A 72089-nucleotide genomic window follows, 5' to 3' on the forward strand; every position below is an offset into this window, starting at 1 on the left:
TTTGTCTGGTCCCTCTACTTTAGAATGACCATTGATCTTTTTTCAGTAGATAGTCATCCAACTAGAGGTGACCAGATCATCAATATTCTGTATTAATTTTCCATGTTTTAGTGGTTTATTGTTAGCACCTAGCATGCCTCTGGTTTTCCAATTAACCAGGTGCTCCACGAACCCGTTACGGACATAATCTGAATCAGTTATTATGACCAGTTCATAGAGTTGGTGTTGGACAGCAGTGAGGATGGATTGATGCACAGCCATCAGCTCTGCCACTTGACTACTATGGGGACCAATTTTGTACCCAGCGGAGGGTTCTGGGGCATCATTCACCCAGGCATTCCCCACACTGGCCACTAGTTCCTTTTCCCCGTTGTTGTCAACATGGTAGGAGCACCCATCCACATAGACAGTGGGCATTCCCTCACACTTGTCTTCTTCATAGACTTTGTGTGGGGAATTAAGGTATGCCTCCATGTTGTCCTTGGTTTTAAGACTTTCGTCCTCAAGACAGTTTTCTCTGGCACAATCATGCAAGCCAGCCAGACCTTGCGCGAGGGGACCCTTCTTGTTTTGGCCATCTCTGACCTCCACGGGAAAGCCTTGCATTGACAGAATCCAGGTAGTAATTCGGAAATACTCACATTTCCGGCCCGGATTCTGTCACTTTGAAGATATTGCAGAGGCTGGTGTGGAGTCCACACTATGATGTGTTCCCCCTGGATAAACGGGCGATAATTCTTCAATGCCCACACCATGACCAGGAGTGCCTTCTCACAATCGCTGAATTTTTCCTCCACAGAGGATAAAATCTTACTCGCATAGGAGATGACTTTATTGACCTTGACATGCTTTTGGTATAATACTGCTGTCAAGCATGTATTTGAGAACCCTGTCTCCAAGAAGAACTTCTTGTTTTTGACAGGATAATCTAGGCCAGCCGCTTGTGAGAGGCTTCTTTTGAGATGTCTTACTGCCTCGGCTTGTTCTGGGCCCCACTCCCACTTGACCCCCCCCCCCTTCAACAGATGGATCAGGGGTCTTGTGATCTCTGCATAATCCTCAATGAACTTTCTACTGTAATTAGTCAGTCAAAGGAGGCACCTTAGCTCACGCAGAATTGTGGGGTCTTTTAGTTTCTGGAGTGCTTCTACTTTCCTTTCCTGGGGACAGAGACCCTCAGGAGTTATCTCATGCCCCAAGAAATTGACACGGATCCTGCACCACTTTGCCTTTTGGAAAGATAATTTTGCTCCGGCAGCCCTCAACTGTGTCAGAACATAACGGATCTCAACTATGTGTTCCTCCAGAGTTGAGCTTTTGATTAGAACATCATCTACATAGGCCAGGTTACCTCTTTCACCCAAGTCGGGCATGGCCTTATACAAGAAGATATTAAATTCATTGCCGGAGTTGATGTATCTGAAGGGAGTATGGGTCCAAGTGTACTGCTGCCCCCCAAAGGTAAAGGCCAGCTTGTATTGGTCCTCCCTACTGACAGGTACAGTCCAGTACCCATTGGTCAGGTGAATGGCAGTGTATACCTTTGACCCCTGGATCTGGCCCAGCCCTTGGTCAATGTAGGGAAGAGGCCATCGGGAAGTGTGGACCCATTTGTTTAGCTCCCTCAGGTCAGCACAGAGTCTCCACTGGCCGTTAGGTTTCAAAATCCCCAGCACTGGATTATTGAAGGTGCTGTGGACTGGACAAATTATCCCACGGGACTCAAGGTTCTTAATTATCTCTGTAAGGGACCCCATGGATACGACAGGCAAGCGGTATTGCTTCACAAACACTGGAGTCAAGACAGGGTCCGTGGGAATTGTTGTTGTATGGATTTCAGTGCAACCACAGCCATATAAATCCACTGCAAAGAGATCCTGAAAATCTAAGAAAACTTGTTTCAATTTTTGCTTTTGCTCCAGAGTCTCAGAAGCATAAGCTAGGTTCACTCTCTCTTCAACCATCTGCCTGAAGCCCGGAAGGACTTCTGGTTTGGCTTTCTCAGCGGCCTCCTCCAGCTGGGTGGAGAAGTCCCTGGTTAAAGTACTGACTTGGACTGATGGCTTCAGGTGGGGAAGGCAGTCCTGGTGGACGTGAAAGATCACCTCATCCCTCCTGAAGTCACAGGTCACCTCTTCCTTACCGTAAGGGCAGGAAGAGTACACCAGGAAATTCCTCCCATGCCAGGTGAAGATCCTGTCTGGTGTTGTGTCATTGTCGCTATCACTGTCAAAACCATCATTGGGGATTGGTCCTATCAGTTCATTACCTAAATCTATGGAACATTTCGGTCATCAACTGCCATTCCAATAATGGTGCCTGTGCCCAGAGTGATACTCCTAAGGTCGCTGTTTTCCACCACTATTGGAATGGTCCCGTGTTCTGTATTGACTAATGGTGTTGGGTTTAACCCCCAACCCTTGCTGTTGGAAATGGGCATTGAGGTGAACATATGCGTCAGGATTTTGCAGTTTCTGTCCTTTTTTAATTTTTACTTCAAGTGGGAATTGTAGGGCCCGTTCTGGGATGGTGACTTCCTCTCCAATCTGGACTTCAACTACATATGGCCGCAGTTGAGCTGACCAAAATGCTTTCTCTGGATCATCAAAGTCCCTGGGATTACCAGCTAATCGGGACCAGGCTTTGAAGTTTATTAATTCCAAAGTAATGGCAAAGCGATTGAGAATGTCACTGCCTAAATAAAATGCAGCAGGGACATCTCGCATGACCCAACAATTATGGACTGTGCTCTTGTTGCCTATGGAAATTTTGAGCAGACACCTGCTAGGCAGGAGATGTTTGGAATTGGGTGTTTCCAGGTCCATTTCCCATTTGTCTATCAATTTAAAGGTGGGAATGGCTGGATCTTTTGGGAGTTTTCGGAACATGGCTTCACTTGTGAAGCTCTTACCATTGTTCACGCACACTCGGGCGAGAACGTAGTCCTTCCCCCCATTTAACTGAATAGGGATGAACAAACTGTTCTCCAATTTTCTGAATGTCAGCCAAGCTTTGAGCTGGTTTCTCATCATTTTAGACTATGGAAGTGGGATTTTCTGATTGTGAATTGGTATAGAATTTCAGAGTCTCTCCTTCCATTATGGAATGCCACTTTAGACTGGAAGAAAGGTTAATTTTCAGAAATAGAGAGGACTTCCCATCACCAGTTTGTGGTCCTACTGCAATTACTGTCACGTCAGGGCTTTTGTTGTTTTGAAAGTGGAATTCAATTTGGTCAGGTTTTTGTTCAACCATGTGGCATGTGCCATTTAGACCAACATGGTTGACGCTATGTTTTAATTTTATTGGTCGGTTATTCTGGGTCCAGAGGACCTTGTTTACACAATCTATTAGGGGAGACAATCTACACAGGATGTCATTCCCCAGAAACAGGGTGTGCCCTCTGGAGTCCCAACTATGACTGGGTGTTTCACCTTGTGTCACCCAATTTTAATTTTGAAATCTGCAGTCCCCTCGAAAGGAATTTCATTCCCATCGAAGTTCTGAAGTTGTCCAGGAAGAGGGGTGAAAGGGAACTGGTATCTCTCCCCCCTTCCTGAATTCAGCTGATCAAGGGCCCTCTTTGACGGAAGGGTGGCTTGGGATCTAGTGTCCACCAGTGCCAAAAATGTACAGTGCCCTTGTATTTGGACCGGGGCATAAAATCTTCCCTCTTCTTGGAGGTAGTCACCAGAACTGGTTTGGGCAAGGTGATTTTCCAAGCAATCATTCTGGGGTTCAATGATGGGCGGTTTTAACTCAGTCCGCACATTTACCCAGTCTTGATTAGGATCTCTCGGGACCCATTTTTCTTTGGGAGGAGTTACCCCATCCCTGAAGGAGAAGATCCTTTTCCCAGAGTCCTCTGAGAACCCCTCTCCTTCAAATTGGAAGGCTCTATTCTCCTCCACAAAATGGGTCTTTTTAGGCCCTTTATTTCTCCTACCCGCCCTCTGTTCCTTAGGTTGCAGACTTTCGGGGTCAGGAGATTCTGGTTCCGGTTCCTGGATTTCCAGGGGCTTTTCACAAGTGTGGAAGGAAGCTTCCTCTAAGGCTTTACACCCCCCTTCTCCCTGTGCCTCCTCCGTTGGAACTGGTGGATTGTTGGGGTTCTTTCCCCGTCATTGCTCTGGAGTACCAGACCCTTGATTTGAGGGGTACTGGCTGCCATGTTCATCTGAGGGTTCTGCTGAGCCCTTAACATGCGACCCAGATCCTGTGACAAGTTCTCGACCTGGCTCTCCAGTTGGGACACCCGATCTGGCTGGTACGGGGGTCTCTGGTCCATCCTAGGTGGATCACAGGAAGGGTAACTGTCCCTTCTCCTATAATACCCTTGGTTGGGATAGTTCTGGTAACTCTCCACCCTTGGCCTCCCCTCTCCAGGATTGGGCTGTCTGGGCTCAGGAAAGTGGAGAAAGAAAGAAGGGTTGTTTTGTGGGTTGAAGTTTGTCGGGTACTGGGGAAAGAAGCGCAACCTGGCATTTGGGGATTACTGCCCTCCTGGGGAAAGTTAAGAGTGAAGTTTCCTGGGTTGGCAGCTACCTGGTTGGATCCCCCCCCTCGGGCGGGGGGAGTCTACACATAGCCCAGGATGGGTCTGCTGCCCTTGTAACAGGGGCTTATATAATCAGGGGAGTTAGGGATCCCATTTGTGGGATTACTTCCCTGGCTACCTGTTTGGGATTGGCCCGAGAGTCTTCTGGGTCTTTGGTTACAAGAATTTTGCACAGGAATATTTTTAGGTCCCCCCCATCTCCAGATCTAAAATGGGGGCAACCTTCACCTCTGCCACCTTAGCAGCAGCAGGGGTGTTGGCTTGTTTGGGGTTGTATTTTTATTCTCTAACTGTTTCTGCACTTCATAAATGCGAGTCGCCTGTTCAGTGACCCAGTCTAGTGATCTCTTCTCGTGAAAGTCCCTCACCAGCTGGGTCATGATGTATTTAGGGAGTGCATGAAATAAGGTGTTAATGAACTCCCTACTGTTTGTGCGCACCCTCCTGGTGGTCTGCGCAAAGGCATGTTTTAGTTCTTGCACAAATTCTTGTGGGGCCTGGTCTTCCCCAAATTGCAGATTGTTGACCGCCTTGCGGGCCTCTTGGGGGTTCCTACGTACAGAAAAATGTTTTAAGATGGCCACCCTATAGGTGGACCATCTTGCATGGTTCTGATCCTCTAGCCCCACAAAGAAGCTGGAGTATTCAGGGGAAAATATCCATTTGACATATTGAATGCAACTCTGGCTATCTTTCAGGTGGAAAGTATCCATCATTTGCTCGTATAACTCAGGGTGCTCCCAAACTGAATACTTGGCATTATTGTGATAGGGAGTTATGACGCTCCTAATGGCCTTGATCAGGGGATCTTTTAGTAGATCCCTCTTAATTTTGTTGGCCTTTTTAGCCTTAGTCACCCGTGTCCACTCATCCTCTGACTCAGAGGCAATGCTACAGGAGTTGGCTATCTGATCCTCTAGGCTCTACCTGATTCTGCGAGCTTGGGGATGGCTTGCAGAATGTGGGGACCTAGTTTCTTGAGGCCTTTGGCACTCAGAAGAGTCTTCTGACTCTCCCTTGCTCCTAGGATTGGCTGAGTGCCCCCCCACCCCACTGCCCTAGCTGGGAAGAGATCTTTAAGATACTCTTTGTGGGCCTAGTTTCATGGAGTTCCCCACCAAATTTGACAGACTGATCCTTTGGTAGGCGGTATTTTTGAGGATCCAATTCCCTGATTCTCCCCTCACTGGAGTCTACCTGATCATAGAGGCTATCCCTAAAATTTGGGAATCTGTACAGAGATGCCCGCCAATCCATTTCTGGAGGAGCTGATCTGTCAGTCCCATGTTGCTAATTCTACTGAAGTCTACCATCCCCGTGGACCTTGGTTCATATGAGCCAGTGGACATGAGGGCGGCAGAGTCCATGGTACTGAAGGAGTTAAAGTCCCTGATGACAGAAATACTGATGCTATGCTCAGGGGTTTCTCTGTCCCTTCTTACCTCATCTCTTTCAGCCCCTATTCCCTGGTGACATGCCAACATCTGACTCTTTTGCTCCTCTATTAGGGCCTTACTGGTCTTAATGATTTGCTCTTGCATGGCTATCTGTTTGGGGAGCCTATCATTCTTTTCACAGAGAGCCTCATTGTCTCTCTGTGCTTCCTGCCTAGATTGGAAATACTGGGCCAATTTATGCTGCAGGAGACACACCTCCTGAGTTTTGTCATTATTGGTCTGAGTGTTCTTTTCCAGATCATCCTTCACCCGCCTGGTGTGCTCTAGTAGCTTCTCATATTCGGTTTTAACTTCACTAAACTCCTGAAGGGCCAGCTTTCTTTCGTCTAACTTAGTTTTTAATTGGCTGACTTCCTGGCCTAAGGCGTCCCTCTCCTGACTTAGAGTGCCCCTGTGTTCAACAAGGTCGTCCCTCTGTTTTTTAATTGCGCTTCACTTCTGGTGCTCCTCATCAAATTCTGCTTGAGATTCTAGGTCTTTAATAATTAATTTATTGTTTTCCTATTTTAATTTGTCTAGGTGGTTTTGTAAAGTGACTACCTGCTCTGCGCAGGCTCTGTTAAAAGTTAATTCCTGCTCCAGTTTCTGTTGACTCTGTTGTAAAGAGTCAACCCTTTCCTGACATTCTTTTTGGAGTGTCTGTACTTGGGTATCTTGCTCTGCCTTCTCTTGCTGTAAGAGAGCCAGATCTTCTTTTAATTTGGTGATATACTACCTAGCCTCTGTTTCTTATTCTTGGCTCTTTTAGAGCCTTTGCTCTGCAGAGTCCAGATTAGTTTGGATTTTATGCAGCATTTCCCCTTGCTTCCTTGCCAGATCTATGTTGTCTGCATGCATTTCCTGCATTATTCCTATGTGGAGGTACAGGTAGGCCGCTATTTTGGCAATTCTACACTGCTCCTCTTTTATTTTTGGGGCCATATACAGTTCACTAAGCGCTTGATGTAATGGACCCTTGTCCTGCCATGTATCTACGTCAATGGCAGTGACGTTTTCTTTGATTTCTTGTAGCCAGATCTGCTCATTCTGTTATGGCCACTCACCCCTGACAAACAGTTTGTGCAACAGGTGTTCCCTAGCAATATTAATCTCTACTGGGATCGCCATTTCAGAAATATCGATTTCCTTCTGACTTATTTCAGGGTTAATTTACTTTTGCAAACAGGCCCAATTTTTTGAGTATTTCTTTTGAGAGGTGCTTGTACAGTATAGCACAGTACACCAACTCAGCAAGGTGTCTGTACCCTGCAGGCTAGTATGCTGTGTTAGACTGTCACGGGCGGTATTTCAAATTCTGAATCCCGGACAAGCCCCTAAGCTGTTAAGGATTTCAATCAGGCACACACCCATGTCTCGACTAGGTTGTAGTGCGCAATGAAACACTTATTTTATTTGTGTCTATGAGTTCAATATTCTGAATGATATATCACTCATATCACACTCTTCTCAAAATACCCCCCTGGTCACACTGAACCAGGAATCAGGCTAATTTGTAAAAATAAATATTTATTTTATTTATTTAATATTCAAATCACACATACGTTTAATATATATGTATGAGACAGCAATCACCTAACGGTGACCACACAATTCAGAAAATACGCAAAGCAATTGAATTCACTTATAATGATGCAGAATAGAAATAGAAAACACAGGAAAAAGAACAGTTTTGGTTTTTGAACAGATGGTGTTTAGGTTAATATTCCCACTGCAAAGTTTTGTTTAGATACAGATGAGCAATCCTAAACAGATGTAAGTAATCAGCAGGTATTCAGGAATGAAAGACAATGTCTATGAATATTCCCCGTCGTCAGACTGGGAATCCTCGGTAAAGAAAATATCAGTATCAGTTTCGTTTCTGATCTGTCTTTCTTAGTAGTAACCAATCACTGATCTCTGGGTTATACTGCCCCCAGCCAATGACTGCCCTCTCCATAAGCCCCTCCCCTGGCAGCCATCCTCAGATTTGGTAGCATGTAAGTGGCAGTATGACCAAGTGTAGAGCCGCAGAGGGGAAGGAGGGAGGGTTCGCATGTGAATCCATGCCAGACCCATGCTGGAGAACAACAGTTACAGGGAAGTAACTTGTTCCTTCTCCAGCATGGGGTCTGGCATGGATTCACATGCTTGTGAATATAAGAATACATAGCAGTATACACATGCACAACCACGGGAGGTGGCAACAGGCTCAACATTAAGAAATACAACAACTGAACATTAAGCATCTCTTACCTCCTCACCAGGCTCACTTTAAGTGAACAGGTTGCACAGCACTGCTTGGCCGACCCTGGACTCCTCCCTGGAGTCCCGATCGACGCAGTAGACTCTTGTGAAGGTGTGCGTCGACCTCCACGTAGCAGCCCTGCAGATGTCCAGCAGGTGCACACCAGACAGGAACGCCATGGTAGCAGAGATCACTCTAGTCGAATGGGCTCTCTGACGGCTGGGAAGCGGTCGGTTTGCCAACCGGTAAGAGTGCATGATGCAGCCGGAGAGCCATCTGGAAATGGAAGCCTTCGAGAAAGCCTTCCCTTGATTCACAGGTCCAAAGTTCACAAACAGCTGTGATGTCTTCCGAAAACTCTTTGTGCGGTCCACGTAGAACTTCAGCGCTCTAGCTACGTCCAGCGAGTGCAGAGTCCTCTCGGCCTGCGACGAAGGCGACGGGAAGAAAACTGGCAACACCAAGGGCTCGTTGAGGTGGAAGTCTGACGGCACCTTGGGCATAAAGGAGGGGTGCGTCCTCAGCACCACTCTCGTGTCGTGTAAAGTCAAGTATGGAGGCTTGCAAGATAGGGCCTGTATCTCTCCCATTCGTCGTGCGGAGGTGATGGCCACGAGAAAGGCTGTCTTACACGACAGGAACTTCAAGGGCGCCGAATGCATAGGCTCGAATGGGGCCCCATGAGCCTGGCCAGCACCACGTTGAGCTCCCACGCCGGGGCAGGGGCCTTCACCGGCAGGAACGATCGGAATAGTCCCTTCATAAATTCCTTCACCAGGCGATGAGACCACAAGGACGCCCGTCCTGTAGTTCTGGTGTATCAGGAGATGGCAGCCAGATGTATCTTGATGGAGGCGTGAGCCAGTCCAGCTTTGGCCAGTGACAGTAGGTACGGCAATACTTGAGGGGCCATGATCCGCAGAGGGTTAATCTTCTGTGCGCTGCACCAGACAGAGAACCTCTTCCACTTATGTCCATAGCACTTGAGAGGTGAGGATGCCCTGGCTTTTGCAAGAACCTCTCTGCAGTCAGCTGGGATATCGTATCCTCCAAAGTCTAGTGCTGCAGGAGCCAAGCCTGCAAGTTCAGCGACTCCGGGTCGTGATGAAGAATGGCGCCTCCTTCTCTGGAGAGAAGATCCGTGTCCATCGCCAGCTTGATAGGTGGGGATGCTGACAAGTCCAGAAGTTCCGGGAACCAGATCTGTCTCGGCCACGCCGGTGCGACGAGGATCATCCTGCACCTGGACCTCTTGATCTGGTTGATGAGACGGAGCAGCAACAGCAAAGGAGGGAACGCGTACAGGAACAGGCCGTCCCAAGGGAACAAGAAAGCATTGCCCATGCTCCTCGGCTGTGTGGACCTACTGGTGAACCTCTGGCACTTGGAGTTTGTCGCCGTCGCGAACAGGTCGATCTGGGGTTTGCCCCATCGTTGAAAGAGCCGATCCACCTGGTCCTGGCGTAGTTCCCACTCATGGCATGAGCGCAGCTCCCTGCTGAGTGAGTCGGCAATGGTGTTTTTTATTCCTGCCAAGTGGAAGGGAACCAGAAACATCCCCTGGGCGACGGCCCAGTACCACAGATCCTGGGCCTCCTTAGATAGGGCTGGGGATCTGGTGCCTCCCTGCTTCCGGATGTAGAACATTGTGGTGGTGTTGTCGGTGAAGATCCTCACCACTTTGTCCTTGAGGGAAGGAAGGAACGATTTGAGCGCCCAGAACACGGCTCGTAGCTCCAAGATGTTGATGTGGAGAGACCTCTCCTCCGGGAGCCAGAGGCCTCTTGCGTGGAGATCTCCGGTGTGGGCCCCCCATCCCTCCAGGGAGGTGTCTGTCATCACCGTCTCCTGTTACGCCGGGGTCTGAAAGTCCGTGCCTGCCGTGAGGTGTGCACGGGTACCCCACCATAGAATCGCCTGACGGAACTCCTTGTCGAGTTTAAATGCAATCTTCCCTCCCCAAATAAGAGAGAAAACCGCTTTTTGAAAAATGAAAATTTTAAAATGACAGGTGAAATGGCTTGGTGAAACAATGCAAAAGGGTGCATAAATGCTTAAATGGATCAAAATTCTGAGGAATGCAACACTAAACAGGCCCTAACACACATGAGCTATAATATAAACAACAGTACACACTTTAGATCAGGATGGGATTGAAGAAACCTCTGGATGGGAAAAGACACGTGGGAAACGTTTTGCTAAAATGTCAATTTACGGCAAACTTTTACTATGCGTTATTCGATAGAAATGTGTCACATTTTAGTTGTGGAGGTAGCTAAGGCTCTTAGATATCAGTGAGAGTTCATTTCTATCTTTAAAATTGAAGAAGTTATAGAGGTTTTAGTGAGAGGTGTTTTTACAAAATAGGCACGAAAATGGAATAGGAATTCGGTTTTAAAAATGACAGATAGGTTTACACTATATTAATGACTATGAAAAAGAGGCAGCCACACATGAATCTTCACAGTTACGTGGCCAGCACAACCATTCACGTGGTGGATACTCAATTTCTTTCTGGGATTTACTTTAGTTACTCAAAATCACTAAGGATTTATGGTTTTGTAACACAGCTGAGAAAAATCAGAGCAAGAAGGATTTTTAAAATACTATGGTTCTGAATTGAAAGATGGGATGGTTTGAAATGGGGATAATACAATGCAGATATACTATGGGTCACTGTTCTTCCTATTAATACTTACAGTTCTTTGTAATTAAATTGTACCATCACACTCTAGTCATTGGATCGGGTCAGGTCTACCATCAGCAGGGCACTTCTAGAGGGATTGGATCAGCGGTGCGGTTCTGGTCAATTGGGACTGCACCTCAGATTGGATTTTGGATGGGCCCTTATCGTCACCGGACACGGCAGATTACAAGATGCAAGTTTCAGCAGGCAAGCCTTAATGGTAGCAAGCCAAGCTGAATCAGAATTAAATCCCCTCAGGTTTGGGAAGTTTGAAATTGGGTCTAGCTAGCAAGAGTTCAGCAATGCTAAAATCTGGATTCAGGAAAGAAATCTGGATCTTCAAAGAAGTCTGGAGTCAGCTACAAGATGAAGAGTTCTGGAACACGGTGCTGCGCGGAAATCTGGATGTGTTCTAGAAGCAGTCCCTATGTGGAGTGAAGTTCCTATATTTATACTATCAAATATGGTGTGGGCAGAATTTCAAAACACAGCCCCATGGCTGTGAGTGGCCGCCGGCACATGATTTGTTTCGGTTGGCAGTCAGAACAGAGCTGTCATCTTTATGAAGGGAATTTGGAACTCTCACATTGATTTTCACCCAAAACTTAACCTTTGCACAAATGTACATTTCTAACCTCATGTACCCTAATAAAATCGGACACATACATTTCATATTTGATTATCTATATTCACATTCAATCCCCATCTTTGTGAGAGCTGTCTTTGTCATTCTACAGATTTTAATCAATTTTAACCATAACAGTTTGGATTAATCATTTCTAATTCGGTATATCTCTGTGCGCTTCTCAGTGGATCATGTACATACAATCTTAGATTTGCAACATTAATTGTTCTGCTACAATGTGAATTTTTTTGTAACTTTTGTTCCTTAAATGGTACAGGTTTCATCAATGCCTTCAAACCAAAAGCCTGAAATTAGGTTAATGTCTTTCAATTTTCAGATGTATCCCTCTTTAGGTTGGTCAGTTAAAGAGGTTCAGCATGAATCACAAATAAGGATTTAAAAAGTCCCTGCAGTTGTTTTCTTCTTTGTACCTCCCCTTCACAGGCAACAGCTGTCACATTCCTTTGATCAGGGAGGTGTGTACGCTTCCTGGAGAGGGAAGCTCCCCTGTAGAGATCAGTTGGGCAGCTTGCCATTGTTCTTGTCTCAGCCCCAGACGAATGTCTAATGCGGTCTCATTGTGCTGCTTGTTGTCATTATGCGGTAACCATTAGGCTTCCTGTTTTCAAGGGAGTGTCAAGCTGAGATGTCAACTTTCCCTGGCTAGGCACTGTCCAATCAGAATTAAGCAGTTACTTCCACTGGATTACTGTACAATTCACAATCAAGTATTTCTTTAACACATATAAAAATAAGCACAGTTTATAAGGGATTTGGACATTTAAAAGAATTAAGCCATTCACAAACATGCTTTAAAAAGGCTCATTTTGCAATTTCTTCCAGAGAAAAGAAACACCTTTAACCTGGGTTTGACAGCTAATTTCCTTAAGCAGCTGTCAGGCAGTGAGGCCTGCATTCCTCTGACTGCCTGGAGAATCTATGATTTCAGCACACTTTTCCTTCCAATAATTCACTGGTAAAATTACTGACTTTAGCGCCAAAACATCACTTTGAAGGTTGCCATTGATTAGAAAGCTGTATTTAGGGGCATTTTCAAGTGACAGGTGACAGGTGACATTCAGTGATTCCTGGTTTTACACCAACTTTGACTTTGTGTGGCTGGGTGTGCAGTTCTTTTGTGGTTTATGATACATGAGCAGTTTTGCAGATTTGGCGCGCACAGGGGTTAGTGCCTCAATCTTTGGCAGTTTCTTCCCTCATTGTCAAAGGGTCCAGTGGCATGGGTAAAAAGATTCCACAGTACCGAAATGCAACACTGCCACTGCACCAAATTAAGTCATGCAGTGCACTGTCCCACCAAGGCCAATGAGGGCATGTTCGTGCGAGGTGTATGTATGCATGAATGCACTGACTTTGCAGAGCCCTCAGTCACAGGCAACACCACTGCCATGCACCAACTGCCATTCATGTACACAATCAATGCAAACATCGAAGTGCCCCATGCAGTGCACCATTTCTGCTTGTGTGAATGACAGGTGAACAATTGTGACTACTATCTGACAAGCACAGGGGTCTAAGTCAGTGGGATAGAATGGGAGATGGCGAAAACATCCATGGAGTGCTGTTGCCAGCTACAGTGATGCCAAAGAAGTAATGTGTATACTGTGCCTACTGTGAATGTTGTAAGGAACTCATGGTGACAACAGTAAAGACAGACACAAGTGATCACAGTTCAAGGCTGTTTATTAAACTGTAAATGTAGGGTGGAAAAACACCTAACCTAAACCTAAGGTGGGAGCAAGTGTTGCCCATCAAATGAAAAATAAGGCAGTCCTTGTGGTGTCTTGTCAAAGTAAAAAAGCCTATACTAAACAAAAAATGTTGCCAATTCCTTACAACTAATTATAGAAAAAGTGTGGGATCGGGTATTCAAATAAAGGAAACAGTGTTCAAATAATAAGTCAGGATGTGGTTGCCTTCAGGTCTCCCTTCCCCACATTTTAGCATGGGACAAGGTGGGATTTTAGAGCACAACACACACTCGAGCCTTCCCAGCATGAGCTAACAGTTCTGTATCAGCAATCAGGTTCTTTGAAGGTTAAGTCTCTTTTCAATAAAAGTCTCTCGCCCTCTAAGCCTGTTGCTCTCAACAAACAAGCACAAAAGTTTTGTTCTGTGAACACTTTAGGTGATAGCTTCAACTCGGGGTCCCACTCTTCTGGGTGCAAACCCCTCAGAAATTGTATTGAACAAATTCACAAGACAGTTCCTTTCTCAGTGAACTTCGGGCTTTGCCCCTCATTTTCGGTTTCCCTCTGCCGGGTTAACTCTTGCCGACTTTTGGGTATTAGCTTCCCTCTGCCGGGTTCACTCTCGCTGACTTTTGCCATCTGTTACAGCCAATTCATCCCAGGACTTTAGGCTTTGCCCCTTCTCCTTAGCGTCCCTCTTACGGGTTCACTCTTGCTAGTCTTTATGAAATACTTTTCATGTACTAATTTTCACCATGCGGGATTCACTTCACTTAGTTTTTACAACCATCTGTCAGTCAAAGACTTTCGAGGGTACAGAGGATTTTACAAGACACCTATATGACCACTCTGACCTTTCCTTGCCTTTTCCCAAGGCCTTCTGGTTATGGTAGTCTTTACCGTTGGTTAATCGTTCAGAGTTTCCTGCGTGAGCACCTACATGGTGCTGGAATCCTCTGTTGCTGGTTTTCCCCTTCCTTCGTTACTAGTATTGCTTTCTTTTCAAAGTGCAATCTAACCTTTGGCTACTTTTTGTTGAAAACAGTTCAGTTTCTTATCGACACTCCCTTCGACTCACTCAGTCACGTGTCTCTCCCCGGCCTGGTAATCAGCACAGGAGGGTCTAGGGTACCGTTGACATCTGCTGCAACACAAGTAGGCTGTTGTTCGCAGACTTATCATTCCCTCTGTTGAGTTCCACAGGCCTTGGTCCAAAAGGGCAAGGTCGACTCTCTCCTTGTCACCCTCTCAGTCAGCGCCATCTTTTTCCTCCTCTTGACTGCCGTGTTGAGTTAGCTCTTAAGTCGTGCGGTCTGTCTTGCTCGTATTGTGCTCTTGTGCTCCACCTTTTATCCCTGTGAAGAAGGGAAAGGGCTGTCAGGTGTGTGTGATTAAGGTCTATTGCCTGACTTTGCCTGACCTTTAGGTTGGCACATGTCAGGTGAACAGCTCTGGAATTAATCAGTTGTTTTCCTTGGTGCAGAAAAGTGTTTGTGTCAAAAGTGAGGGGCGTTAGAGTGTTAGCATATCCTACAGTATATAGAGACGGAGAGGTCTTGTATGGGATTATACTCCTCGTCCTAGGGTTTTGGGTAATTCCAGAAGAGTGAGATTGGTAGGGGTTGTCGAATGAATGAAAATGACCATAGTTTTTATCGTGGCCTGAACAGGGAGTATTGTGGGAATGGTAGTGTGTAGTTAATGCAATATACTGGGGTTTCGGAGGGACAAGAAGAAAAAGGGTTGGGAGTATTCAGGTAGAAAATGGGAATGCAGGGATTCTGGGAGATGTGGTTTTCGAGTCTAATGGGGTCTGTGCTCATAATTGGTTTACCAAAGGTGTAGGGGTGATATGATATGATATGATAGGGTATTATTATAGGTTGGGTTTTATTATGGGAGCTTCTTTGGTTGGAAGGGAGGTAGATGTGGAATACCCAAAGAAATTCTTAGGAACTTCGTCCTCCTCTTCGTCTTCCACGATGTAATATCGCGTCTCTCCTGGGGCATTTCCTGGAGCATAACCCTTGGCTCTCCTACCCAGGTGATCCTCCCTCGCTCGTCCATCACCAGGGTGGGGATCTGAGAGTGCCAGCCCTCCCTTTGCCACCTGAATAAGGGTTTCTGAAGGTCTACTTGGGAGAATACCCTCAGGTTTCTCACAATATAAGCCATCATGCTGCATTGATGCATGTAAGTGTATATCTAGACCGCAGTTCGGGCATCATCTAGTATGTGCAGACACTGTTGGGGAGTGGCATGCGGTTACCACACCACACCATGGGGATATACATGCAGGGTCCGTTGGTTGCTAGTGCAGTCGTACCCACAGCAATCCACCCCAGGGAGTACAACACAACACAGTACGGATGGCACACATTGGCCATCACAAGGTGCATCACAGTGCATGACACACATACTTACCATGATCAGAGATGCATGAAGTATCAAGGAAAACAACAACGTGTGATGAGAACATCAGTCCTGCCACTTGCATGTAATGGCTAACTTTGTGCCCCCTTTGCAGGTGATTCTGGAAATCCACTACTTCCCTGGGTAATGACCCCACTGAGGTATCCACAGTCGCAAGGAGGGTATGGCATACAATTTCGCCCATGTGCAAACAATGGCAACCATCGAGCAGAGGTTTGGACTGTTGAAGGCACGCTTCAGTTGCCTACACTGGTCACAGGGTGAACTTATGTACAGGCCAGAGAAAGTGGGGCAGATAGTCCTGGCCTGTGCCATGTTACATAATATCTGCATTAGACAAAACATACCCCGTCCCCCAGACCTGAGCATGCCACCACCGGAGGGAGGAGATGATGATGATGGCAAGGCAGCATCAACCAGGCACAGACACATGCACATGGACGCCAGGGATGGGCGTATTGTTTGACAAGAACTCATAGGCACCTACTTTTGGGGCTCGCCACTGTGTTCTACCCATCCTACATTACTGCATTCGATGTGCTCACTCAATAGAATTTATACACACATTCATGACGACTGTCCACTCATTGTTGCACGTGATGAACTATATGAAGTGAAATGTACTACAGTTTACAGATCAAAACCTGTGCCAAACACCCCCTCCCCACACAGACATCACCCCCTCCCCACACACTGACCACCCCCCCACACACCCACCACCCACTCCCAACACACCCACCACCCCCTCCCAACACACCCACCACCCCCTCCCAACACACCCCAACAACAATGTGTCTCGTGCAAGTCCACAGTCTCACTCCCTGTGCCTTTTCATGGGCAGGTGTGCCCGTTAGTCTTTGTGAGCGGTGCCTAGGGCTGCTCTGCACTGAGCTCACATGGGTGTTGGTACTGGAGGGGGGTCTGACTCCTGAGCCCCCATGGTTAGTCTGCAGTGAGAGTGCCACAGACTCAGCAAGAGCTGACACCCCCTCATTGCCCTTACAGACCCTCTGCGCCAGGGGAATCAGGGCTGATGTAGTGCAGCCCAGTCCACGGCACACAGCGTTTGCCAGTTGACTGTATATACTCCCGTATTAGCTGAGTTTTCCGAATCAGCTGAGTTTCTGTCAGGTGTTGGCGTTGTATTTCAGCCATCTCATTGTGACGGGCCTCCATCAGATGGAGGCCTCCTCCAAATCACAGATGGTGGGCATTGGTGGTCATTGTGGGCTGTGGAGGGTTGAGGGACTGAAGATGGGGAGGGGGAGGTGGAGCACTCTTCTGACGCAGCAGTGTCTTGCCCTCCATCTGCTGCCTCGGCCTCATTGAAGGTGGTGCTGTGGTAGGCGGGGGGCTGATGGACGAAGGACGCTTTATATGGGTGCCTAGGGTATGCCACTGTCTGGGCCTAAGGTGGAGGCTGTTGGTCCAGGCCTGCTGCCTGAGCCTGTGGTAAAGGCTGTTGGTCCTGGCCTACTGCCTGGATATGTGGTGGAGGCTGTTGGTCCTGGCCTGCTGGCTGGGCCCGTGATGGTGGTTATTGGTCCTGGCCTGCTCCCTGGGCCTGTGGTGGTGGTTCTTGATCCTGCCCTGCTGCCTGGGTCGGATGTGGTGGGGGTGGACCATTGTGCAGCCCGTAAGGATCTTGCGGGGCCTGAGGATGGACCAGTGCTGTCACTGTCAGTAGATGTGCCTGTCAGGGTGAGATGACAAAGCGTTTAGATGCCTGTGTGGGACATCAATGCACTTGTATTACACTTGTTCAACATTGCATGTTCCCTGGCCTGGTCAAGATGTCTGGGGTGAAACGTGCACTGATGTCTGCATGCATGTGTGGTCGGAGTCCATTTTGGTTGGACGCATGGCACAGTGCCTTGTTGTTGTGTGCGCATTGGGGATGTGCTACTTGTCCAGTCATGCCATTGTGCACATGACAAGTGCTCATGTGCATGGATTCTTGTTGTGTACGATGCTATTGCATGGCTTACATCGACCCCGACCCCGGTCTTCTATGTGTGCACTGTGACTTTTGATGTTGACACCACATTTACTACCCCTTTATCTGGGCATATTTGCCTGATCTGTTGTGTGTGCACAATTTGTGTGATGCAGGGCATTCTGGCGTAGCTTGTTGTACTCACAGCCATCATCTTGGGTTCCTGCTCCAGCCTCGGCACCTTCAATGCCCTCAATCCCCTCCAGATGTATTATCGATCTGCATCGATCTTTCCATGGCATGGCTTTAATGCGATAGACCGTCCTGCCTCCTGTGTGCATGGACTGCCAGCGGTGGGCTGCCAGTAGGTTGTTCACTCACAGCAGCTGGTCATCCCACCTCTTGCAGCAGTCTTTCAGGGTTCAGGGGACAGGCCCCACCGCTGTTACTTTACTGGCCACCTTATCCTATATGGCTGACTTGCGGCATTGGCTGGATGGCAGTTGTCTCAGTCAAACAGTGTTTCAGTGATTGCAACAATGTGGTCAGTGAACACACTCAGTTCTGGCTCTGAGAAGCATTGCTTCTGCAGCTGGACTTCAGGCAGCGTAGTTTTTGATCCTACGAACATCGTGGCAGTGTTACTGTGAATGGATGCCAACAGGAAATGCCCGATTTTAAATGGACTGCATTTTCCAGAATGGCCGCCAACCAAATTCCAGTTCCTGTGATGACGCTGTTTCCGGTGCCAGTGTTACCCTTGCTGGTGTTTCCGGTAGCAGCAGCAACACTCCCAGTGTTTCTGTCAAAATGGGGACAGAACCACTGTAACTAGCATGTTTTCCCATGGTAGCACTGGCATTTCTCACTTTTGCTGGTGTTACCGTCATGCCAGTACCAGCTTTTCCATTGTTGTGGGATGCGTGTTCCCGTGAAGTCAGAATATGCCAGTGATTCTGTCACTATGGTAGCTGCTAACTGAACTACCAGATTGGCGGTATCACCGGCATCATTCAGGGAAATTTGTACGGATGGCCCAAGTGTTGAACAACATTGACTTCTGATCTGACCCTGGTGAGCTATCCAAACTACATGATCCGCCAATCATTGTCGAACCGCATCAAGCCCCTGATTCAAACCAACTCGAGGCCAGCTCACTGCTTAACCCAGCACTACTAGCCACACCTGAACCAGGTTCAATCTGCACTGCAGCAAACCTCAAACTTGGATAAACTTGATCCAACTTCGAGACCTATTGACTGGTTAGACACCTTTAGCACCATTTTTCCACTGAACAACATAGGTTGCTTAGTGTCTCTTCACCGCTGTTTAAATTACCCAGAGGGCTGCATCTTTCTATCTTTGCATGTTCTGTGTTCTCTCTTACAGTGGTGTCTTGCTATGGTCAATTCTCATCTGTCTGTTGTCTTCGCCATGGTGTCTAGCAAGTATCTCTGCTTGGTATTTTTCTGTTGTGAAATAAGCACACAGTAAGTAGGTATTAAGTGCTTTATTCTTCTAGACCCCCGAAGCAGCCCCTCCGGGAGCAGCCTCCAATCAACTGACCCGTGTGGAATGTTGATCCATGAAGTTGGAACAACATTCCACACGCGCCAGCCATAAATCACATTCACATTACAACATATCCTCTTCCGTTATTATAATGAAAAGCATCAAACACAGAAATGCAAAACATTTTTAAAATGCACAACAATAAAATTTGAATAAATAAGAATATAATATTAATTAGCGAAACAGTACCATAAAATGCTGAAAGAACAAAAACTACAAGAACATTTCATCCACCAAATGGACGCACAGTACCACTATAACACATAGTCTTTGAATTTTGCAGGAAGACCACGACGTCTCAAAGGACGTCCCTCCCAAACACTTCCTTCATCACTAACCCTACCAGTCTCCTCGCCTTCCTGGTCAAGCACCACATGCTGCATACCACTCTCACTCACGTCACCACCAACATCCCGCATCCTACAACCAGTTTCCATTGTCTTATCACTCCAATTCACAGGCATAAAATCCAGAACATCACTAGTTTCATCAGAGGCATCATCATTGACACTGTCCTTGTTCCTGTCCAAAACCCCCACCCTTCTCTTACTCCAAGTGGAGCCATCCTCCAACCGCACATACCCCAAACCACTTTTCACCACTCTCCTGGAAGGCAGAAATGCAGTTCCCCCTTTCTGAACAAACCTGGGATTTTTAATGTGCACCCAATCACCTACCTGCACCTGCAATTCCTTTCTACCACTTTGGGAAAGTCTTACACCCTCCTGGTGAGCAACCACTCTCCGATGAACACTCTCCAAATCTAGCCCACACGGACCACCACCCCCCAACACCATGGGACTGAGGGTGGTACCTGGCTTTCTTCCTCTCATGAGTTCAAAGGCGATCTCCCCGTACTGACAGATGGAGTTCTGCGATATGCAGCTACATAATCCGAAAACCGTCTCTTTCCAGTCCAGACCATTCACCAAAGCCAACTGTATAGCGCTCTTAATCGTGCCGTTCGCCCTCTCCACCAGACCATTAGCCTTAGGATTATATAAAGCTGTACGATGGTGTTCCACTCCACACCGCCCCAGAAACTCTCTCATGGCCCTTGAGGTGAATGGCACGCCTTTATCAGTAACTAGACTAGATGGTATGCCCTCCATGTCAAACACCTTTGTGAGAAAAGCAATGACACAATCGGTGGTGACGTTGCCAAACGCTGCCACCTCTATCCACCTGGACGTATAATCAATAAGTACTAGTAAGAACAGATACTCCTGCTCCAAACATTCGAAAGGACCCATAATGTCCAGTGCAAGCTTGGACCACACCTCCTTAGGCACTTCAACCGGGTGCACAGGTTGAGGACACATCACCTTGCTTTTGTCACTAGAAGCACACGACAGACAATCTTTCACACAAACCTCCACGTCCCGATCCATAGATGGCCACCAGTACTCCTCCCATAACCTCCTGTTGGTCAAAGAAAGACCAATATGCCCGGCATGAGCCAAGTCCACAATTTTGCCCCTCAAATTGACCGGTGGTACCAATCTGACACATCTTGACACACCCCAGGGTCCCTCAGCCAACTCACTCAGAACCTGAGCATACCCCCTTCCTTCCGGCCTATCCCTGACCGACTCCCGGCCCTTGCTAAGGCCCTCTCTTATCCACTTTAATTCAGCATCCTTCTCGCTCTCCACGTCCCACACGGCCTTATCCACCGCTGGAACAATACAAGCAATCTGGCACTCACGTAAATCCTCCCCAATATCCAGAATCATCACAAGAACTTGCCTGCTCCCACACAGGCAGCCGCGACAAACAGTCGGCAACCACGTTTTGCTTCACTGGAATGTACTGAACCACGAAATTGTATTCTTGCAACTGAACCAACCACTTGGCAATCCTCGGCGACACTGCAACCACACCCCAGGTGGAAAACACTTGCACTAGGGGTTTATGATCCGTCCTCACAACAAACGGGATGCCCCAAAGAAATGTCCTAAAGTGTTTGAATGCCCACACCACCGCCAACGTCTCCTTCTCTATAACTGAGTATCTACACTCGGCATCCCTCAATGTCCTCAATGCAAATGCCACTGGTGTGCGCTCCCCTCCACGCCATTGCTCCAAAACAGCGCCCAAACCTACCTCGCTGGCATCAACCGTGAGGCTAGTCCTGAGCTTGGGATCAAATGACCGTAAACATGGGGCCCGCTCCACCTCATTCTTCACAGCCACAAACTCCTCACCACATTCATCCGACCACACAAACCTAGCCGATTTCTTCATGACTGCCCTCATGGCAACCGTCTTATCTGAGTAATTGGGTATGAATTTTGCATAATACTCCACCAAACCCAAAAATGCTCTCAATTGGTCCTTATTAGTGGGTACAGGGGTATCCCTCATAGTTAGAACCAACTCCGTCTTAGGACTGACACCTTGATGCCCCAAATATGTCACTTTATCCACATCAATCTTGAACTTAGACAATTTCACAGTTAGACCCTTCTCCTTCAACACCTCCAGCACATGCCGCAATCAGTCATCATGCTCCCTCCTACATCCACCCGACACCAGGATGTCATCTTGAAAGTAACATACCCCAGGCAAACCACCAAACATTTCTTGCATTAACCTTTGGAAAACTGCTGACGCCGATGCCAATCCAAAGGGCATACAACAAAATCAGTAAGCCCCAAATGGCGTTACAAAGGAAGTAAGATGTCTTGAGTCAACATGCAAAACATTCTGGTGGTATGCCGCTGACAAATCCAGTGTGGAGAAACATGTCGCTTTGCAAAGAGTCAACAGAAGTTCAGTAATGTTCGGCAAGGGATGGCGATCCACCCAGATATTAGAATTCAGACCTTGTAAATCCACACACATCCTAATACCTCCATCCCCTTTTTTAACCAAAACCACCGGAAACAGCCACTCCGATGCCTCAATGGGTTCAATAACCTCCGTAGCCATTAATCTGTTCAATTAAACCTTCAAACCCTTCCTTGCCATCACCGGAACACCCCTTACCTTATGGACCTCGGGTATGGCAACCCTTTTCAACACAATCCGATGAGAAAAGCCCTTGAGCTTACCCAAAGTATCATGAAAACACTTCCGGAAACTCTGCCTTGACCGATTCTGATGTCCATTGACTGTTAACCTCACCCCCCTCCAAAACACTGAGCACTGGGACCTCCTTTCCCGGGTGTATCTCCATGCCTAAAGCCGCCTGCTCCTCCCAACCCAGAATGCTAATACCTTTGTGTGCCACATACAACTTTCCAATGGTATGTCGACCCTTGAACCCAAAAGAGGACAAGTTATAACCCAAGACTTCAATCAGGATTTGACCATAAGCACTAGGGTTAATATCAGCTCCTTGCAGTGTAGATATATCCTTCCCCAATTTCTCCACATACACCTCAGGAGACACCAATGTATAGGGTGACCTTGAGTCAACCAACATTTCTAAAGGGCAGTCATCCACCAACACTGAGACCCACGGACCCTTGCGAGCCATCCCATCAACATGCAGAATTACACCATGTTCAGGTCCACCAATAGCCACAGCCTCCTGATTGGAAACACCACCTTCCGGTATTACACTTGCTACCCCATTGAATTTGCACATACGGGCAAAGTGACCAACATGCTTACACTTCCTACATTCCATGTTGCTAGCAGGGCAAACCTTAGAATCAGTTGAATGGCTTGACCAACCACACTTCCGGCAACACTCCTTCCCCTTGAACCCTTTGCCACCCTGAGTGCCATTCCTCTCAATCCCTTTTTTATTTTCCATGCCACCACCCCTATTACGAGGCAAAACAGCTTGAACTCCTTCCCTGGAGTTATCCTTCTCAGTGACTATCTGCACACTCGCCCTGGAAGTCTCAATTGCCCTGGCAATTTACAAGACCTTGTCCAATGGCGGATCATTCTCAATCCAAAGTCTTTCCCTTATTTTCTGGTTTCAAGTCTTCATCATCACCTGGTCCCTGATGTGTTCATCCAAATTCCCTGGAAACTTACATGTGGCAATTAATGCCCGTAATGCAGTCACATAAGTATCAATGCTTTCACTAGAAGCTTGTGCACTGGAAAAGAATTTATATCGTTCCAGCACTACATTAATCCTCTTCCCAAAGCGAGTTTCCAACTTTTTCAGCGCTGTTTCATAGGCACTTACAACGACCTCCCCTTCACCACCTCCCGGCACAGTCACATTCTCACCAGGCAAATGTCGAAAGACCCTCAATCCTTCAGTGCCAATACAGTTCAATAGGGCGGCCTCCTTCTCATCATCCGAAAACTTGGAACCACCAGCTGCCCTCAAGTACACTTTAAAAGAATCCAGCCATTGCTCCCAAGGAGCAACAGGTTCGCCTGGTGTGGGCAGAAATCCCGGTGGGGGTCTAGCAGCTGAATGCAACATGTCAAAATAAGTAAACTGTACCTGAATGCAGCAAATAATGGGTTCCGACCCGTTTGAACTGCCAAATTAGTCACTCACTGCAGATCAATGAAAGCCACCATGCTCGAGCCAAAGTCACGCCAACATCTCACCTTAAAAGACCAAAAAAAAGTCACCCAGTGAGAACGTTTGCAGAGCGTTTCAAATCCCGAATCCAAACAGTATGCAGGTACTCTCCGCCTCTCTGCAGCTCCTCCAGAATCACAGCCATGCCCCCTTGCCAGCCCCTCGCAATCACGTAGCTAGTGTGCTGCAAGAAGTGCATGCAAACGGGGCGTGCCACCCACAGCCAATCCTGGCGGGGATAAAACTAAAATACTTCCAGGGAGGCGGGGTAAGAAGCGCCTCCAGCCAACGTCAATCCAATGCCGTGTATTGTAGGCAAACACACACGGCAGTCCTTCTCCCTCAGCCGCGCAGTCCGCCGTGAGGCAGAGACCAACGGCCTAACCGACGGTCCAGGCGGCAGCACAGATCAAGGCTCCCAGCTCTGCAGCAGCCTCATGGAACCGCCGTCAACTGATCCGTGTGGAATGTTGATCCATGAATCTGGAACAACATTCCAGACGCGCCAGCCATAAATCACATTCACATTACAACAGTATTTTTCTGTTCTCTCTTTATACTATGCCTCTTTCTGATATTATCTCCACTTTCAATCTGCCTTGTCATTTCTATGCGGATGACTCACAGATTTCGTTTTTTCCCTTTTTTCTACCTCTGCATTCTACTGTGTCTGCTTGTCTATCGGCTATCCTAACTGGGATGCTATCTCACTTACTCCATCTTAACCCCTCAAAAATGGAATTCTCTACTTCCCTGCCTAAGTCTCTTTAGCTTCAGCTGCCATTGTCATCCTTCTCCCCTCTGTCCTATCTTTCTCTGCCTTTTAATCACTACTCTTATTTGTCAATATTTGAATCATTGTTCTGTTCTTCTTATTAGTCTGGCTGCTTACACATTGGCACCTCTTTGCTCTGCCTTTATCTCATTAATCTGTTTCCTGTTCTGCCTCCCTCCTCACTCTTTTTTATCTTCTTTGCGTGCTTTTTTACATTTGCTTACATTTCACTATTGTGTACTTTTTAACTTACTTTGTATTTTCTACAAATGCATCTATTGACTGGCTTCCCCTTACAGTTAAACACTAACCTCTCAATGCACCACCTCTCAAACTCTTTACTCAGGATCTGAACTTCTCCTGTCTGTTCCTTGCTCACCTTTTTCTCAGTCCTGTGTCCCTGCTTTTTCTGTTTTTGTGCCTAAACACTGGAACACCTTACCTGTACATACACTACATGCTTCTTCTCTTGTAAGCTTTGGCTCTTTACTAAAAGGTAATTTCCTTTCATCTCCCCCTTCTGGACAGTATATTATTATTGCTATATTATTATTGCTATCCTGTACATTTTGCCATTTTACACAAGTTTAATTTAATTTAATTATTATTTGTAGAGTACTGAGACAAGAGGCCCGAAGGCATAGGAGCGCTACCAAGACAAACACACAGGAAACAAAACATCTAACAAGCCAAGCCTAAAACAACAAAGCACCAGCAACTAGGCTTACAGATGCATTAAATAGGGCAGTCTTTAAACCGTGCTTGAAACATTCTAGGGAGACACAACCCCTAATTTCAGGAGGTAAAGCATTTCAACACTTATGTGCTGCATAGAGAAATGCCCTCTGGCTGACCTTGGTTAGATTCGATCTTGGCACGTGCAGGAGATGAGTATTGTTTGATCTCAATGTCTTCAGGAAGGCAGTCAGGACAACCTATCTGAGCGATAAGTTGGACTTAGACCATAAAGATATTTATGTGTCAAGGAGAGCAGGCGACAGGTGATCCTAGCATCCACTACATAAGTAGCGCATTATAAACAATAATGTTCCATTATTCTCTCTACTCACCGCTTTGGTGAAAGTGCAATGTAAATCACAACAATACAAATAAAACAAGATACATTTTCAAATGGTTTGACAAAGGGTGGTTATCACAATGGGCAATCAGGAACAAGTACTCTGTTTCCAACCCCTACACTTATATATAGATCTACCTAACAAAGAAAGAACCACAGAAACACATGCTATTTCCAACACAGGAACACATGCCTCCTCAGCAATTCCCGCTCCCATTCAAAGCCTAAAGCAGTCATCTATGACCTACTCGTCGAAGTGGTCACTGAAGCACTCTTCATAACTGAAACATGGCTGTCTGGTGACTAGTAGATGGGAGTACACAAAAACTCCCACCGAATTTCAAACCTATCCACGCCAACGAGATAGGAAAAGGTGGTGCAGTAAATGCCTATTATATATATCTTTAGAATAATCCAGAGCCACGTCAGCAAGGCATTGTATGTATGCAAATTATCTCAAATGCAAGCTTTACACTCCACAATTGTCTTTGTTTTATAGGGCTTTGCTACTTCATGCAAAATCAATCCAAAACAAAAATGTCTCAAGTCTGCAGACAACAACATACATGTTTTCATCTTTATTAAGGATCATCTTTGTCATATAGTCTGGCAGTCTAGTGGGCATGTTTAGCAAACACTATGGATGTACTGAATTCCGGCTTTGAGTAAGTATTCGGCTGAATTTTGGCTGAAAATCAGCTATTCAGCTTTGGCCAAATACTTACTGGAATACTTACTCGAAGCCAAAGTTACCTCATGTGCTGGCATTCTTCTGCTCCTCTCTGCATTCTCTCTCTGCCTCATCCCCCTGTGTGCTCATTCCCCTCCAATGTATGCTGTATACTCCGTATGCCCAGTCTCTTCCTATGCTATGCATTTTTTACCTTTTGGTGACCTCACTCCCCAGTGTATGCGTCACTTAACGGGTGTGCCAGCTCTTCCAAATCCCATTTGAAACTTCCTTCCTTTTCTGCTCGACAGACCAAGTGACCCTGAGCTGCATGTTATGTTATTTTATGTTATGCTATGTTAGGAATTTCTAGAGCGCAGACGTTCGCCCATGTGCATCTTGGCGCTGGAAAGGGGGAAGCTCCATAGCGAAAACAAGGGAGAAGAGGGGGGTCATCTCTGTTCAGAAAAGAAATGTCTTTAACGCCTTCCTGAAGGCCAGATGATTGGATAGTTTCTTTATGAAAGACAGCAGCTCATTCCAAGCATTCCAAGCAATGGCAGCAGCCACAGAGAAGGCCCTACCTCCTATACATGCTTGATGATAAGGTGACACGATGAGAAGGTCGGCAGTTGCAGAGCGCAGCTGTCAGTTGGGAACGTAATGTGCAAACTTAACTTGGAGAAACTCTGCTCCAAGGTTGTGTATAGCCCCATGAACAATATACAGGGCTTTGAACCTGATGCGTTGATTCACAGGCAGCCAATGGAGGGCTCGTAGAACAGGGGAGATGCGGGCTCCATAAGGGGATTCAGTGGCCACTCTTGCAGCCAGATTTTGTAGGTGCTGCAGTCTTTGAATAAGTCCCTTCGGTTGAGCCAAGTATAGAGAATTACAATAATCCAGACAGGATAGTTAAAGGGCTGCTACCACAGGCGCACATAAATGCTCAGGAATCAGAGGGAGGACTTTCTTCAAAACTCTAAGCTGGAAGTGGCATGTTTGACAGACGGCGGCGACCTGACTCTCCATACAGAGAGAAGCTGATAGTGTTACACCCAGATTTTTTACCTTCCTAGTATGAATGGGGAGGTTAGCAAAAGATACAGGCCAGAAACAAGACACCCAGAGTGAAGGGTCAGGTTGACACCCCACCACCAAAACCTCTGTCTTGTCTCCGTTCAGTTTGAGCCAGTTGTAGTTCACACACTTCCCAATAGCAGTCAGGCATCCTCGCAGGCATAACACCATCTCTGTCTGATCTAGATCTAAATGTATCAGGATCTGAGTGTAGTTGGCGTATGAGTAGCACCTGACGCCGAAGGAGTGAATGAGACAAACAAGTGCCCAAATATAGATGTTGAAAAGGATCCGAGACAGGAGGAACCCTGCGGCACTCCACAGCTCAACGGTCATGGCATAGATAGAAAAGGTGGCATAGAGAGAGTGGAGTATGGTCCACCAGGAACGAGGTGAACCATGCCAGTACTTGGCCAGATATACCCATCTGGGCAAGGCAGGACAACAGGATGGGGTGGTCGACATTATAGAAGGCTGCTGATAGATCTAATGAAATCAGGGCACCAACCCCCCCTGAGTCCACCAGTCTGGCCATATCGTCCTGGACGGAGACCAGAACACTCTCAGTGCCTCTGGCAGGCCTGAAGCCGGACTGCACAGGGTCAAGAAGAGAGGATGATTCTAGAACTCAAGAAAGTAGTGGGGACACCAGAGACTCCAACAGTTTAGCAAGAAAAGGGAGAAGAGAGATATGCCAAAAGTTAGCAAGAACAGTGGGGTTTAGTGACGGCTTCTTTAAGAGAGGAATCACTCTAGCAGCTTTCAATTCAGGTGGAATTATCCCAGACTGGCAGGAGTTGTTAATAGCTGCAGTGATTTCCACTAAAAGGTTAGGGGAGATCGTCTTCATGATGGCTATAGGAATGGCATCAGAAGGGGAACAGGATTTCATCTTGTGGCTAGATGCTAGAACTGCCTCCCCTGATAAAATAGGAAAAAAACGACCATTCAGAGGATGCAGTGAACTCCGCCGTCAAATTAGAGCCGTCGTCATTACTACTAGCAGTAATGGAAACAGCTTTCGCAATGTTTTGGCGAATATCCCTAATTTTAGAGATGAAGAAATTAGATAAATCGTCACACCATTTTTGTGCGGATCTGACACCTGAGGTCAGTTTGCACTCCCTATGCATGCTCTCTTTCTCCTGCGTAGTTTTGTCCCTCTGTGTGTTCTCTCTTCACGCTACTTTAGTCATCCACCTTCATTGCACCTTTATCGATCACTCACTTGGAGCACTATATGCATATTCATGTATCCAATCTCAATGGACACACATGCGCTTTTTTCTCCATCTATACTAACACTGTCAGATGCCCTTACACTTTCATATCGATCACCCTCTCACTCTCTCCGGTGGAGTGGGCAGTGAATGGGTGAAGACTGGCCTTGTAAATGCAGGAAGGGGGCTGGGGAAGGGTGGGGCGAATAGTGGAGGTAGGAGACCGAGCCCTCCATTAAAGACTAAAGGAACTGGCAGTAGAAGCAAGTGCATTGGCGATTCAAATTCGGGAGAAGGTCCCAGGGAGAAGTGTTTGACAAGTGGAATTCAGCAGGTGGGGGTGGCAATGGATAAAAGGAAGAGGGGAAATTCAAACAAACCTGAAACGCTTTCAGATTTTACCCAAATTGGGAACAGCAACTAGGGAAATTAGCTGGGGTAACCCTCATATTTTCACAAGCGCCTTGGTGCTTGCTTTCGCAATTCAAAATCTGCTGTTGCTGCAAAGTGAGCCCACCCATGTGTGACACCTTCAGCTAATTAGGGGCTTAAAAAAAAAAGAAAATCGCACTTTTATCGCTGTTACTTTTTGTCCAATGATTGTCCATTGTAGTACGAACATCAAAACTTCAAGGGTTTCTGGTTTCTTCTCCTTTTTGTGTTTCTGAATTGCCTGTTTTTTTGCCATGGAATCCGGTAGTGGGTAAACGTTTTTGTGCACCTTCCTCTGCACCTTGCATTTATTCAAGTTACTTGTGTGTTTTCAGTGTTCTTGGCGGCTGCATATTTGAATGTGAAAGTATATAGCACCTTGTTTTGTGCCGGCATCATCCGGGAATGTTTGATGTAAGCTTTTGCTTTCTGTTTGTGGACAGTAATTATCACAGAGGGACTCCTGATGAGCAGTGCCGGGTTGAGCTTGTTTCATTCTAATATCATTTAGAGTTTTGTTGTTTAAAAGTTAAAAAAAAAAACTCCTTGTTTTAACTCTGGCATAGTGCTAGGCTTTAAGTGCCAGATGAAAGCTGTGTAAATAAGAAGACAAATAGAAGTTAAGATGTTAGCATGTGAATGCCCCAGTGTGAGCTGCACATGGTATGGCTGATGTGCAGAGGACAGCAAGCAGTGTCTTCACAAGATCTTTGCATGGCTTTTCTGCTTTTTTAATGGCTTTGTTTGCAGAGGCCCAAAGAACGATTTTAGTTGGAAAAAGGTAGGCAACAGTAGGTATCCTCCTGTTCGAAACCACCACACACACACACACACCCCGGATAAAGAAGTATTAAAGAAAAAAAGGCTTTGATTGGTAGTTTGAAAATGTAATTTTTGACGCCAGATCAATGTGACATAGTTTTTTAGATCAAAACATGCATTTTATTACAGAATGCAGTGTGGTGGGTGCTCAGCCTGTGGTCTCGCAAATACTATTTTTGGTTGAAACCTTTCTTTATTTGAAAAAGACAAGAGTTCGGTTGGCGTGGTGTGGGATCCATCTATGCCAACTCTGTTGAGGCTGATGTCCTATTTAAAAATGTAACAAGCACAACTTTTTTCCATCAGAGACTAGAGTAGCACATTTTTTTTTAACACACATCTGACAAACATACCCCCCCAAAAAAAAACGATGTTAGGTTTATGGTGTCAAACTGCACATATATAGATCCTTATTGTATACCTTTGATTCTTCATTGATGGGTGGCACTCTGAATGATTTCTTTTAAATATATAGTACAGCTATATAGAGTTCCTTCCATCTGTTTTATTTTGTGGGACCAATTCAAGCAATGTTCCTTTGTTTATATTCCACCAGGGACATTTCTATGCATATAATGACACATTTCTAGCAGTCAACTAATACTCGGCTCACTATTCGGCTCTGATTCAATACTTAAGCCAACTAATTTACTATTTGGTACAATCCTAACAAACACCAGCAACGTTATACTGGGTTTAAAAAGGTTTGAAAAAACCCTTTCACCTGAAATGACAAAGTAGAATAATGTATTTGAGCCAAGTCACACATGCCACAAAAACACCTAGGAACCATCACTGGAAGGTCACGTCCAGAGTATAGCCACATCAGGAAGGCATTGTGGTTATCAAATTAGCTCAAATGCAAGCACAAAAATTGCCTCTGTTTTACAGGGCATTGATACGTTATTCATAGCTTAACCATATATACATATATATGTGTGTGTGTGGGCATGAATGCATGTGTTTATGCACATTAATATACTGAACACTTTTAACTGATCATTTTACATAAACCATTGCAGACTGTGGTAGTGCAGGTTCTCCTAACAGTATTTGGGGAATTGAGCATCTGGTTTGAAAGACAGATTGAGACCTCAACCAAGTCACTATGCTCCAACATGGGAAACCTCAACCAACTGTTAATAGGTGCAAGACATCCTGACACTATTTTCCTCAATAGGGACCTAATAACCATACCCACTCCCCTCTGTTACCATGTAGCAATTACCTCTGATTCACTTTTGTTATCTATATGTCAACACTTCCCCACCCCTCAATGCATAGGCTCCCGTGAAACAGTTGACCTCTTCTAACAAAATCAAACATACAAATGATGCACACTGGAACAACTGATGTGATTTGTAAACAACTGAAATGGAAGGGACACTAGATGATAAGGTAGTAGAAGCCTTGGAGGAAGTTAAGAAATCCACTAGTGTCATCAATAGTTCCACAGGTCCTGTAACGGAAACCACACAGGCATCTGACGCTTTGCAGCCTATCAGTCGGTGACAAGTGCTGCCCATAATGTTCCATAGTAAAGACACAATGATTTCCCATAGGGGGAGGAGTGATAGGCTCTCAGTCAAATAAAATTCAATGGTTCTGCTAAACCCCCAAAAATGTAAAATAGGTTACATGTGTTCAACTACATGCATTAATTATATACTAATGCAACAGATTATGATTCTAAGATGATCATGGGATACAGATGCAATAATGGAGAATGGTGGAATCATTTTGAAACAACTATTTATGATGCTTTAATGGGCGTGAAATACACAATAAGGCGATTAGTTGCCAGGCTATTTAAATTCGAAGGTCATATTGCATTTAGAACATCATCAAACTTGCTCCAAAATCAAGACACCTGTAGACATTCAAACAAATTGTATGTGACTGTGCCACTAAATGTACTGAGTTTCAACAGAGTGCGAACAGAAGGAACTTGCGCACTAAGCACGTTTGAATCCTCTGTTGTCAACTCTGTTGTTATTACTGTCCCAATACATGGGACCACCGTCTGAAACAGGCCTGTCTCCCATGATGCTTGCAAAACATGGTGACTGGGTAGTTCCCCCTTAGTGGTAATGGATTGTGGTTAGGGTTAGTCCGGCCAAGCAGTTTTAAACTTCCACCAGGTTGCACGCCATATGCTTCTTATTTCAAAGAATGTTGCTGTTGTATCATCAATGCAGATCAAGGCAACTCCCATTTCCTTACTTAACCAAGCTGCTTATGCTGAAGAAGGGTTGGTCTTTTGTAAATCTTTAGATTTGTTATTGGGTTGAAGGGTTCTCCGGCTTGGTTGGACAAGAAAAGCATTTGATGGGGCCTTTCTTGTCTTAACCTTTAGGTCTCCTTCTGTTGCAAAATGCACCTTTCAAATTTGAATTTGTAAAATTACATTATTACTGCTCTCATCACCATTGCCCCTCTGAGCTATTTTAACCTACCACCCAACATTTATGAGGCCGAAAGTGAGACAGTTCTATTGTTATCTAATATAGAATCTAAAAAGAATTGAAAAGGAAACTGGTGCAGTTTGACCATTAAGAATAACACTATCAAGGGTCATTCTGCAATAGGTTTACAGGACTTGGTTGGACTGATGGTTTGGATGACATATAATGACTTCTTATTGATAATGGGGGAACAGAGCTATGCAGAAATAATCTCCCGGGGGTGTGGTCTGGCGCCAAGGAAGATGGCTGCCTAACACATTTGCTCCGTCTCACTTATCTTAATATAAGGCATTTTCTAAGCTTTCTGCACTTTTTTCTCTCACCTCTGTTCATTCGGAGCTTCGTTGGAACATTCTGGTGCTGGCTGCGGAAGACCCGTCTTTGTTTCTCTCTTCTTGCATTCAGCCCACGGAACGTCGCCACATGACCGCCTGCTGCTCTTCAATACGACTGCCTCGCATGAGGTAACTCCCGGCGTACCTCCTTCCATGACATGCGGGTATGGCCTACTCATCTCCTCCCTCTAAACAACTGTGTCTGCATCCTTTTTTCAAATGAGAATTAACATTTCTAACTTTTAGTTTCACATACACCTCCTCACTGCCTTTGTATTTGCAAGCTGTTGTCGGAGTACTCCAATCTCCTTGCGGAGCCTTGTGAAGCTATTTACAGATACTGTCACGATATACTAAAGAAAGATACTGCTGCAACACTTGCATTATTACTCTCTGAGTTATTTAATTGCTTCCTAAGCAACGGATAACAATATTTTCCCTTGGCTCTTGCCACTTTTGGTTAGCTTAAAATTATACATTATTCTACTCACTCGCAATGATATATTCAAGTGTCATAAAATCTGCTCTTCTCCTCGCTTGACTGCTTCATAACAAACTGTCTTAATTGCTCTTACCACGGCACTGAAGGTTTTTTTTTTCTTTTTTCTTTTGTTTGGCTCAGTCATTAATAGTGGTGGTCTCTGCATTACTAAACAGCTACCTGATTAAACATACTTAACTGTTCAACATCAACTGCAAAAGGATATTAAGCCAAATGAAATAAGTCAACAGCTGCAACAAGTGGTGTGTTTCTTTAATGCTCAACATCTTTTGAACAACTAATTATTTATAAAGACTTCGGGTGCTATTTCTACCGCAATTATCACATAGGCAATTATCTGTGCTTGTCTTTAAAACTTCTGCCAACTGCAAACTTGCAGATCATTTGCATTTGGCCTACTATACCAACCTGATGTTACTGGCAAAATGGCTACTAACAAAAATAATCAAAAAACCTCACCTGCTACAAAAGATTCCACACTTTCTTCCACTAATCTGAAAAGACCCAAAAGTGACTCGCTTCCACCGCTCAACATATCTGATCCTGCCCTAGAAGCTATCCTATCTGAAATTAGAACATTACAGCCCTTCATTGAGACCACAAACCAAAAGCTACAACAACTTGATGACAGATGGAGGGGCTTTGAAGATTGAATGGAGGTGGTGGAGAGGTGGGTTGGTATTGTGAAAGACTTATCTCCCAGGGTGGTTTTGTTGGAGAAATCAATCAAAGATCTCCAAAAACACAACAGGATTTAGAGAACAGGAGCAGATGCAACAATCTTCGAATATCAGAGCTGCCTGAGGGAAGCGAGGGATCAAATCCCAATTGCTTTCTTCCAAAAACTAATACCTGCTATTCTTCACTTGCCCCTGGATACCCCATTCAACACACAGCGAGCCCATTGCGTTGGTCCACTTAAATTCTCAATTTCTTCTCATCCTCCTACTAGAAAACTAATTTTCTACTTACTCAAATACACTCAACTCCAACTCATTATGTCCTCAGTCAAGGAAAAAAAATCTCTAACATGGCATGGATGTAAATTGTACATCGCACAAGATGTGGCAAAAAGTACTGCTTTACGAAGGAAGGAGTTCCTGGCCTTTTCTCCGGCTCTGAAGCAACTTAACATTTGGTATGGTTTGTATCACCCATGTTCTTTCAAGGTTACACACAATGGTTGTTCTGCCATGTTTGATGATCCGGCCGATTTAAAGGCTTTCATACGTTCCATCAAAATAGAAAGTATGGATACGTTCTCTTCGATGAATCCATCTACCCCCGTTGGAACATGAGTTTTCTATTCCTTTTTGGTTTTTCTTATCCTTGTTTTGCGTGTCTATAAACCTTCATCATATTCCGTTGCAATCGTCTTTTTTTTTGTTTTACTTTGGTGAGACGGTTGCTGGTGTGGTGCCCCTCTTCTGCTGCGTGCTGTCTTTTCCCTTTTGACAGCCCGGCAGGCGTCACCTGTCCCTGCTTAATTTTTCTTCCATTTTTAACTATTTCCCGGCCTGATGTATTAATTTCAAATGTTTTTCCTTTTTACACACCTCAGTATGAAGTGTTGTATATCAGGCCTCCCTTTCCTAGTTTCCTCATGTGTTTCCCTCTCGTGTCTTCCCCCTGACCCCTGGACATTTAATTGCATTTTGATCTCTGTTAAATGGGCTGTTTACGTGAAATATCTCCTCTCTTGGTACATATATGTTTTCCTCTTATTATCGTTTCACATTAAGGATCTAACACCATCTAATCTCTTAAATGATATTTAAATGTGTTACTTGGAACATTAAGGGCTGCAATAACCTCATTAAAAGATGTAAGATTCGGTCTCATTTGAATAAACTCCAACCGTCTGTGGCATGCTTACAGGAAACTCATTTATCCACTAAGGAGACTATGAAACTTAAATCCTTGTGGGTCAACAAGGTTTTTGCTAGTCCTGCTGTTGCCAAGAAGAATACTACTTAGCAAAAAACGGTCCTTTAAAATCTTGGATAAGGATGTGGATACTGAGGCTCACTGGGTTTGGGTCAAGCTACTGATTGACTCTGTACAAGTTTCCATTCTGAACATCTATGGACCTACCCAACTTGATCCCCAGTTCTGGATATTTGTCAAAAAAATTATTCTCAAAAATAACTTTACCAATCTAATTTTATGTGGGGATGTCAATCAAGTCCTCAGCCTGTTTTTGGACAGGAAGTCTAGCTGTGTATTCAAAACCACTAAATCGTACAAGTCTTTTTTGTAATATCTTTCTGAAACTGGTTTAATTGATTCTTGAAGGCTCTCACATCCCACACAGCTTGATTATACTTTTCACTCACTTCCACACAATACACTATCCCGCCTAGACTACGGGCCTCATTCCAAGATTGGAGGTAGCCATGGCGCTATTTGTGCCATGGCTGTCTCCAATACCGGGTCCGGCACCGGTCTGATTCAATGGGGACTTACCGGTGCATTCCGACCCTGGAGGGACCGGTAAGTCTCCATTGAATAAACCATTCCCCATTCCCATTTTAGCCCCCATAGGGCTCAATGGGAATGGGGAGGGCGCTAATAACGGGCACGCAAATAGCAGGCCCGTTATTAGCGGCCTGATCCCTTAGCGGGACCAGTAAAGAACATGTGGTCAGACCACACATCCTTTACGGGTCCCGCTAAGGGACCTCGGAATTGGGCGGTAAGGGATTACTGGGACCGGTCTCCTTACCTGTGCCCGGTATCCCTTACCGCCCAACTTGTAATGACCCCCTACATCTTCGCTTCCAAAACGTCACAGGCACTATTGTTGATTCAACTATTTTCAATATTATTATCTTTGATTACGCCTCTGTAAGCACTTCTTTTGATTTTGGGAATGTAGACCCTCCTCAAGGTGGAAATTCAATAATTATTTATTGCAGGACAAACAGTTTATTTTATCCATCCAATCTTTTTTACAACAGTTCTTTGATGATAATCATGACAAAGATACCTCTGTCGTTAACAATTGGGATGCATTCAAGGCTGCACTTAGGGGTCACATTATGGCATACTCGGGTAAGGAAAATAAAATATGGGAAAAACATCTTGAAGGTCTATACGCCCAATTGACATCTGCAGAACCACAGTACTATCAAAACCCTAACATTATTAGTCTTTGTCTTGCTATGACATTGCGGTTCCAAATTAACAATGAGCTAACTTATTTGGCTGCTAGTACCATACTGAAATATAAAACTAATAATATATCAAACTTCCAATAAGGCTGGTAAGTCACTTGCCTCTTATTTGAAGACTCGGAGAGAAAGGTTTTATGTATCACACTTTAAAGATACTTCCGGTACTTCATACTATCATCCAAAGGATATCCTGAACTGCTTTAAAAAGTTTTACAAGAATTTATATACTCCTGATCCCCTTATCCCTACCAAGAGTATTGAGTCATTACTCAACAAAATTAGTTGATCGTCCTATCTGCAAGTTGACCTGTCCCATTTAGATAATGATATTACACTTTCTGAAATAACATGCGCCATTAAAGGCCTAGGAAGGAACAGAGCACTTGGTCTGGACGGTCTTTCTGCCAAATTCTTTAGTACCCAAGATCACTCTCTTACACTTACACTTAAATCTTTCTTCTCTTACTTCATCTCTCAAAAATCCTCTTCTGGTTCATTTTCTGAAGCCCTGCTCATATTGTTCCCCAAACATGACAAAGACCCCACATGCCGAGGTAACTATTGCCTATATCCCTCATTAACGTAGAAAGCAAAATCTTTGCTAAAATTCTCGCCAACAAAATTGAATCTTTCCTCCCGGCCTTGATTAAATCTGATCAAGTCGGATATGTTAAGGAACGCAACATATCCTCTAATGCCAGATTATTAATGGATGCCCTTTATATTGTTTCTAAAGACAAAAAAGACAGAGAAGGTTATGCAGCAATTGCACTTGATGCACAAAAAGCTTTTGACCGTGTTAGTTGGGACTTCATGTTTCAATCCCTCCTTTGGTACGGTTGTGGTGAAAGATTCAGCTCCCTTGTTAGACTACTCTACTCTTCTTCCATCTGTATCAATGGTCAATCCTCCTCCTACTTCCCTTTACTAAGAGGCACGCAACAAGGTTGCCCCCTTTCCCCTATCCTGTACATTATCTCTTTGGAACCTTTATTAGGGCTCATTATATTTAATAGAAATATATCTCGAATTCCTAGTGGTATATCACATTTCAAGATTGCAGCTTATGCCGATGATTTCCTCATTCTAATTAAAAATCCCAAACTCCACCTTCCCCAGTTGCTAGATACATTCCATCCAGTTAGCCTAGTTTCTGGCTATAAACTCAACAAGGACAAATCCAAAATTCTATCTCTTAACTCCTTTTGTATTAAGCATGAGCTGGATATGTTTGGCTTAAAATGGTGTAATTACTCTATCAAATATCTAGGTATTAGTTTTGCCCCACTATACACAATACTGTCAAACTTAACTTGGGAATACTGTTGGACAAACTTAAAGAACTTACCTCAAAATGGTACCATCTTTATCTTTCTTGGTGGGGCCGGCTTGACACAATCAAAATGATGCTCTCCCCTGTTATCCTATACTACCTTCAGCTTCATCCGGTTCCACTTCCTCTTTACTTTTTCAAACCTATCTACTCTATCATACTTGAGTTCCTCTGGGGTCCTGGTAAAGGTAAAACGATTTATGTTGCCAAGTTAAAAGCTCTGTATGATTTGGGTGGTGTTAGGTTCCCAGATTTCAAATGATTTCAATCGATATTCCTCATTAAACAGTCCTGTTTTTGGGTTCATTCTCCCCATATATCTGATACCCCATCTTGGTGCATGTTAAAGACCCAGCTGATCACATTTATCTATTTAACTATACCTCCATGGCCCTATCAGATCCCATTAAGGCCTCTGTTGCTGCCCTGAAAGTATTTATTTTTCCTCACACTAAACCCCCAAATAAAAGCCTCTCCCCCTTGCTCTGGCACAACAAAAACATTGTTATTAACAATAGAACATTGAATAGAAGATCTTGGCAAAAAAAAGGTATTAGATTCATTGAACAAATCATTAATGGCCCTGTTATTCTTCACTTCCAGCAACTAAGACACTTATTGTCTATTCCTAGTGCTGATTTGAATTTTTATAACAAACTGGTCAACTCATGTCTCGACGCACTCCATCACTTCACTTACAACATCCTCTCACCTGACGCTATAAAACTATTGCAGCTAACTGCGCTCTCCGACCTCAATGATTCAAACATGTATGAAGCTCTTACCACTAAATCTGTTGCTCTATCAACTCGTTTGCCATGGGCAATGGACTTTGGTCTTGCCCTAGATGATCACATATCGTCCTTAATATTCTCCAAAATCAGGACTATTTCTGTATCTGTCAATTTTACATAACATTACCTCTTTTTCATTCACAGAGCATTTATCACTCCTGTTAAACTATCCAATGCTAAGAATGGTATAGATAACAAATGCTGGACTTACGGATATACCCCAGCTACTTGCGGATATACCCCAGCTTCTTATGAACATATGTTTTTTAAATGTCCTTTTGTCTTTGCTTTTTGGCAAGAAGTTTGGAAATACCTTAAACTTATATTTATTGTTGATATTCCACTATCCCTTTTGAATATCGTTTTAGGTAGTCTGGCCACTGAATTTTGTGTTATACATGCCTCTAAAAGACATTATTATTTATTTATTATTATTGCCTTAAAAATCATAGGGCCCCCCTCCACAACAACTACAAATGCCCTTCTACAATTACCCGCAATGGAAGAAACCCAGCCGGAGGCACAGAGGCAACAGGACACGCTAGACATGATCCCTATTTTGAACCTATCAGGCTTCCCTCTCTCGAATGAAGAGACCTCCTTGCTATCCAAAGGCCTATCATTTGTCCCTACCAACAGCACAGATTGGTTTAAACTAGATGGCAAATTCTCAAACTTCTTCCGGACCATAAGGAGGAAAATCTATTTCAAAGACAAAGAATGCCCTCAGACACTAGATGACACAGGATAGAGACCAAAGTCTGATTTCAATCCTAGAGATGGCGAGTTACCAGCATCCATTCTCACTTTCGAGAAATGTATTAAGCAGGAAATCAAGAAACTGCAATCATCTTATGAGAGGCAAAATCTAACAACAGGGGAATGCAAAGCACTTAAAATCCTTGCCAATAACAGCGATCTGGTGATAAAAACAGCAGACAAAGGGGGCAGGATAGTCATATAAAACACTGATCAATACACCGCCATGGTGATGATGCTACTTAATGAAGAGAACAATTACAAATAATTGAAAAGAGATCCCACCCCCATCATCAAATCCAAAATAAAGGAAATAACCAAATATGCATTTGAACGAGAATGGTTCTCAGAAAAAGAAGAGGCATTCCTTAATACCACAGAAGGGAGGATTCCTGCATTTTATTCATTGGCTAAAATACACAAAAACAGCAGCACACCTCCAGGCAGACTGATAGTCTCAGGCTGTGGTTCTATCTTGGAACCAATATGCAAATGTGTTGACTATTTCCTCAAACCTTCATGTCAAAACACTCCATCATATCTCAAGGATACCATGGCTGCCATTACCATCTTTGAGCATCAGCCCTTCAACAGTAGCAACAACCAGCTCGTAACCATGGATATCAAAAGCCTATATACGAGCATTCCTCAGGAAAAAGCAGTAGAGTGCATTCGAAACCATTTCACACAACATATGATCCAAAGGAGAGTTCCGGTTAACTTTATAGTGGAATTACTTGAGTTAGCCCTCACCAACAACTACTTCTCCTTCAATGAAACGTTCTATCTACAGACCTGTGGTACCGCTATGGCCGTGGCCTTTGCCCCCAGCATTGCCATAATCTGCATGGCAGAATACGAGCAAAGCCATGTACTCAACATGAACAACCCATTCTGGGAGAATATCCGATTATGGCACAGATACATTGACGACATCATCTTCATCTGGGAAGGCCCGAGTCAAGAACTACACAACTTCTTCAACTGGATCAATGGCCAATCTCAGGAATTTCAATTCACCATCAACAATAGCAACATGAATATCAACTTCCTGGACCTTAAAATCAGCGTCACAAATAACCAGTTAGAATGCTCTATCTTTAAAAAGGAAACCGACAGGAACACGATCCTTCATTACAAAAGCCATCACCCGAAAAACCTTCCCAATAATCTTCCCTACGGACAGTTCCTCAGAATCCGGAGGAACTGCACAGAAACTAGGGAATACAAGAGACATGCAACTGATTTACAACACAAATTAAAAAGCAGGGGCTACCCTAAGAAACTTGAAAAACACCAAGAGAAGAGCTCTGTATACACCCAGAGAAGCACTACTCAACCCAAAACAACGCGACCCTAACATTGAAAACATCATGGCTTGCGTATCCACGTTCAGCGCCAACACAACACAGCTCAAGGGATGATAAAAAATTCTGGCCCATAGTACAACTTAGCCTACCGGAAGAACCTCTACCGAGGATGGCATTGGGAAGAGCTAAACATTTTAAAGACCTCCTCACTCACGCTAGATCCAGATTCAAAAATGTCAGATCCACCCTCTGGAACATGCGCAAAATCCGAGGTCACCACCCCTGTGGCAGTTGTGTAGCTTGTAACCAAACCCAAAAAATGAAATCATTCCCTATAGACGGCAAAGAATGGGAACTGCAGCAATTTGCGAACTGCAAAACATCAAATGTAGTTTACCTAATTGAATGTCCATGCAAATTACGGTATGTGGGGCAAACCTCCAGACAGGTACATAAAAGAAATGGAGAACTTAAATCGAGGATCAGGTCCAAAGCCCATGCAGCACGTTTTTCTTTTTATGGAATTTCAACATGGCCATGTCTCACTCAGATGGTGGGTGATTGAACCTCCAATATTACCAATATTACCAATGCTCTTAATTTCAAGGAGGCCTGGTGGATCTTTAAATTACAAAACGATCACCAGGGGCCTTAATGAAGCAGCTACTTTAGACTATCACCTATGGTAACCTCTGTCGGCATAACATCCATGTGCTGCCAGGGCAGACTTCTTATTGAAATGCCACAGATTTCTTATTCACTATGTATGCCACAGACAAATGCACCCAAACAGGTTCTAGGTCGTTTGGTCGAAAATAAATGGTCGACAGGACAATTGGTCAACACCAAAAGGTCGACAGGTCAACTGGTCGAATATTTTTTTTGTGTTTTTTCACAAAATTTATTTTTGGGGGGTCCCCCCCCAACTCACTTTTTTTTGCTAAAAAACCCTTTTTTCCCTAAACGAAAACCTAAAAAATATATATATAAATAAAACAAATTCGACCATTTGACCTGTCCACCAAATTGTGTCAACCAATTGTCCTGTCGACCAATTGTCTGTCGACCATTTGACCGGACACCGCCCAAACACCATGCTGTCAACCAACAGTTTTTTGGTCCGCTCATGTACATCCAGGGCTGACCACTTTCCGCAGTACTACCCCACAATGCACTTCTTTTATATATTGACCTTCAGTGGTGCCCATCCTAGGACCACCTGGCACTATACATGTGCAGGTGTTCAACTTGGCTCACACCGAGATGCCGGGCTCCCTAAAGCCTATCCATTCCAATATCAGAACATATTACTTACAGTGCATGTCTTCAGGCCCACTGCTGTCCTAATGCAGCCTTCTTCATTCATCGTATCAGGCCACCACCCACATGGTCACACACCCGCAACCAAAGCACAATCAGAGCTTATAACACTCTGGAGTGCTACCACACAATACTCTGTGTGCATTTAGGTAGTCCGAGTGCTTTCTACCCCTGGGCACCCTGGTTACACATATGGAGAAGGGGTCTCCCAGGCATACAACAGTGCTGCCAGCCCCTGGCTTAACTATTTGCCTCAGTACCAGGGCGCGCCACTATTGGCACGTACGTGTGACTTAGAGCACCTTCACAGCCCCCATCCCTGTCCAGGACTCGCTTAGTACGCCCACGTGACCTACTCTTCCAAAGAGTAGTCCATGGCAACCGCAGACGACTCGCAGTGCGCATGCGCCAGGCTTAGACACCTTTCTTCTACGCATGCGTGGAATAGGAGCACATACACAGCTCCTATCGTCACCCAATGCGGATCACAGGCAGACCCCTCCACCGCTCCATTAGAGCTGACTGCTAGACACTAGGTGAGTGTTCATGTCCCCCAGCAGTTAGGGTGATGACCCTGTCTTATATTATTAGGGCCCTTTACTCATGGGCTTCCTTCTTAACACAGAGTTGCTTGTCCATTTGTTCCTCTACCCCTCCCCCTGCTCCCATCTGCAGAGTTCTGGTAGCCGACCTAGGATTTATCCTGTTACGAGTGCAGAACACAGGACACACTCCCCGGGACAACAAGGCTACTCCAATCCGCCTTCTATGCTGTTTCTGAAGACATTTGATTTCCACCTCTTTGAAGAAAAACATTTAGAGCTCTACCCTTTTACAGCTCTATTTTAAGGTCAGTCCTTGTGCTACAGGGCAACAGGTTCTTCACTTACTTTCTGCCCTAAATCTAATAGGGTCTTTTAACCTTCTTTTTTGACTATCCTTAACTAGGATTGTACCGTCCTTTACACTTTATACTGAGTACAAACATATATCTTTTTATCCTTAGGGAGACCTGCTAACACTTGGCCCCGGAAGAAGTTGATACTCAATCAAGCTGAAACGTCAGTGGTCGTCGCACCCCCACCAGGGTATTTTCGAGCTAGGACCACATGAACTGTTCTCTATTTACATCTAGACGTCGGCCAGTTTCTTGGTCATCCCTCCAACGCCAAGCTTCAGTAGACCTCACCTCTAGGTCTTAGCTCCACACACAGTGGACCAATACACAAGCCCTCTGTTAACTGGCAGCCAGCCACTAGACCTACAAACTCAAAACTACTCTGTTTATGGTTGAAGTGCTAGTGGTGATGCCCCCACATAGAAAATATCCGGTGTCTGAGATGTATTTGTTTGTATTCTATGCATCTTTGTACATACAATGTTATATTGAGTTTGTATAAAATGTTGAATTTAAAATACCAAGTTGCATTGGATATATGATGATAAAAGTACCCAATGAACTGCTAATTATTGCGCAGGATCTGACTGATATGAAGAAATATTTAGTCTGGTCTTTCATATGTGGGTACATGAGTCGGCATAAAACAAAGGAAAGGTTATGCCCCTGTTTGTTTGATCTTACTATTGATTGTAGGTATCACTCACAGATTGGTTTGTATACACAATCAAACCCTGTATTTTGTTATGAGCCAAACTTATTTTGGCCTATAAAAAATACAAGGAATATACATGTCTAGTCAAATAAAAAATGCAACTGTAGACACATCTCAGTGGTTGGATGGTTATTTCTCCCAGTGACACGAACTCGAAAGTTGGTTTTCTAGATGTTTTCGAAGGTTTAAATAAGTACTGCAACAATTTATTGTATTATAGATGTTCTGAGGACAGGACAAACCCCTTGTATACACTGTTTCTCTAGCCCGTTTAGTCCTGTCTGTCTCCGGGCTGTCCCTCCTGTTACCATTAAAACCAATAACCGCCAATTGGAAGAACTCACGTTCTCTTAGTGTCAGAGGTTGGTGGAATAATATTTGTCACATACAAAGAATGGAACTTTGCATGGCTAACTATCTAAACTCTATCCCCAAGTATAATGCAAAATGGTAATTTGAACTGTTTTAATGCCTCCTCTCATGGTACATGAACCCATATTTATATATTTCATATGTTTATTGCATTTAGAAATTTTAATTAACATGTCTACTATGGACTCTCTATTGATGTACATATTCCCTACACACTCTTACCCCCTACCCATCCCATCTGACCTTTTTCTCTCATGATTTTTGTCTGTCTCTCCCTGTTCGTCTTAGTTTATTATCTATTCCTTCTAGGCAGATTTCAATGTTCGGATACTTATTTGTTCTTATTATCATCATCTATTGTTGACTATTTATTATTTTGTATCACTATAATTATCTATTGTTGATTAGCTTAATATAGGTCTGCACTATACTTGTATGCAAAGACGTCTGCAATGTTTTACAATTGTTATATCGATATTATTTTAATAAATATTATTAAACAAAAAAAAAGAAATAATCTCTCAAAGATTTCCCTAAGCAATGTATTTAAAGGACAAATAACTTAGCCTATTACTGCTGTTCTTGTAAAATGAATTGTGATAATCTGAGTCAGAACTTGGAAGAAATTCCCTTGAATTAAATTCTTATGCCCGGTTGTCTATTTGACGGTTATGAGATAGTTAACAAAGCTGCTGGTGTAGACACTCTTGTCATGGAGCGTTGATGAACTTAAACCGAAAATGTCAGATCCCGACTGAGGTTATTATATTATGGTATTTGTCATTGTGATAAAGTAAGAAATATGGTTGCTTACTCCTCTATTCGTCCTATATCTAACAATTAGGCCCTCGACATTACAAACACCTTTAGTACTAACAATCTTTTTGAGTGTCCACCACTTTTTCAAAACCTTAGGCATTATAAAATCGCCAGAAAACGAGGATTTAGGGCGATCCTTTATTGGTATACCTAAAAAGAGATAATTCTCAACTACTTCAATTGGAACTTGTTTGTTTATTTATTTGTAAAGCTCACCAGACCCGAGGGTATCAGGGCGCAGCAGACAGTTGGATACAAGATAGGAAAAAAAAAAGGTACGTAGAGAGATGCTGTGGTGCTTCCCATGGAAGGATGGTTGCTAGGGTTAGTAGGTTAGTAGTCATGGGCCTCATTATGACCCTGTCAGTAGCCGTGCCTGTAAAACAGGCATGGCTGCCAGCAGAGTTGCATTTTTTCCGGCACCCGCGAATGGGCAAGTACCGGGTCATGCTGAGTTTGGCAGACCTCGTTAATAATGGTACCGGTGCTACCATCATGTTCAGCTCGTGGGTGCCGGTCCGCCCGCCAGGTCAGACCTGGCGGGCAGATGGGCACCCGCGAGCACGACTTGTAGTATAGCAGTGCGGTAGCAACGGTGCTGGTAGCTTACTGGCACCATTGTTACCATACCGCCAGGGTTATAATGAGGCCCATTGTCTCTAATCCATTTAGTAGCATTGTATCTGAATTTAAGGAATGTTTGGTCTGCCCTCAGGTGAGGTGGGGGAGGGAATTCCATTGCTGCGCTGCTTTAACCGGGAAGCTACTCCTTCCAGCTTTTGTTTGAATCTTGGTACGATTAGGCAATCTAGGTTGGCAGACCTGGTGGGTCGGCTAGTCAGTTTTCTATTGATTCTTTCCATAAGGTAACAGGGGGCTGCATTGTTAAGGCATTTATGAGTCAGCGACACAGTTTTCAGCCGGATTCTATCGCTGATGAACAGCCATTTGTTTTGTCTCCTTGCTTCTGAGATATGATCTCTTTTAACAATACCTTGTGCCAATTTCAAGGCATTATTATGGAGAATTTGGATCTTATTGATAATGTGCTTACTGGCACCCAAGTATAGGTTATATAGTTATAATAGTCCAATTTGGACAAGATTAGGGCTCGGGCCAGTGTGTTACAGCAAAGGTTTGAATGAAGGGGATTTCCGGCCCTAATAAGGCCGAGGCCATGGCATTGACCTGTTTGGTGAAGGTTTATGGTAGAGTCAAGGTAGAATCCTGGAGTTTTAACCTCTTTAGCTACCTTAATGAGGTTACCATCACTGTTGATAGAAGTATATTCAGGTTTGACTGTAGTCCCTAGAAAGAAGCTCGGTTTTGTCTGCCATCCATGCTTGAATGTTGAGGTACATTTTATTTACTAAGGCCACATTCTTGTCGTAATCCCCGGCAAGCAGCATCAGGATCTGGGTGTCGTCTGCAGTTAGTGTAGGTGACACCTAGACGGTCCAGCTTATCGAATAGGGGCTTAGTAAATATATTATACAGTGTGGGTGAGACACAGGATCCCTGCGGCACACCACATGTTATAGGAATAGAGTCTGCTGCCGCAGAAGGTGAAAAGACTCTTATAGTCCTGTTGCTCAAGAAAGATTGAAGAATGATTGGATCCAGACTACGGATTGGACTCTAAGTAATCCTGGATCTGGAGATAGGCCACCCGGTCTAATATTTTAAGTAAAAATGGTACAGTTGTGATAGGCCTGTAGTTCGTAGGGATGGATGGATCTAACAATTGTTTTTTAAGGAGTGGGGCCCAAGACTCCATTAGATTGCTGGGGATAGTACCTGATGCAAAAGAGGCATTGAGTAACTTAGTTATCATTTCATATCATATCATGAATGGTGAAAGGTCTCTTGCAGCATCTTTTATGATTTGGGCTGGGCACTTGTCTCCCTGGCAGTTTGAGGGTTTTAATGAAAGGACATTTTTTTCACCCTCGGGAATTGAGACTTTTGAGAAACTGAAATGTTGTGCGAGTTTAATGGGGTCCGTTGGGATATTGACAGGTCTGTCTGAGTTGTGTACGAGTGCTTTTTTTCAGCAATCTTGTGTTGGAGGCGGGTGATCTTAATAAATAAGGCATCCTGAATATTAGAACACCAAATTTTGTCCTTCAGACAATTGTCAGTTGGTGGAATAGGGGCTTCACATTCTTTTAAGATTACAAAGAGTTCCTTTGTGCTTGAGTTAGCTTGAAGAATCCTATTGTTATACGTATCCTGTTTGGAGTGTATTGTTTCTTTCTGATATAATGCCGATATGTTGGACAGGTTAGTTTTGTTTTCATCATTGGGTTGGTGTCTCCAGGTAGCTTCACACTTTCCTATTTCTGCTCTCAATGTTTTGAGGTGCTGATCAGACCAGTAGTTCAGGTGAGTTCTCAGTTTACTTTTCCTCTTTTTTAATGGGGCAATCATGTCTAAAGCTTTAGTCATGGTATTGTTATATTCATTAACTACTGTGGCAGGGTCACTAGCTTCAGGCAATGAGTTAAGGATGGGTAGTGTGAGTGGTATGAGTTTGTCTGCTGTAATGTTTTTTTTTGTTCGTAGTGAGGGTAGGTGGTGTGACTGGGTTGTTATTAAGAGTGATACTTTTAACTGCAAGAGTAAAAGAGGGGAGGTAGTGGTCTGTCCAGAATTGGGGGGTTATAGAGGTGATGGAGGCTTCACAATTCACACAATTCACCCAATCTAAAATACTACCTTTATTGTGAGTGGGCAAGGTCACTCTTTGGGTGAAGCCCAATTCAGTGATTACGTTAGAACTTACTGTAGCTTGCTTGTCGCTAGGGTCATTGAAGCCCAGGTTATGGTCACCCAATAGTAGTATTTGAGAAGTTGTTTTCATGTTGTCAGATAAGATTATGGTGATATCCTCCTCAAATGTTCCAATGGGGCCTGGCGGTCTATAGATGAGATGGATTGTAAGCGTTTGGGAGTCTGAAATGGGGAGCTTAGCAGTAAGTGTTTCAAATGATTTGATGTCAAATGAAGGGGCTAGTTTCATATCTAGGTTGGATTTAGCTACGAGAGCTATTCCTCCACCTCTAGAGTCGACTCTATCTGCTCTGAGTATGGTATAGTTGTCGGGAACTGTGAGCAGGACGGCAGGGCATGCTGCTGGGTGCAGCCAAGTCACCAGTCTGGCAAGGAAGTCGTAGTCTCCAGCATGGGGTCTGTTGCTGTTGTGTTGCTACGTCCTGCAGTGCTAGTAAAATGTCCTAGTAGCAGTAGGGTCCACAGTAAGTATGGTTGGAAGGATGTGGAGCCATACATAATGCACTGAGTATGTACCTATGTGAGGTATTATCAGGGTGGAGGTTAGGTTAGCTCCAACCAGAGTAGTTAGAAATCTGGCACTACGTAAAGGCATGTAAAGCAGTTAAAACACATCACCAAGAAATAAAGCCATGTAAAGCAGTAAAAATGCATCAACAAGAAATAAAGGCATGTACAGCAATTAAACACATCACCAATAATAAGACACTTAATGCAATTTAACGTAGCAGCAAAAATAAGGCACTTAATATAGTTTTAGCGTGCAATGGGGGCAGAGGCCTGTCCTGTGGGTAAGGCACACAGTCTGGAGTGGGGCACGAATTGCAGTATGAACACACCAAACAAAATAGGGCACTAAGTGTAATTTAAACACAGCTAGTAAAATAGGCACTTAGTGTGATTTAAGCGCAACAACAAAAATAAGGCACTGAATACAGTTTCAGTGCGCAATGGGGGGAGAGGCCCATAATGTAGCTTGAGTACACAAGGGGTGTGGAAGGTAATGTCATGTGCACAGCATTTAAGAGCATGAGCATATAATGGCATATGGTAACACAGATACGAGTTGAGGGGCACGGTGCTGGTTGAACCCCTACCAGGTATCAAGGGAAAAAAGCTTTATGCAGGACCGTGAGGCACAGAACAAAGTTCAGCGCAAATGTTAATACAGTGCAGGCGCTATGTGGTATATTACACTGGAGTCGGTGGAGGAAGTTCTGTTATAGCAGGGAAGGCTTACAGTGACTTGAGCAAAGGCTTATGGCAGGGGTAGAGCCAAGGGGGCAAGACAAAGTCATACCTTGTTGTGACAGCTCTACAAAGGAGTCGCGGCATGGCATCAGGCTCCCTGGCGCAAACTGGGCATTTTCACACGGGCCTTCTCAAAGACGGGACGGCTTCCGCCTACTGGCGGATGTCTGCTGGTGATAACTCTGAAACGAGACATGTTGCTTAGCAATGCAACGCTCTGCTGCAGCGAGGGCAGGCGACCATCTTAGGGGCAGGCAGCATCTTGTAGTGGCAGAGAGGCAGAATAAAATGTGTGGGATGATTAGTGCAGATTCAGATTGCACAGTTATGGATCAGCGCCTTACAATGAGTGGCACAAAGCACGGGCGTGCTCACCTCATTGCTGGAGATGTCCCCGAGATGTCCCCGCTACTCCTGCAGCATTAGATAGGACACAGCAGGCTTGGCAGGCTTCGACCATGTGGGGGAGAGGGCTCCTGCCCTCTCTGCAATCCTGGAGAAATGAAACTTTCCAGACAAAAGATTTTTTTTTCTAGCACTCAAACCAAATTTCACTATTTTAGTTTTGATAGTCAAGTTGTTGACCTTGGCATATGAGAAAAGTGCACTTATGGAATGTTGAAGTCCTATGAGTGTGCAATCCAGTAATGCGTTGTCATCGTCGTAGCCGTGCCAAGGCACTGGATCACACCCCAATACCAGAGGGACATTTCTCACCCTTCCAATCATGACAGCCAGGTCAGAAATATGCAAATTAAATAGCAGCGGGGCAGGAACGCATCCCCACTTTAGGCCGTGGTTAGTTGGTATGGATTCAGATACGAACGACCACCAAAGTACTGGTGTAAAGCTCTTTAATAAAAAATAATAGTCTGTGGTCAATTCCCCATCCAAGCAACTTGGCCCATAAACGTCCACATGGCACTGTGTCAAATGTTTTGGAAAAAGTGCACAAAGCAGGTGTAGAGTTTTCTTACGCTATTTTGTTCCACGTCAGCTATAAGGCTTTGAAGGGCACAGATGTCTAATGTAGTCGCATGGGCCTTAAGAAAACCATTTTGACTTTTGTTGAGGAGCCGCCCCTCTTTAATCCAGTTGTTCATCTGTCTCAAAAGGAGAGTTGCAAACATTTTTGGGCTACTATCCATCATGGCTAACAGCCTATAAGTGGAGGGATCAACCTTATCCCCATTTTAAAAACTGTCACCAACACAGACGGCCTCCAACTGGTCGATATTATTGCAGAAGTAATAATGCTACAAAAAAGACACATTCAAATATTTGCCCAGAAGGTAGGGTTATCCTGGATTATGGCATTAGCAATTCCATCGGGGTTGGGGGACAATCAAAATATCAATGGTATGATAAGGCCAGCCGAGTTTCCAAAGTTTAATCAACATGCTACTGACAACCAAAGTGCGGTTGCACCATCTCTCTTTAAACAGAATTTGGCATAAGCAAACGGAAGGCTGAGCACGAAGCTTGAAAAACGATTAGCTTCATCTGTTCAAATGAGGATGCCAGATGTTTGTGGAGAATGTTCTCTACAGGCACAGTATATCATTCTATGGAAGGCACCATGATGAGGAAAATTATCAGTCAGAAATGCATTGACTATTTTCAAGATGTATATGGCGGTCATTGCACAACTTCAGACTCTATTGATAGTGTACCTAATTTAGCCGCTTTAGTTGACGATAGTGGGATAGATGCAATTGTGTCTATAATTTAGGTGTTAGGTACCCTTAAAGTACCAGTCCCTGATGGTGTCCTATGCCATTTTATCTTTCAGCACCCGATGTATGGGCTCCATTACTTCTCAACCTTACCAGAGAGGTTTTGACAGACAGATTTCACCTTCAACCAGGCTGGTGGGCACCACAGAACCCGCATGAATGTTCCAAAAGGTTTCTGCCGCATTGCCGCCCTTTGCAACATTTGACTAAAGGTCTCGAGAAAAGCACTTTTAAATCATTAAAAAGGGTGGATTGAAGAAGGCAATGTGCTAGCAGATGACCTAATTGCATTCCGTCCCTTTTTGGGGACCATCAAACTATCTTTAAATGTTACATTTATCATAAACAAATACCAAAGGGCAAAGAGGAGATATCTCCACCGGTTTATGGTCTTTGTATCGAATATTTTCCATCGAGGGTCCTTTCCATCGAAAATTTTGCATCGAAAAAATCTGCATCGAATGCATTTCTATTTTTATTTTTTTAATAGGGGTCTCCCCCAACCTCCCATTTGTACCTTTTAAAACCCCCCACAAAAACATGAACTCTTTAAAAACATGCATTTGATGCATATTTTTTCACTGCAAATCCCTCGATGGAAAGTAATTTGATGGAAAGTCCATCGATGGATTCACCAAATACCATCTCCACCTGGCCTTTATGGATGTGTCTATGGCCTTTGATCAATTGGGTCACTAGTTATTGTGGTCTACTCCGAATCACATGTCTGTCGATAGGTACCATTAGACAACTGAATACCAACACAAATACATTTGTTTGTTATGTAAGGAACGGTGAGTTCACATCCACATTTTACATTACGCAGGTTATAAAACAAAGTTGCAATTCAGCATCACTTTCATTCAACTTAAATGTTAATCGATTTGGGGACCCACTTGCAGGGCAGCGTTTGATCGATGGGTGTGTAAAATGTATGAAATCATGGACAATGATTGTAAAAAATCAAGCATACAGTGCTGTATGTTGTCCTATACCTGGAACAAGCAATGCACTTGTACATTTAGAGTCAATGGAAATATATAAGAACCAGTTATCTCATATGACTACATAGGTCTTCACATTTCAAACAAAGAACTAGAATGAACAAATTGAAAAGGCTTCTACAATGATACACTGGGCACATGTTGGGATTCTTAGATTATCTGCAGCTTGTGTGGGGGTGTAATGAAGTTAAACTGTAAGCAAAATGCGAAGATCTATGAAACAAGACTATGTGGCATTGCATGCTATATGGCTGGGCCGTGGAGCTACATGTCATTATCTCACATTGCGAAAGGGAACCAACATTTTAAAATGGCTATTTGGTGTGATGTCATTAATTGCTAACAAACATGAATACTTAGAAACTGGGGTTAATGCCACTAACTACTATTCTGCAATGGGCACATGTCTTGGTATGGCTCTCGGCAGGGTTACATGCTAAAGCTATTTTTACTCAACCTCTGTTAAAATTAAATTGGATGAATGGTGTAAAGTTACTTGGCTAAAAGATGCTAAACCTGTGTATACTGTTATTATTTGAGAATCCCACTAACTAGAGTCTAGCATTCTAAAAGTTATTAATTTCTATTTTTATAAAATGAATGCAGGAGATCCTATTTAAAGCAGAACATACAAAATCAACAGTAGGCGCTTATTTAACATTTATTATAGCAATCACCATATTGGCTCTTATTTGCAGTCGGTTAGCAACCATGACAATAGGAAATTGATAACTAAAAAAACAGATCAAGCAATTGTTTCTGGCGAATAACAGAACCACTTTGTCCGTGGCAAATTCACTGGCTTGGCGGTATGATGCTATACTCATTGAACCGAATTTGCATTTTCTTTTTTCTTTTAGGTGGTATAAGTTCCCTCATAGGCATATTTAAATCCACTGTTAAGATGTTTTTAAATGTTATCAATGTCTTAACGCGCACTTGAATTCAATGTTGATAGATGATGCAAGCGTTTGTTGATGTCTTTATTGCTCTATGCCAGTGGCCTTGCATAGCAGCTCAAAATATGCTGTTCCTTAATGAATGCATTCCTTTATGATTTTATATACTCATAGGCTGAATCATATTTTACGTCTAGGTTTGAAGTTACATATTTTTATTTAATTTTTATGATTTTTTTGGGAGTTTTGTATGTATTTCATTTTGATGTTTTTTGTAGTTGTCGATGTTTAATGTATGTTTTAATATCTGCATTAAACAAATGTTGGCTAAATGTAATTAATGTATACCCATTTTACTAATGTCCTTTGCAATGATCCCCTTGAGTAGTAAATATTGTACCATCTCTGACTATGAAGACACTTGCCATGAAGTCACATACTTTTTGTTAGGCCAGAGTACTGCACATTTTCAGGAATCCACACTCCAACTTGTATCTTTTCTGCTCCTCGTTTTCATTGTGAAGAACCCCCTGCAGGGTTGCAGCATCACTTGGATACCACAGTCCTGGTACTTTGTCGAAACCTGGTGAGTTCTACATATTGGGGTGGTGGGGAGAAATTGTAATTTTGAACTGTGTGAGAAGAGTTTGGAGTGTGTAGGGGAAAGCGGGCCAGGCCTCTGGTAGATTCTAACATTGATGATGTCTCCTGCCCCGACCAATGCCTGATGAACACCTGACAAACACCTTTCCCGCCTTTAATAGGCAAACGTCTGAGCAGGCCAATGAGCAAAGCACCGTAGCATGTTACAGTGAGCCTGCCAACCAACATACTAGAGAAGGTGAAATGGGTGACTGTGGCTCTCAAATTTCATGCAGCCCTTCCTTTGAACCAAAAGACCTTGTCTCCCTCAACCTTTAGCCAGTAGCTCAAGCTGTTTGGAGTTTCCAGAGTGCCCCCCATTCCCTCATCTGCCAACTTGCAGATGCTTGTTTTTGTTCCTCATGGGATACAATGTATCAATTTGAGATAGAGACACAGAGAGCAAGACCAAAGGGAATTGACAGGTGGCATTTTCAGCTGAATACCTTTCTGCAGAAAGCCAGGGATAGGAGTGCAAGGTTGTAGGTTGTTTTGCCTTGTAGGCTTACTCCACCTTTCCCTAACAAACTGACTGGTAAGATCTACTAGCACCTTACACTGCACACAACCCCCGCCCCACAGATGGCCACCACAGGGCTAGCCATTAGCGCATCAACACTAATCCGAACCATGTCTAAGCTCTCCTCTTTAGCCTTATCGCACTCTTCCACATCAGAGGCTAAATAGACCTGAAGTGCTGATAATATATTCCCAAGTTTCTCCGGCAAACCCATAGAAGGCAAATATGCACACAGGAACTTCCGATCTGCACCCATTAACTGCACAGGTTTCGCATCTGCCTCTCCCACTATCCCACTAATGACCACCCCTCTTTTCTTTCTTTCAGAGCCACAAGCAGCATGGCCACCAATAGTGCAGATGGGCGCCATAGACCTTCACTTAGATTACATCATTTAAGTCATAGATGATTGAAATAGTGAAATATATTCAAGACTTGCTTGATTTCTAAACCACATTTTCCATAACCACGTTCAGTTATGACAAATGTACATAACATAATGACAGGATGTTTGAAACCAAAATAAAAAGAAGGAAACAATAATATGAGTAGATTCATGACATATCTAATGCTATTTTATCTTTTTCTCTCAGATTTCCAGGGAATAAGCAAATATGCTAAATACAGACTTACCTATTTCTCTGAAGGGGTGGTAGGGTTGGGACAGAGGCAGGCGCATATTGTGCAGTCCAGACATGGGACTGATTCTATCCCAGAATTAATTCTGTCCTTTTGAGACTCATTAGGCCACTTTGAATGTATCTGGGTTTCCCAATAGCCAGGTCCTGCCCTGGTGCCTTGAATATAATGTGCCAAGTGTAGCTAGGGAAAGGCCTTTAGTGCCATTTAGGGGGTGGGGGGACTGTGAACGCATTTTGCCACGCCTGGAGTCTTCTGTGGGTAGAACTATTCCCCCCTCAGACCACTCACACGCCTAGAGTTCATCCACTGACACACTGCGCCACTCATGCTGGGCCTAGTCTGTCATAGGTTGTCAGGTTTCAGCGCTGTGCACGCGGAAGGAACCCTTGTCACACACCATAATGCCCAGAGTAGCAGTGACATTAGAGACATAAAAATAAACCAAAAGAGCAAAATTGCGGTATTAGCAAGGTAGCTGGGACTATCTGGCATCCTGCGAAGAAACAGCTTCTGCGTCACTTCCAGCTGGCATCGGGTGCTCGCCGAGTGCTCTGGCGACAACATATGGCTCTGTTTCCGATAGCAAGCCAAGACGAATGATGATGCGAGGAGACAGGCCTCCCATCAGGAAGAGCAGGGCGCAAGGTGGAGACGTGTTCGTCAAGAGGATTTCATCAGGCTCTGCGTGAGATGCATACATTATTCAGCCAGCGTCCCTACGCCCGAAAACTTACTTCCCAAAGGATGAAAGATCCTCACGGAAAGAGAAACTGGCCTTCATGAAGCCAGAAGGTGACCGAGTACTGAAGGCATCCTTTTGATGATAAACATGTTACTGGAATCCGTTTTTAAATATTTATATATATATATATATATATATATATATATATATATATATATATATATATATATATATATATATATATATATATATATATATATATATATATATATATATATATATATATATATATATATATATATATAGGTCTTTCATTTATATAGTGCTTTGTTCCGGATTCCTCCTGGTTCTAAATACTATAAGGGTTACTTTGTAAAATCCCCATCAATTAGGCATTGCATAGAATTCATGCATCTTCGGTTCAATTTGTGGCCGACGAAAGATGTCTTGGCCAAAAGGAAGATAATTATGCAGACCGACAACATATGTAGATTTTGTTGTTCGCCCATGCAGAGAGAGACATTAAGACACATGCTAGTAGAGGTGTCATTTTAGATGACATGAGAAAGCAACATTTTAAACATATTTTCGAAGAATACAGAAATGTTGATTGTGACTTTGTATAGCTCTTGATCCATAGTGGTTATCTCACACGAGTGAGAATTGGAGCCCTTGGTTTTCTTCATGTATTGAAAATAGATTAATATTTAAGTAAAATGTAAAGAATGGATTTTATAGGTTTCTTTTTTTTTTCTTTTTTATCGTATTTGACCATATGTGATTTTGTGTGTTCTTGGTTTTCTTTGTTAAAGTTTTACTAAAATGTGTTGAGTATTTATTATATGTGACAGTTGTATCATTATTTTATTATTCTTTTTTGTAAAATGTGTATAAAATATTGTAAAGTTGAAATACTTCAGCTAAAACAATCATAAAAATAATAATAATAATAATAATGAATGCTATTATTACCCTGTCACCCTCAATGCATCAACCTTGCACAAAGGGCTGACTTCGCCCCACTGGAAACCTATTTCTTGATGTCGGGGTCATTAGCTTGGGCGATAGTTCTCCGTATTTAGATTTTTGGTTGCCTCCCCTCACACGTTTTATCAAGGTAGACCTTTGTTGTGGAGGTTTTTAAAAAAATGTATTTATTGTTGGAAGCAGTACAACTTTTTTCAGTGTCGTGTCACCTTTCTCCGCTTGGGTAGTTGTTTCTGTCGCTTCTTTGTCCCAGCCATATGTTGGGCCTTGTGTGATGCCTGATGGCGGGAAGTGCTGCTGCAGCACTGGGGTCCTGTTTCTTTGTTTTTTTTTGTATCCTGTCGTTAGGCAGTGCCTAGGAGCTATATCTAGACAGTATGGCGCCCAGAGGGAAACACTAGACTTCACTGTCACTGTCAATCATGGGAGTATAAACACGGCTGCTTTTATTATCTTGTAATTACTTAACATGAATGAATAGAAACACCAAGGTAGACAATATTGGAAGAAAAAAAAATCACTTCATCTCATGTGTAAATTCATTGTCAAACGAAACGATACACTCCTCATTTCACTGCTGCAAAGCGCTTATTGCTGATGAATAATGTATTTTTCGAACATTTTGCTCTCAGCTGAAGGCAAAACAAGATCCAAAGTCAGGCTCAAACTGGCCTATAGGGCAATAGGCCCACGGCCGAACCAAAAACACAACACTCTGATTTGGGCCATGTCAAATTGGGCCACTTTTCTAACCAGGTTGATGAGTTACTTCACTCTGCAGCTAGTAGTTTTGACTAGTGTTGCTGAATAAATATTCTTTAAAATGCACCATGTGTATCACAATTTATCAAATATCACCCCCTTGTTTACTATTCAAACAGTGTCACAAAAGGAATGAATTGCCATTTACAACTGTGGGCCACTTTTTCATTGGTGCCCAAGACAATTTAATGGCCCAGTCCGACCATGTCCAAGAAAGGAACAATGTTTTTATCAACTTGACTGAAACTGCTCTCAGAATTAGCAACAACAACTGGAAATGTAACTAATATCCTCAAGGAGACCAACACACGTGTCTTTGGTGAATATGCTGCAACAAGAACATATTTTTGCTAACCATAAGTCGTACATGTTGGTTGTGGCAATTCCACGCTATATTCTAGTAAACGATAAGTGAGGATTTTTTGAATAGTGTACAGGCAAATTGAATTACTTCCCGGGACTCCCAACCTGGCAGATACGGTGTAGTGAGATTACATGTCATGTTTTATCCAGGATCACCTTGGTAGGTGGTGAAGCTAGGATTAAAGCCTAGTATGCTATTTGGGCACTAGATAATATATTTCCACTACTAGTTAGTACACACATGTGTCAATGTTTGGGTTTCAAGAGCTGACATAATGCTCAGCTTTAAAGGGATGACTTTAAAAGTACACAAACCACCAAAAATAAATCAACCTGACAATATATATTGTTATAGTAATATGCTGAGCAAAATGAATATGGCAGCAGCCTTAGTTTCCCCATCATGAATGAAGCACCACAAGTACCAGCATTCAATGATTAGTAATCCAAATACATCTCTGGGTTTTCTGGTTTTCGAAATGCTCTAGCAAGAACTGAAGACATAATAAAGACAGTGCATGGCAAGGTAACCTCGATGTATTGTTTCACACAGCACACAACCTGTTATGCACCAATATAGTTTAATCACTCACCATTCACACTTCTTAGGGCACAGGAACAGGCAATAGTTTCTCCCAATTCTCAATTACACACTCACTTCTGTGGCTGCCTCCATCTATCACTAATCGCTTCTGTTTTAAATGTTCTGCTGGCAGCAGAGATGTGTTGACTAGATAACTGAGAAAACCCAGTGCAAAGCCCTGTGCCTCGTGAACTGGATCTCCCAGCCCTTTAAGATGAGATAGCAATGACCTTGCGATAGATGGGAATGCAGAATGTATTCAAACATCAATAACTGAAACAACTCAGGTAGTTGGCAAAAGGATAACTGTTTTAATATCAATTATTTAAAACAGGGAATACAACGGACATCAGCAGATGTCTCTCATCACGATCTGAAAGCATTTCATAAAAAATCACATTTTATAGTAAATATTCATCATTAATGACGTTAACCTGCGTATCACTAACATCATCCTACGTGGCAAAACTTAAAAACCTACGAGTGAATGTGATAGGGTCTAAACAGATCAACTAGGTATACGATACATACTTGTTTGGGCAGTGAAATAAAGTGATAGGCTTCTTAACATCAGGTGGGGCAACTAAGCCCTTCCCTAAAATATGTCACTATGAACATCACTAAATATATGACGTCTAATTGGTTATTCAACTATAAGACCCTTGATCATGCGGTCCTCTATCATTGGTTACTTTCTAACCTCCATCAGTACCTTCCCAACCTATGTTAGCAGTAAGCAGGCTGAGCGTCCAGGTGCAGATAAGATATGTCTATTTCGATAGCTATAAAGATTTTAAACTTCCCATGCTATAAGGCAGAAGTGCACATACAAAGCACTCCTCCTTCGAGCTCCTCCTTCCCACTCCTTTCATATGCTGATACCAGATGTTGTTCCCCAAGTGGTCTGCCATAAATTAGAGCTTTGAACTTGTCCTTGGAAATGTTCTTTGCTACTGAAGAATTCAGGGGAGTGAAGGCACACTCTGCCCTCGTGCGTCGGTGTGACCATCATGCTCGCCCAGCTTCTTCTCCCCACATGACTAAAGACCACTAAAGACCACGAAATTGAGCTTTCAATGGATTTAAATGGATTTAAATGCTATTTTTGAATAGATCTTTAACGTCTTCTTGTTTCCGTTCATGCCTTCTGAACGGGAGCTTCGTTTTTTAACATGATTTGTATCTAATGTCAGCTCACTCCAGTCCGATATGCCGTTGGCTCATCCAACCTGGCCTGTCAGAGTTTCGTCTGTAATTCACTTATTTTCTGATTGCGACAATATATATATATATGTACATGTTGGTGCAAGCCGCACTCTGTTCACTATAAAGCTAGCCTTTAAGAATACTTCATCTGCTTGCGTTTCTTAGCATATGTACACGTGTGAAATAACTCAAATTCTTCATTATTTCTCTAGCATAAGTTTCTTCATCTTGATCCCAAGATGTCATGTATCTCGATTCTTTCTTGATGCCTTTATAGAGTTGCCTGCATTTTCTGGTCTCTGAATCTCTTCTCAATATATGTCAGCTTTGCTCTGTATGACGTCATTATCTTTCTTCATCTATTCAGTTGTCCTGCTTCCTTCCAGACTATCCCTCGAACAGCCATTATATTGTCTCATTTGCGGGTATGGTTGCCTCAATGGGAACCTTGCTTCCAGGATTCTCCTTGGTATCTGTAATTCAAATGGCTTTGTACGTGCATCATATTCTGATTTCCAGCAGATAGGCAATATGGGAGAGGTGATTCAGGTGGGGTAGTTAGCTCCTTCTCTATACTCATTCATCAACCACTTTCCAATCATTCTTTGCATCTAGACATCCTTGCCTGAAGAAATGTTTGTTTGGGATACATATCTTCATGACTCCTTTCAGGCATCTATCTGATTTCACATGCTCATCCTATTCCAAGTCATGAGCATGCACTGCCCACCTGGAATACAATAGATCCATCTTCCCACATACTCCTTATGGTTCTTTGGATACAGGAATTTCATTCCACCAGCTGCATGGATACTGTCCTTTACAAAGTCTCTGATCTCACCATCTGTTAAGTCTCTGTTCTTCCATCCAGATTCAACCTCAATCATGATCTTCATCCCTATTGCCTTCTTTGCTGTCTTCTTGCATTGTGTAATTATTATCTTGATCACACAGAATCCCAGCAACACTATCACTATCACTATCATGATCAGGGCTCCAAGGAACTAAAACATGTCTGCCATCCATTGTGGAATCCAAGAAAAAAGTGCTCCAAACCAGCTGTCATCGACAATGTCTTCTAATTCATCTGTCATCTGGACGTGTATCTTCGGTAGCATTTCTATGGCCACAGTCAAGGTGCCATTCTCGTCATCCTGAGAAGGTATGAATGTGCAACATGATTCTCCTATTTTTGCACAAAAACCTCCATCCATTGCTGGGATCATGTCCAAGACGTATCTGTTCTGAAGAGTCATCAGACTTATGGCTCTCATCTCTTCCCTGATAGCACTGAATCCCTATATAGTGGTGTTGATTGTCTGCAGCAATTCCCATCTGGTTATCTGCCACCATTTAGTATTTGCTCCAACCTGGATTCTCGGCATGAAGATTAACGTGAATACGTACGAAGTCTGGCTGAACAGTCTGTGTTCATATGAGGTAGAGTCAAAGGCTTCTATCGATTTGGCAGAAAAGTAGTTTTCTCTCAATATTCAATGAACCAGCTCCACAGATCTCTTCTTCCTCAGATGAGCATCTTCTTTCGGGAAACTGTCAATATTTAGGTCACTTTTAGGAATTACCAATGCTGGAACATGAACTTCAACAAAGTGCATATTCCTCCCCAGTCTTTGGGTAATCTCATATATGCTTTTGATCCACAAGCCCAATAATGATCCATGACAACTGCAGTTCCAAGATTCATCATTGGTGCATCAAAGGTCCGACTGCAGTTCTCATTCTCTCCGACTTTTCTTGTGCCTTTGTTTCTGAAGCACAACTTCAACTTTTCCAACTGTATTATCTGCAAGGGTCCTCCTCTGTCTTCGACCCAAGTCAGTAGTTTAGTAAGCTTCGGCCATAACAGTTTTCACCCCACCTGGGCATTCCAAACAGTTGATTCAGGGCATTCATATATCATCCAGGCTCTGCAGATAACCACTCCTTCTTCCCATCCATCTGGTGATAACACTGATCTCCAAATCTGCATCTGGCCTCTGGTTTCCAGTGTTGGATATCTTCTGAAGTTTTTCCTGGACTAGCAAGTCTTTTGTTTACTTCCCATCTGATTCCAGCTCCTTTCACTCCATGCTTTTCATATCTGATAACGTGATTCTTGGTATGAGCTCTGTTTCTTGTCTTTATATCTTGTACATAGTCATCTTCATCAGGATCTATTCATTCAGTTGCCCACTTGAAATAGGCATCTCGACGCATGAACTGGCCTCTTGTTCTGCAGAGTGCTATGTGTGATAGACAATGTGCTGTCTGGATGTCTATTTCGATAGCTATAAAGATTTTAAACTTTCCCATGCTATAAGGCAGAAGTGCACATACAAAGCACTCCTCCTTCGAGGTCCTCCTTCCCACTTCTTTCATATGCTGATAGCAGATGTTGTTCCCCAAGTGTGCTCTACTCTCCAGGTAATCATTTAGCTCATGATCATCCTCCCTAGCATTTCTCTCTGGCCTCATTTTTATCATATGCCCCTCTGTAATCATGTCATGGAATATGTCAGCATAGGTTTTTCTTACTGGACCAATCATAGAACCATTTGGCAGTAAACTGGGTGTGTCTACATGTATTACCTGAGTAGGAGAAAGTTCTACAAGTTTCATCCTCTCAGCATGATCTTTAGGCCTACAAATGTCTTGCAACATCGCTATGTGTGGCTTCCTTTTGGAAACTAACCTTGGTTCATTTATTACAGGACCTGTTGCTTTTGTGTGTATCTCTAAGGTAGAAACAATCACATAAGGTCTCGGCTGCCTAGTAGTTGCCACATCTGTATCCTTCACATCTCGCCCAGGAGGATACACAGGCACTTTCACTTTGCTTATGTCTACATAATATGAGGTTTGTATTGTGAGTGAGAGCAGTATTGCTATGAACAAAATACAGGTGTAAATTGTGCATAAACATGACCACTTAAAGCAATAACTTCTAATACATCGTGGACGTCTGTCATGAAGTTCCATGATGAAGTTGCAACTGATGGTGTCCAGATTACATTTAAGGAAGGAAAAAGTATTTTTAATGGGGCAACATCATGTACTTTTTTGGAATCTGCGGAATCGGCTCAAAAAGATCCTCGATCAGCTTTAGCAGGCTGACTATACAAAAATGTACTCAAAATCCAAATAAATGCCACAAATTGGCCTCCGACCGGATAACATGAAGATATTCTTTCAGCATGAAACAAAAGTTCCTCGATCGGAAAATCTTTCTTGATATTCTTCCTTGGAATGTTCACTCTGTCCTTAAGGTTTTCCGGAGTATCCATTTACTTCGTTGATGATGACTTTCAATATTTATCAGCTAAATAAACACTGTACTGGCCAGTCTATGAGAATTATCCGGTGATAGGGGCATTTGTGTTCTTCACTCTGAACTCAGGAAGCTGAAGGATCTGCTCAATTATAGCTATGAGCAACCTTCTCACAATTGGGCCATTTTTTGGATCTTGCAAGAACAAGTGAACATTAGTAGTTCTCCCCACCAGTGCAGGGTAAGCACGTAAGATGAACACAAAAACTGCCAGAATGATCCGTAAAGCGTTGTTGTTAAGCACCGCCATAGGTACCTCAAGAAAGCACTTTCAATACGACAGGAATAGGGGACCCCTTCCCTCTTCCTGATGGTGAAAAAGAAAGTCAGATGTTTGGCATATCCTTCTTTCAATCAAGGCTTAAGTGTGCCTCAGTCCAATGTCAACAAGTTGTTGTGGTTGAAGAACAATTATTTTCCCTTAACCCCTTTTTAGTGACTTAAAGGAGTGTTCCAAAATAAGCCACAGTCCAATAAAATCTCTTTGTTATACTCAGCAACAGCTTCTGCATCCTTCTTCCCCGTCATAGACCTAGTCTGCACGTGCTTTGGTTCTTCCCCAATGCTCTCTTGGATGGGGGTGAGGGTGATGCGGGCTCTCCAGTGCAGATCTTTACATTGCCAAGGAAAATCCAAATGCATCTGCCTTGCACTTTGACTGCAGACAGCGTGACATCTTCCACAATGAAAGGGCCGTTGAAATGTGATTCGTGCCACTTCCAAGTGAAATTGCAAATTAGAACCCCATCTCCAGGAAACAGTTTAGGAAGACACAATTGATCAGATCCTGTTGCTGTAGCATCTCCTTCTGTGGTCTGCATTGCTCTACACCCCTTTCGTTTGAGCTGAGCTGAAATGACGGAGATACTTGAAGTCATACATGTAAGATAATCACTTAACTCCTTTCCTAACAATTCTGCTGTTGGCTGGGCATTACTTCTAGTTCTAGATGGAGGTGTGAGGGGTGTCCTCATCCGCCTCCCTGTCACTATCTTGTGAGGGGTAAGATGGTGGTCTGACGCTGGCTGGTTCCTTAACGCATAAAATGCCAGTGGTAGACAATGCAACCATCCTTTTTTCAGGGTCAATTTTAGTTTAGCTATTCTTTCTTTAAGCAGGCCGTTGAGTCTCTCACAGACACCATTCGCTTGAGGGTGAAATGCTGATGAAAACTGGTGCTTTAGGGTAAGCAACAAGCTTATTTATTCAAAGACTTCATTGACAAAATGAGGGCCATTATCTGATCTCAATATGTCACATATTCCCCATCTAGGAAACACTTCTTGTACTAAAAGTTTAGCTGCACAGGTGACTTCTGGACTTCTGGGTTAGTACATTGTCCAGCTTCAAGCCACCTTGAAAAGGGGCATACTACCACTATCATATATCTGTATCCATTACAGACTTGCAGCACATTGATATAGTCGATGTGTAAATGCTGAAAGGGACCATTAGGTTTCGGAATGAATCCTCTAATTTTGCGCAATGTGTGCCCAGCAGTAAACTTTTGACCCATGATACAATTTACCACATAAAATGCAACATGTTCTACTATATTTGGAATGAACCAATCCTCCGCTATTTTTGCTACGAGGCTCGCTCTAGTAACGTGTGCAGGGTAGTGTAGCTGTTCCAATGTCAACCTTAATAAGGCTACAGGCATCATCGGTTTAACAGTGCTGTCTTGTCAACACAATGCCTCAGAGGGGTCTAAAGTACACCCTCTCCGCGTCCACAAGTCTTTTTCGTCTTGGTGCGCTTCCCCTTGAAGTTCTCCCACTTGAGTTTTAGACAGGTTTTTACAGCAGTTTGACACAGTCATCATCACCACCATGCTTTCATTCGCATCAGACGTATCAAAAGACGTAATTACTTCTGTATATGCAATGCGTTTGGCTTCCTCGTCGGCTTTTTGATTCCAATATGAAATAATATCTGCCCTTTTGGTGTGAGCTGCGCAGTTTATGACTGCAATGGCTACTGGGAGTTGTAGTGCTCTAAACAGTCTGTCCAATACGGCTGCGTGCTGCACCGGAGTGCCATCCTCTCAGAGGTAGTCCCTCCTTTTCCAACGTGCCAATCCTGCATGCACCATTGACATCACACAGGCGGAGTCACTGTACACTGTTACTTCCTGGTCTGCATGATTCTCAAGCGTGACAATCAGCGCTACTAATTCTGCATCTTGTGCCGAAAATGGAGACTGTAATCGTGCACTTGACACTACTTTAAACTCTCCATTGGCCATGTGCTTTATGACAGCAGCACCTGTATTTCTTTGTCCATCACTTTGATCGATTCTGGATGAACCGCAATAAAGAGAATCTCCCCAGCTGCCAATGCACTTTCCTTCACCCTTTGGAGTTTGTCATAGTACTCTTCATATTTTGAACAATCATGCGCATGCACACCCTCTGCCAGTGGTTCCGCTATAAACATGGCAGGAGTCACTAGTTTGTATCAAACTATTTTAATTACTGGATACAATATGATTATCTCATAGGCAGAAGCCTTTTGAGAAGTCAACGTCCTTTTCGGTTTCTCCAAGAGGGCAAATAATGCATGCTCAACTAAAAATGTCATAGAGCATCCCATCACTATAGTTGCAGCCTTTTCAATGGCGATTGCGGCGGCTGCCAAAGATTGTTCACACGGAAAATGACCCCTCATTTCTGGGTCCAAAATCATGCTGTAATATGCAAGGGGCTTGTACCTCAATGTGGTTCTCTGTGTGAGGACTGCTGTCATAACGGTACCATCCGTATGCGAGAATAAAAATAATTCCTCAGCATAATTAGTAATCCCTAAAACTGGAGCTGTACAAATTGCCTATTTCAATTCATCAAACCCTTCTTCCATCTCCTCAGTTCAAACAATGTTCACTTGTGTTGCCTGTGCTTTATTTAGAGCTTGTATTAAAGTATTAAAGGCCTTATATATGAGCTGTAGTCAAAGACCCATGCTCTGACATAGTTACATAGTCTCAAAAATCTTTGCATGTGCTTTATCGTGTCTGGCTTCGTGGTTTTCAAGATAGCCTCAGCTCTTTTCTGAGTAACCTTTTTTCCTTCATGCAAAATCAACTGATCTATATACAACACTTCTTGCTGACAATACTGTAACTATTCCTTGTCAAATTTATATCCATTATCAGCTAGCGTAATCATCAACTGAATAGACTCACATCTGCACCCTTCCTCTGAAGTGCTGCAACTAAAATGTCATATATGTATTGCAACACAACACTTTCCAGATTAATATTGCTCAAATCCATCTGGAGAACTCTATTGAAAATCAATGGAGACTCACAATACCCTTGAGGTAATGTCATGCTTTTTAACTTCATCTGTCTAAAGGTAAATGACATCAGATCCTGCGAGGCTTTGTGTAAGGGGATTGAGAAAAACACATTTTTCAAATTAATCACAGTCAAATATCATGCTTCAAAAGGTATGTTACATAAGATTGTAGCATGATTAAGAACTAGAGGGAATTCAGCCTCTACAATCTCATGAATCGGTCTCAAATCTTGAATTAGACGCCATAACCACCCTTAGATTTCTTGATAGGGTACACTGACATATTACACAGTGACTCTGACGTCACCAAGATGCCTTGGCCCATCATTGTTGAAATTGTTTTAAAAATACCTTTATCTGCCTCTCAGACACTCGCAGAGACATAGGATACTGTTGTGCACTAGGTAAAATTGCTCTTGGCTTCAATTTAATCTTTACTTCATAAAATAAAATAATTTTATAAAAATCAAAATTTTTATTTATCACAAATAGTTAAAATGTAGCTTTCATTTCAATACACATATCAAATCGACTTGATATGTGTAACTTAATGAAAGCTACACTATATGTCACTATAAATACTAACCCTCTCACTGCCTATTCAGCATCCCACAAGAACATTATAAGATTGTACAATATATTGTGTCAGTATGGGTACCAAGAGAATTGATTATAATTTGGTGGTATACGCAAAAAACATTTTTCAATAGCCTCGAGTAGGCTGATTTTAACTATTTGTGATAAATAAAAATTTTGTTTTCTGTGAGGCAAAAGAGTGGTGATCTACTGAATGTAAAATACAGATTAATTTTGTGATATGTTTGATGTGGTGTACAACATACCTGCAAGTGTTGAAAGGGAGGGGCAGCCTGGGTCCTTTCTATATATATATTGTATTCATGGCATTGCCAGACATTGAAAATGTTCCTTCTTTTATACATGAGCGTGTTGCACCCATATCTACTAAAAACATAAAATGTTTGCCTCTTGTACTGACATCTACCCTCGGTTGCTTGTGAGGATTCAGCGTCATGGATAATATTGAACACATCAAATCTCCCAGTGAGCTATCCTATTGTGGATAAAGCCTCATTCCTGTACCTGTAGAAGGATTCCCTCCCTCTACAGTGACACCCCCTACCCTTGGAGTGATTAAATGCCCTGTGCTTATGCTTTGCTGTATCTGCATAGGTGAATGCTGCAACTGCCCTTGAGGCGGATTCACTGCTGCTTGCTGCGTTTGCAAACTTTCCTGCATTCTCTGTGCTTGTGGCTGTTACACTGTTTGACTCTGAGCAAACCCATTTCCACTCTGCTGTGAATACGCAGTTGGGTTTGAAGTCCCCCTCTTTAAAATTGACCATTCTGCACAAACCCTTGACTTCTACACACACACGCCAAATGCCCTGTCATTCCACATGCCCAACAAATAGGAGACGGAAATCTCATATTCTGCCCATCCTGCATATCTTGATTGTCATTCGGCATATTTTGAAACCTACCTGGATTGCTCTGAAAGTTTCCCTGATTGTTATGCCAATTCCCTTGATTATATTGAACATTTCTACCTCGAAATCCTCCTCTTCCTCGTGGAGCAAATCCATTATTACCCTGATCAAACTACCTTTGATTATTAGTCTGCAGCGTGTTTGTTACCTGCTCCACTCGTTATCATTGCCCCTTCAATAGCGTACGTAGATAACTTCTTTTGCACTAACTATGCCTCTTTGCCTTTCCTGATATCATCTCTTTTGCGATTCTTTTCTTGCAAGAGTCTGCAATAATGTGCAATGGTCAGCTGAATTTCTGACCACGGTTTTGCCTCCATACCCGATAACTTCTTGAGCTGCTTCTGTACCAGGTCTGGCAGCCCTTGGCATAATATATGATAGAACACTGGTATAGATTTCCCCGAAGCCTCGTGTGTCTCCAAGGCCCATTGCTCTTGGAAATCCTGAATGTAAACAAGTGGGTTTTCCGCTTCCTGCATCTTTTTTTGTCATTATAGCTCCCATATAGGACGTGTCTGGATACAGTACTCTAAGCGCTTTCCAGACCGCTGCTCTGCAGTTATTGAACGATGCTGCATCATGAGCAGTGTTAACCGAAGTAACACCAGCATACCCTGCTCTGGACCAAACGTCATCAGCTCTGATATGATATGATATGATATGATATGGCATTTGTAACGCGCCTATACACGTGTTTCAAGGCGCGACGAGGCAGGGAGGGGGGAACAAGGGGAAGACAGACAACGATCCTACTAGGCCAGGTGTCATTCAGACCGCGCAAGTGCAGGGGTAGGGGGAAGGGAAAAAGTGCAAGGGGAAGGGGGGGGAGTGCAGTACAAATAAGTAGAATAGAAATAAAATATTAAATAAATAGGGCCAGCTGGTGGCAAGTGCAAGGTAAGTGCAGACAAGTGCTGGGGGGGGGGCTGTAGTGATACAGAGACAGTCCCGCAGTGCAGGGGTTGCCAGGGAGGCAGTGCAAGTGAAGAGTGACTGCGCCCAGGACCGAGGTCGGTGAGAGTGGCCCAGTTGCAGAATCAGTGCAGTGTTGGTGAAGAATTTAGCAGGGGAGAGGGAGAGAGAAAGCAGAAGTGAAGAGGAAGGTTTTGAGGTGCTTCCGGAACCGGAGATGGTTCTCCTCAAGTTTCAGGGAGGCAGGAAGGCTGTTCCAGAGGGAGGCCCCTGCCTCTCTCTCCAAGGATGGCAATCAGGAGACCCTTAAAGTCCCCTATAAACAATGTATTTCCTCCTGTCATCTTTTCTAATTCATGTATCCATTTCCCAGCGCCAGAAGTTAAACTCTGAATTTTACATGTTAAATTATCCTAGTCCATCTGGGGCCAAGGTATATATTGTGGTCTAGTTCCCCCTTTCTCTAGCAAGGGAAACTGTGAAACCCCAAACCCACTCTCATCTCCCATCGTCTGTTTATTCAAGGCAGGGACAATATTTCCGCACTGCCTTCTTCCTGGCAGTGACTATAATCTGCTCACATAAGGTGGTGACTCCCCGCTATCACTGTGGGGTTGTCTTTTAGGTTGGTCTGACTGCGTCAATGATTTTGATGCCTGAGTTATAGGTACGTCTAAATCTGACCATCCCACTTCCTCATCCATTGTAAAACTGTGATGCTGGAAATGCATCGGAGGGACAGGGCCTCCGTATCCTTGTCCTTTACTGCCTTTTTATCATGTGTTCTGTCGTGTTTTCCGCACCAGAGTTCATGTGGGACTCCTGGAGGTGCAGCTCTCTCTCTTTTGGTTTGGTGAACCGACCCATGGGATACCCTTACGGCACTCATGGGTGGGGGTACAACCCTATGCCCCTAGTGTATGTTTTTGGGCACCTGTGGGTGGCCCGCAGAGCAGGGTATGGGCTGGTGGCAGCTCCATGCTGAATCTGACAGCTGCGCTGAGTATCCTCCATTTTGGGATACCCAGGCCCTGCCATTGGGATCAGTTGATTCCTGATGGAAAACAAGATGGCACCTGTGGCCTCTTGCTTTCTATTACCTGTTACCTTGTTTTCCCAAAGTCCTGGGAAGCCCTGACTCTGTCCCTTCCCCCTGACTGGCTGTTGGGTGGAAGTTCCATAGATGGTGTTGTTGTGAAGTCCAGTCCAGACTGACTGGAGCCTTCCCAGTGACTGTATGTTGTGGGTACGCCCTGTGGGTGGGACCTGGGTGAATGGAGTGTGTGACCAATATGCACTTCTTGTTGTGGCTGTCTGGTTTCTGGTATGAGAGACAAAGACTGAGACAGCCCTGCCTGAAACTGGCCTGAATGCAGTGTGTAGTGTTGAATGGCTGGGTACTTGTCCCAATCCACATTCCTTTAGTGAATGTCTGAGAGGGAGGAGGATGGCCTGAATGCACTGTGTGCCTGATTGGCTGACTGACTGCATGGATGCCCTTCTGCATGATTGGCTGCTGAGAGTGACCCAGCAGTGTGGATGAGAGACAAGATAGTATATCTGGGGACCTCTCACCACTGGAAATTGTTCAAAAGCTGTGTCTACACTTTAAGAGTAACTGGAACTGCTGATCCTCGACGCCCAGCTGGAACAAGAAGACTTGCTGTTGCATTTGCTTCGACCTGATCTGAAAGCTGCCGAACTCGTCAAGGACTGATCCGAGAGAGGACCTGGTAAGGTGCCCTCTCCCCGTGCTCCGAGGGACCATCAAGCACCGCTAACCTTTGCCGAAGCTTCCTGGAAGTCAGACCCTCGAAAGGCTGCCGACCCGAGACGGGACCGCTGAGGAGAATGAAGCAAATGACCCGGACTTTGCCACTGTTGAAGTCTATTCCCGTCGACCAGGGTTCGCAGGTTTGTGTAACCGCTGGAGGCCCGTCGAAGTTGTGTTGCCCAGCCGTGGGGACCACTTGACACTGTGCCGCCGATGACCGGAGCCGCCCGCTCCTTTAGCTAAGAACATTTGACTCCAAGGACTCCCTTGTCCGCAACGTCGTCCGCTTTGTCCCGCCGGAGAAAGTCGAGGACGACCAACGTGCCGAGGAGAATCCACCGGTGGGTTTCCCGCCACCTGAAGGCCACAAAGACTTCGACAACTCGACGCCCTTGTTGGGCCACAGTTCTTCTGAAACTGTTTGCAGTCCTGAACAATCCATCGCCGAGGTGCCCTGCACACCTCATGCTCGCAGGACGTCACTGACGAGCACCGCCTGGATCGACATCGTGGTCTGGGCACCCTTGACCTTCTCATTGTGATGCTGGAAATGCATCGGAGGCCGTATCCTTGTCCTTTACTGCATTTTATCGTGTGTTCTGTCGTGTTTTCTGTGCAGGAGTCCATGTGGGAGCTCTCTCTCTTTTGGTTTGGTGAACGGACCCGTGGGATACCCTTATGGCACCCATGGGTGGGGGTGCAACCCTGTGCCCCTAGTGTATGTTGTTGGGCAACTGTGGGTGGCCCGCAGAGCAGGGTATGGGCTGGTGGCAGCTCCATGCTGAATTTGACAGGTGCACAGAGTATCCTCCATTTTGGGATACCCCGGCCCTGCCATTGGGATCAGTTGATTCCTGATGGAAAACAAGATGGCCCCTGTGGCCTCTTGCTTTCTATTAGCCATTACCTTGTTTTCCCAAAGTCCTGGGAAGCCCTGACTCTGTCCCTTCCCCTTGACGGGCTGTTGGATGGAAGTGCCATATATGGTGTTGTTGTGAAGGCCCGGCCAGACTAGCTGGAGCCTTCCCGGTAATGTATGTTGTGGGAACCTCCTGTGGGTGGGTCCCGGGTGAATAGAGTGTGTGACGAATATGCATTCTGTGTTGTGGATGTCTAGTATCTGGTGGTTGACACAATGACTGAGACAGCCCTGCCCGAAACCGGTATGAATGCAGTTTGGAGTGTTGAATGGCTCGGTACTTGTCCCAATACACATAACTTGTTGTGAGTGTCTGAAGAGAAGTGAATGGCCTGAATACCTTGTGTGCCTGATTGACTGCCTGCCTGCATGAATGCCCTTAGTCGTGATTGGATGCTTGAGTGTGACCCAGCGGAATGAATGGGAGATCAACAGTATATCTGGGGACCTCTCACTACTAGGAATCGTGTTCAGAAGATGAAGTCCACTACGACGAGTAACTGGAGAAACTGAAGCTTGACCTTGAAGCCCTGCTGGACGAGAAGAATTGCTGTTGCTCTCCTTCACAATCTGAAAGCTGCTGTGTCTCCAAGGACTGACCCAGAGAGGACCTGGTAAGGCGCCCTCTTCCCGAGCTACGAGGGACCATCATGCACAGCTGATCTTTTCCAAAGCTCCCTCGTAGACAGACCTTCGACAGGCTGCCGACCCGAGACGGGGACTGCCGCGGAATCTCAAAGAGAAGCACTCGGACTGTTGTCCGCCACTGTCGCCGACCGCCGTCGCCGACCGGAGCCGCCGTGCTCCCGTTTGCCTAAGAACTTCATCTTGATCATCGGACGCTCTCATCTGCATCGTGCACTTTATCCCGCTGGAGAAGGCCAGGCTGTCGACGCACCGAGGAGCATCCGCCGGTGGGTTTCCCGCCACCTAAGGACCACAGAGATGCAGACGACTCAACGCCCTTGCTGGGCCACAGTTCATCATCTCTTTGCGGTCCAGAACTATCGTCACCGATGTGCCCCGCACGCCTCTTCCTTGCAGGACGCCAACGCTCTGTCGTGGACGAGCACCGCTAGGAACGAAGCTGCCACTTCACTGCCGTAGTTCAACCTGTTCGCCGTCGGACGTTCGACGACCCGTGACTCCTGCCTGAAAGGGAGGGCACTCAAGAAGGGCCATCGATTCCCCGACACCGAACGCTGAGTTCCTCGACGCCTCTCGATGATCCGTGGCTCCTGCTTTAAAGGGAGTCACTCAAGAAGGATCGGTCGACGCATCTTCGGAGAACTCTACTCCACCAGGTACATCGGGGGGGTAAAACCTTACTAGGAGGAAATAAGACTATTGAACAATATATGGACTGGGCTTGTGCTATATATCTTTATTTTGCAGGTTGCCCAGGTGGGGGGATCTCCACACAGAACTGTGTTTAGATAGCGGGGCCAGCATTCTGCCTATTGTTTCAACCATCTTATGTTCCTTGCTAGCTCTATTGCTGGTGTCCTCGTTATTGATCTGTGTGACATTTTAACCGTATAGTTGATTCACTTTAATGAGATTCGATAACATTGGTGGTACCACTTTAGAATTGTATATATTTATCATTGTTGACTTCCGAGTACAAAGTGCGTTATTGTGATCGTGTACATACCTTTGAATATTAATTATATAAAGACTGTGTTTTCAGTAAT

Source organism: Ambystoma mexicanum, chromosome 11 (assembly GCF_040938575.1).
Source record: "Ambystoma mexicanum isolate Mex_15411 chromosome 11, UKY_AmexF1_1, whole genome shotgun sequence".
NCBI lineage: Eukaryota > Metazoa > Chordata > Amphibia > Caudata > Ambystomatidae > Ambystoma > Ambystoma mexicanum.